The sequence below is a fragment of the Lissotriton helveticus genome, chromosome 6, assembly GCF_964261635.1.
Source record: "Lissotriton helveticus chromosome 6, aLisHel1.1, whole genome shotgun sequence".
Lineage (NCBI taxonomy): Eukaryota > Metazoa > Chordata > Amphibia > Caudata > Salamandridae > Lissotriton > Lissotriton helveticus.
Window position 1 is genome coordinate 1,305,906,616 of NC_136067.1, and position 72,089 is coordinate 1,305,978,704.

The following is a 72,089-nucleotide window of genomic DNA, read 5'->3' on the forward strand; positions in this document are numbered from 1 at the left end:
ATCTAATTCTTGAAACATCTTAATCTTTTGTTTAACACTTTTCTTTGTATACTTACGTAAGAAATTGCAAAACAAATCAATTGAATCCTGTCGTACACTACAAATACTACTACAATTCCAAATGTACACTGGAGCCTTAGGATGTCTCCCTAAAACTTCATCAGCTAACACCTCTTCTGCATTTCTAGGCACAATTTTCTCTTTTTCAATCGGACAACCGTCCTTCACCTCATATGCTCGACCACTGGTGTCAACTGCATGCAACAAATCATTAGTCTGAAAGTAAGTCTCTTCATGAAAAAACGGCTCACAACTTGAACTATGTTTCCATTCTCCAGAAAAAACATTACAAAAATTAGTTCCATTAATTAGTCTTTTTCACTTACTTTTCGCTTTCAAAACATTGATTGCCTTGTCTAGTGTACGAATTCTATTGATTACTAAAATATACAACTTCTTTTTTATTTCAAAAGCCTGATCAACAATACTCTCAATATTTTTCTTTTTCTAATAAAAAGCTGGTTTCCTTTTACAATTCTTTACATTTTTTAATAAATGAAAAACTACTCTGTTATAAAACATTCTCTTGCGAATTTGAACAAACTGTTTTTTTCGTCTATTACTATAGACAATTTGATCGCCACATACTTTTCCAACATTTTGTTGGGGGGTCTGGTTTTCTTTGTAGTTACAGATACATTTTTTTTCTTTTGCACATTATCCACACTTTTTTACTTTGGGTTAATTTCCTTATAAAATCCTTTGTTGTCTTACCAGGAGCATTCTTCTGTTTCTCCGTACATTGTTGTTTAGATAAATCTTGTAATTGTGTTTTCTTGGAAAAGTAAGCCTGTTTATATTTTTTTCTTTTCGCATTCTTAGTAGGCATGTTGGTTTTTCTTTCTGTAGATAATTACAATCTGTTGTGAAGAAAAAAGAATATGGTATAGACCACTACTAACATACTACATAGCAATTAGAACCACTAAATGATATAAACACTGGTTTACTTCATAAGTAAGTTTAAGGCACAGCAACTTTGTCTGAACAGAGTGGGAAATCATGCAGTTAGTGCTGTTTCTGAGTTTATGGCAGTGCACTGGTGTTTCAACATTATAGGGGCATTTGCTGAGAATGGTGGTTCAGGGTTCAGAACAGTGCAGTGGTGTTCAGGCAGTGTAGGGGGTTGTGGTGGGATTGATATTTCTGAGTTTAGAGCAATACAGTTGTGTGTAGGCAGTGTATGGTATCATGCAAGGGCTAGGAGTAAAAAGCACTGGATGTCCTAAAGCCTAACTCACTCCATGAGTACATGTATTCCCATGTCTTAAAACAGATACAGCAAGTGATTCTGTCACAATATTTAAAAAAAAACACTGACTCGCATTCTGAATGAAAACAGATAGAAATATGCCTTGCAATTCACTGAAATGATTACTACATGTTTCAGAGAGAGTTAGTATGGCATTTCCAAAGCACAGCCAGGATTGTAAGTACACAGCATGGAGACTATTTGCGAATTATGAGGCCTGACAGACGTACTGCATAGCAGTTTCTAGCACTACATATCCTAATGCCTCACTCACTTCATCAGAATATGTATTCCCATATTTTTAAACGCATCAACTAAGGAAATTATTACAATTGTACAAAAAGACATATTTAATGCAAAATCATGAATTTATTCTTCAAACATTTCATATGTAATAAAACATCCAGCATGATTTCATCTGGAATTTCATTTGCATTGTCCTCAACTTCAAAATTTGCAACTTGAAACTCAATGTCATCAACTGCTTCCATCAAATCTTTGTCCAAACTTTGATCAAAAAAATCACTGCTTAAATCTCCTTCTCCATTATCTTGTTTATTAATGTTATCCTCAAAAGGTACATGTAAGTCCTCTATGACATCGATGGAAATTTCAAAATTGACTTGAAAGTTGTCCTGATTTTGATCCATTATATATAGTACAATTATACTGGACTTGCAAAAAAATATAAACACTTAATTATATCATTTTCACTAATAGATAATTCAAAACTAGCTTTATCAACTTCATGAGTACATGTATTCCCATATTTTTAAACACAACAACTAAGCAAATTATTCTGCCACATTCTTCTGAAATGAAAACTGACTCACACTGTGATCTTAGACACAGAACACTATCCCTTGCAATTCAGTAAAATGATTACTACAATAAAAGGGGGTCTTGCTGGGAGTATTCCTTCAGGGTGTACAGCACTGCAGTAGTGTTGAAAGCGTTTAGAATATTTTTCTAGGGATGGAGTTTCAGGGTTTAGAACAAGGAAGTGGTGTTCAAGCAGTGTAGAGAGTCAAGGTGGGACTGAGAATGTTCTAATGAAAATTCACTGAAATGATTACTACATGATACAGAGACAGTTGCTTTTGCATTTCAACAGCACACCCAGCATCTAAATTGCACAGCATAAACACAATTTGCGAATTAAGAGGCCTGAGACACATACTGCATAGGACTTTCTACAACTACATCTTCTAATTCATGACTCACTTAATGATTTAGGTGATTTAGCACACAGAGGGAGAGAAAGTACAAACAGAGACAAAATTATACAGGCAGAGGGTGCGAGACTACAGGCAGAGAGAGGAAAGATTTAACATGATAGCGCTGTCTAATACATACCACCAGCCATATCATAATAGGCCTCTGCAGATATACATGAGAGGGTGCGGGCAGAGGGTGCAGGCAGAGGGAGAGGGATGGTACAGACAGAAAATAAGATAATGCAGACAGAGACTAAACTGATACAGGCAGAGGATAGATGGTGCAGGGCTGCAGGCAGAGGGACAGATGGTGCACTCAGAGAAAACATACTGCAGAGAGAGAGTGAGATGGTTCAAGCAGAGACACAGATAGTGCAAGCAGACACAGATATGGTACACACAGACGATAAAATGGTACAACAGAGAAGAAATGCTGGAAACAGTGTGACAAATGCTACATGCAGAGGCACATTTGAGTACACAGAGGGGGAGATAGTGAAGACAGAGATACAATGGTACAAGCAGAGGATGCGAGACTACAGGCAGAGAAGGAAAAGATTTAACATGGTAGCGCTGTCTAATATGCACAAGCAGTCATATCATAATAGGCCTCTGCAGATATACATGAAAGGGTGCAGGCAGAGGGAGCAGGCAGAGGGAAAGGGATGGTGCAGACAGAAAATAATATAATGCAGGCAGTGACTAAACTGGTACAGGCAGAGGATAGATGGTGCAGGGCTGCAGGCAGAGGGACAGATGGTGCAGTCAGAGAAAAGATGATGCAGAGAAAGGGTGAGATGGTTCAAGTAGAGACACAGATAGTGCAAGCAGACACAGAGATGGTACACATACAGGATAAGATGGTACAACAGAGAAGAAATGCTGGTAACGGTGAGACAAATGCTACATGCAGAGGCAAATTGGAGTACACAGAGGGGGAGATAGTGAAGTCAGAGATAAAATGGTACAAGCAGAGGGTGCGAGAATACAGGCAGAGAAGGAAAAGATTTAACATGGTAGCGCTGTCTAATAAACACCAGCAGCCATATCATAATAGGCCTCTGCAGATGTACATGAGAGGGTGCAGGCAGAGGGTACAGGCAGAGGGAGAGGGATGGTACAGACAGAAAATAAAATAATGCAGGCGGAGACTAAACTGGTACAGGCAGAGGATAGATGGTGCAGGGCTGCAGGCAGAGGGACAGATGGTGCAGTCAGAGAAAACATGGTGCAGAGAGAGGGTGAGATGGTTCAAGCAGAGGCACATATAAAGCAAGCAGACACAGACATGGTACACATAGAGAATAAAATGGTACAACAGGGAAGAAATGCTGGAAACAGTGAGACAAATGCCACATGCAGAGGCAAATTGGAGCACACAGAGGGGGAGATAGTGAATGCAGAGATAAAATGGTACAAGCAGAGGGTGCAAGACTACAGGCAGAGAAGGAAAAGATTTAACATGGTAGCGCTGTCTAATACACACAAGCAGTCATATCATAATAGGCCTCTGCAGATGTACATGAAGGGGAGCAGGCAGAGGGAGAGGGATGGTACAGACAGAAAATAAAATAATGCAGGCAGAGACTAAACTGGTACAGGCAGAGGATAGATAGTGCGGGGCTGCAGGCAGAGGGACAGATGGTGCAGTCAGAGAAAACATGGTGCAGAGAGAGGGTGAGATGGTTCAAGCAGAGACAGAGAAAGTGCAAGCAGACACAGACATGATACACACAGAGGATAAAATGATACAACAGAGAAGAAATGCTGGAAACAGTGAGACAAATGCTACATGCAGAGGCAAATTGGAGTACACAGAGGGGAGATAGTATAGACAGAGATAAAATGGTACAAGCAGAGGGTGCGAGACTACAGTCAGAGAAGGAAAAGATTTAACATGGTAGCGCTGTCTAATACACACCAGCAGCTATATCATAATAGGCCTCTGTAGATGTACATGAGAGGGTGCAGGCAGAGGGTACAGGCACAGAGAAAGGGATGGTACAGACAGAAAATAAAATAATGCAGGCAGAGACTAAACAGGTACGGACAGAGGATAGATGGTGCAGGGCTGCAGGCAGAGGGACAGATGGTGCAGTCAGAGAAAACATGGTGCAGAGAGAGGGTGAGATGGTTCCAGTAGAGACACATATAGTGCAAGCAGACACAGACATGGTACACATAGAGGATAAAATGGTACAACAGGAAAGAAATGCTGGAAACAGTGAGACAAATGTTACATGCAGAGGCAAATTGGAGCACACAGAGGGGGAGATAGTGAAGACAGAGGTAAAATGGTACAAGCAGAGGGTGCGAGAATACAGGCAGAGAAGGAAAAGATTTAACATGGTAGCGCAGTCTAATAAACACCAGCAGCCATATCATAATAGGCCTCTGCAGATGTACATGAGAGGGTGCAGGCAGAGGGAGAGGGATGGTACAGACAGAAAATAAAATAATGCAGGCAGAGACTTAACTGGTACAGGCAGAGGATAGATGGTGCAGGGCTGCAGGCAGAGGGACAGATGGTGCAGTCAGAGAAAACATGGTGCAGAGAGAGGGAGAGATGGTTCAAGGAGAGGCACATATAGAGCAAGCAGACACAGACATGGTACACACAGAGGATACCATGATACAACAGAGAAGAAATGCTGGAAACAGTGAGACAAATGCTACATGCAGAGGCAAATTGGAGTACACAGAGGGGGAGATAGTAAAGACAGAGATAAAATGGTACAAGCAGAGGGTGCGAGACTACAGTCAGAGAAGGAAAAGATTTAACATGGTAGTGCTGTCTAATACACACCAGCAGCTATATCATAATAGGCCTCTGCAGATGTACATGAGAGGGTGCAGGCAGAGGGTGCAGGCAGAGGGAGAGGGATGGTACAGACAGAAAATAAAATAATGCAGGCAGAGACTAAACTGGTACAGGCAGAGGATAGATGGTGCAGGGCTGTAGGCAGAGGGACAGATGGTGCAGTCAGAGAAAAGATGGTGCAGAGAGAGAGTGAGATGGTTCAAGCAGAGACACAGATAGTGCAAGCACACACAGACATGGTACATGCAGAGGATAAAATGGTACAACAGAGAAAAAATGCTGGAAACAGTGAGAGAAATGTTACATGCAGAGGCAAATTGGAGCACACAGACGGGGAGATAGTGAAGACAGAGATAAAATCATACAAGTAGAGGGTGCGAGACTACAGGCAGAGAAGGAAAAGATTCAACATGGTAGCAGTGTCTAATACACACCAGCAGCCATATCATAATAGGCCTCTGTCAGTCAAACAAAACTTTATTTGGTTTGTTACGACCATAAAAGTACAATTTACCTCTTATCCTGATTAAAAAAAAAAAGTCACACGGCGGTATCACAAAACATATTACACCTCAAAATATATATAGATTAACTTTCTTTTTAAAATCAAAGTATTATAACATTTAAGTTATTAAAATCATTTAATTCGTACCTATACATCAACTCCTTCAACATGCAACACGTACTACTGTTATCCCTTGATTGTTCCACCTTTATGTGATGCTAAGGAGGAGCATTTTTAGTGCTTACTCTGTGCACTTGAGGAACACCTTGACTTTATTCATATATTTCCCCAGAGGACAGGCTATATCTAAATTCCCCATTTCCACCAAAAGGTTAACGGCTTGCATCCTGTTCATAATCTTATACTTTTTAAAAATCGGACATAAAAACTCCTTTCCTGTATCTAAAAACCTCATACAATCTAGTAAAATGTGTAAAATATTACAGGTGGTACCTAATGTGCAAATGCATTTACCATTACATCCTATCATAAGGTTTCGAACCCCGTTATTTGGATAGCATGGGTTTATCCCAATTCGTATTTTTAAAACTTCCCGCCTTAAACTTTAACTTGGTAGCCAGTCCACATAGGGGAAATGTTGGTCGATCACCCAGGCCAATGTCATGTGGGCTACCAAAGTCTTTTGTAAAATGTACTCCAGATCATAGATACGAGACATATCGGCCCCTTGAAGCCTTAATTCTTTCTCACCTATTGTTATGTGGTCTTGCGGCGGACATACCTTCAGATCGAGCACCCCATACGCATTCCTTATTGATACTCTAGTCTCTTTTGCCCAGGGTAGCTCGCTAGTGGCAATTTCCTCTTTGGCCCATTGGGAGATTTTAAGAAACTCCCCTGCTCCCAATCACTGCCAAAAACATGCACGGGCCATACAAGCTGTTATAGCCCAGGAGGTGATTCTCAGCTCAAGTCTTGCTGCCTGCACCATAGATGATTTAGGCAGCAGGAATAAGCTTTTTAGTATATTTCCCTCCTCTCTATCCCAGGAGGACATACCACTTAGGTAAAGAACCTCGGCTCCATACACAAATTGTGGGTGGACCATTGCTTGGTAGGCTTTTAAGACCGGCCTATCCGGCATTTCTCCATAGGTTTTATTAAATCTTTTTAGGCCTTTCACAGACGCCAATGCCCTCATTTGTAATGCTTGCAAGCGTGTATACCATTTCAGGGTACCAGAAAACCACATTCCCAAATATCTATAATCAGTCACCCTCTCAAGCAAAACTGTGCCAAGGTACCATGAGAACTTCGTTTTCCTCCTTCCAAAACATAACATTTTTGTATTCTCCATGTTTACTACAAATTTTTTACTTGTACAATATTCTTTAAACCTATTTAATTTTCTCTGGAGGCCTATCTTCGTCTGATCCATGATCACCAAATCATCGGCATAAAGGAGGCACGATATCTGGTTTCCTCCCAATTTCGGGTTCATGATTTAACATGGTAGCGCTGTCTAATAAGCACAAGCAGTCATATCATAATAGGCCTCTTCAGATACACATGAGAGGTTGCAGGCAGAGGGAGCAGGCAGAGGGAGAGGGATGGTGCAGACAGAAAATAAGATAATGCAGGCAGAGACTAAACTGGTACAGGCAGAGGATAGATGGTGCAGGTCTGCAGGCAGAGGGACAGATGGTGCAGTCAGAGAAAAGATGATGCAGAGAAAGGGTGAAATGGTTCAAGAAGAGAGACTTTCCTAGGCGCTGGAGGACGCACTTATCTATTCTTCACTCCTGCCATGAGGGGAACGGCTTGCGCACCTTGTATCCTGCATGCCGTAAGGGGAACGGCTTTCTTCTGGGCATAATTCCACCGCAAGGTCAGGGACCACAATTCCCAGGTGCCCCGGCGGCCACGGCGCATGAGTGACACCATTGGAGCGCCCGGAGGCGCTTGAAATCTGAGGAGCGACGAGCGCTCCCTGGGAGACTTTCCTAGGCGCTGGAGGACGCACTTATCTATTCTTCACTCCTGCCGTGAGGGGAACGGCTTGCGCACCTTGTATCCTGCACGCCGTGAGGGGAACGGCTTCCTTCTGGGCATAATTCTGCCGCAAGGGCAGGGACCACAATCCCTAGGTGCCCCGCGGCCACGGCGCACGAGTGACACCATTGGAGTGCCCGGAGGCGCTTGAAAGCTGAGGAATGCCTCCAGCATCGAGTGACGCACGCGGGCGGCGCCGGGAGAAGCCCGGAAAAGGGGCAAGGCCGTCTGCAGCCGTCCGAGGCCGGTGGAGGCCGGGCTGGGCCCACTCTGTTTCTATCGTCCAGTATATTAAGTATTGAGACATTTTATTCCTTAATATATATTCATTCGTATGGTTTTATCTTTTAATTGATGTTATTGTTTAGAGCCTGGACAATTGTACTGTTATTCATTGCCTTTTCTTTTTCACCCTCTACAATCCTTGCTGTACCCCATTATGGTGGTCCGTCCAAGGAATGTGAAGAAGCTCTCATTTAGCAATATTGGGGGATTTGTGTCTGGTACACTTGACCAATTCATCACTAGAGCAGCTGTTGTATTAGAAAGGGAAATTGAACTGTCTGAGAATAGGTTGTCACTAGAGCTTCTCCCAATGAAGAGATCTTCACTGGGCACAATTATGGCAGCCGTAACCCCAGAGCAGTAGCCTGTAAATGGTGTTATGTGCCAGGAATCTGGCTCTGAATATGTTGGGATAGAAGGGTCCCTGGATTGTAGCTCACTAAATACAACTACTGATAGTACTTCGCTATTAGAAATCAAACTAAGAGACCCCAATTCCACTAACATTCCCAATTCATCCCTGATTAATATGACTCCACTTCCCTCACTTGTAAATGCAATCAAACTCCAAACAGCTACTGGGAAAAGAAAGCGTGTGGGAGGAACTCAAAAGGGTAGATGTGCCAAAATAACAAAAATTTCAAAAACGACTCAACTACCCCACACTTTGGTAAATTCCTGCCCCACCACCACTGCTACCAGCAATAAACTAAATGTGACAAAATCCTGTTTGCCAGCAGAAAAACATCTATCTAAGGGTTTTATGGATACACTGGAGCAGTTGTTAAAATCATTGATACTCCCTCTATTTGAAAGGGTTAAGATAATAAATGAGAATGTGGGGAAATTAGAACAAGCTGTGTTGGCTAATTCAGCAACCTTGGAAAAGGTCGCTGGGTTGGCCAACGGGTCTGAGCCCTGGCCCCCCGCGAGAGTGGCCACTGATCGCACACGTCTCCCCCCAGTTATCCAGCAGGACCTAGCAAATATCCAGAATGGACAACAAACTTCTAATGCCCGCGAGTATGGTAGAATGAAACCAAACGCCAGAGACCCAAAGGGTGTGGGATCCAAAAATACTATCAATGTTGCTAGGGAAAAGCCGGACACCCCAGAACTGAGACCAGAATTAAAACTAAAGGGCCGGATGGCGCAAGGAGTACGTGCTTGACACAGAAGTTTCCACGTATTAATCTATCCCCAGAGTCGGCACCATACACGTTAATCCTATCAGGTGCCCCGGGGATTCAAAACCACAACCTAGAAACACAAAGTGAGCTGAAGAACAAAGTAATCTGCTGGTTGAATAGAAATAGGCCTTCCCCAGCTTTTATGAACTCTGAGATCCTGCATGTCAGAAGGGTGGCCTGGTTGGGGCATAGAATCAAGGACCTGCAGGGTGACTGCATACTCGTGAACTTCAGGGACCCTAGAATGGTTAGGTTTATATGCAATGAACCTGGGATTGGGGGATCTAGTGGAATACAAACCCATGAATTGAGTTTCTTCTAACCCAGTTCCTTTTCTGGCCCAAACTAAATAGTTGGGCAACGATACCAAGACGCCCATTCAATGCTTGTAGACAGGAATTCTTTCTTCCAACGATGAATAGATTTGACTCACTATTTGACTTGGAGGGGGTGGACAGACTGGGTTTCTCCTGTAAAAGCAATAGGGTCGGATGGAATAAGGGAAATGGTGACAACTACTGGGTAGATAGCAAAATGAGTGACAGCAGAGAGGGCGTACCACTAGCTGTGGGATCTGAGGTTCTTAATGTAGCCCATATTGAAACCCCAGTCAGTATTATCGTCAAACCAGGGTGGGAATATAAGGAGGTCCCCGATGAGATAAATCTGATATGTACTAAGGTAGGGACAAATCTGGGAATGGTGCCACTGGGGGAAAACTTGTTGACAGAGGGGACTCAAATGGGCATGGCTCCTGCACCCCTGGTTCATGCTTGCTCCAGCCCGACTAATGTTTGTATTCTGGATCCGCCCCAGGATATGGTCCCACCCCAGCCCGCCATTGGAAATGATTCGCATTTGGTCAGGTTGATTTTGTGGAACATTGCTGGCCTTAGGAGTAAGATGCCATCAGTCGAATGGTCAGACCTAGTGGAAAAACATGATATACTGGTCTTCCAGGAGACTTGGGCAGTGGACCCCTTATATCACCTGGGGTACATAAACTTCCATAAAGCAGCACTTAGAGGCATGAAAGGCAGACCCTCAGGGGGTCTAACTATCTGGGTTAGACAAGCAAACAATTTCAAAGTTTCGGAACTGGTAGTTGACAACCCCGATCTTCTTGTCATATCCCTGGCCCTGCCTGACTCTAAAGAAATCATCATTGTAAATGTGTATACAAGGGGTAAACCGGGAGGGCGCGGTTCCAGGACTTTTATCGAACTGGATACCTTCTTGGACTCAGTTAAGCCCGGTTGTAATGTAATAATTGCAGGGGATCTTAATTGCTCATTCGAGCCGCTCCACTGTGATGGAGAAACCCTTTTATCAGAGGAGGATGCCCAGTGGAACATTCCCCCCCTCGATCTTAAGCCTATTAAGAAATGGACGGAATCTGCATTGCAGTGGACGAGTCTCTGCCTAGAGCGCGGATTCAGGGCTGCAAATGGACGGTCTATTTCAGATAAAACGGGAAGGGAAACGTTTAATAACGGCCTCTACACAAGTAGAATAGATTACATCCTCATTAAGATTGAGTATTGGGGTTTACTCGAGGATATGGTTATTTTGGATCGCCCGGAGAGCGATCACAACCCCCTTGTGTTGAGTCTCCACCTAAGCGGAGCCATTGAGCAAAAACCCCAGACTGGGGTAGTTACTGCGGATGCCACGCTTACAAATGATACTCGCAGGGTTCGGTGGGCGAGGATTATTATTGATTCCGGGGCTCGGGAAGAGATTAGGCGCTTGGTAACACGGGCCCTTGGTGTACTGCGCTCACTACCATCTCAGGAAGCCATTAACGTGAGGATAACCTCTTTACATGTAGACCTTTTTAATGACCTTAGAGCACACTTCTCCAAGCCCAGCAACCCCCACAAACATTCTGCACATCCCACGTGTAAGTCATGGTATAACAAATTGTGTCGGGCCTCCTATGGTACTTTGGCGCTTGCTATTAGATCCAAAATCATGCCCGATAAAAGGAGGGCCAGATTGGACTACTGTAGAGTCCTCAAACAGGCTAAACAAGATTGGGACACTAAACACTGGACGGAACTACTAGCTGCTAGTAAAGAGAAAAACGTAACTACGTTTTGGCACATAGCCAATGGGGAAATAACTCTGTCTCTCAGGTTTCGACCAATAACGTTCCCACTGAGGTTTCGGTGGATCATTTTGAGTCCCAGTTTTCTGGACAAGACCTGGATAACGATTATTTCCCCATTGATCTAGGTCCCACACCGAACCTAAATGCTATAACATTTGACAGTAGGGAAGTAGAGGCAGCTTTGAAATGGATCCCCAGTGGAAAGGCTCCCGGAATGGATTGCATTCCAACTGATCTTTTTAAAAATGACACTTCGAACTGGATCCCGTATATTGTATTTCTGGGAAATGCAATTGCTAGGGGTGCTAGTATCCCGGACTCCTGGCGAGGAGCTGAGATCTTGCCCATTTATAAGAAGGGGGACCGCTCCATTCCGGGGAACTACCGCCCAATTAGCCTGATTGACTCTATACAAAAAATCGTAGCCAGGATAGTCCTGGCAAGAATCCAGAGCTGGATAGACCTTAAAGATATATTATCACCCCTACAGGCTGGGTTTAGATCCTGCATCAGCACAATCGAGCAAGTCTTTAGGTTTCTTCTGATATACTGGAAAGTTGTCAGTTTGGGTGGTGGTACTATCTATGCCGCCTTTGTTGACCTTAGGTCAGCATTCGACCTAGTTCCCAGGGGTAAACTGTGGGGGGTCTTAAGAAGTATGGGGATGCCACAGGAGCTCTTGAACATTGTATTCAAACTACATGAGGCAAACTTCGCGCAAGTCCGCTGGAGGAAGCAAGGGCAGGTCACAAATCGATTTCCTGTGTCCCGAGGTTTCAGACAAGGTTGCGTTCTAGCGCCAACCCTGTTTCTGTTATTCATAAACAGGGTTGTGCAGTATTATGCAGCCTTTGCGACTGATGCCCCCTCCCTGGGTGGCACAAAGTTTCCGCTACTTATGTTTGCGGATGACACGCTCATACTATCACAGACACAGGTGGGCCTGTAAGTGGCGTTAAACAAATTTGAGGAATTTTGCCATGATCATGATTTACAGATTAATGTATCCAAAACCAAATTCATGATCCTTACAAAAAATAGACCCGTGATTGGTTATGTCATGATGAATAACACTAAGCTAGAGCAGACAAATGTCATGACCTATCTGGGAATTGTTCTAGAGAGCAAAATGAGCTGGAAACCCCAGATCGATACATTATCACTCAATCTAGCCCAGCTTTCGGGGTGTTTGGTCAAAGATCAGAGATCGTCGTTGATTAAAAGGATTGGACCCGCATTGCAAATTTATAACTCCAGGATAGGTTCAGCGATCTTGTACGGAGCAGACCTATGGGGATTTGCGGACCTTTCCGCTTTGGTCAAAGCACAAAATAAATTTTTAAGGAATCTGACTGGCCTTCCCTGCTCCAGCCCCATGTTGCCGTTACTAATGGATTTGGGTAGTCAATCTATTGATGATATTGCTAGCTTTAAGCCAGTTGCTTTCTGGAGGAGAATCTGGTCCACCCCCGAATTGGCACCATTTGCAAAATCAATTCTAGATGTCAGATCTATAATGGGCTCGGGCAATATACCTTGGTTTAAACATGTCAGACTCCTCCTAGAGACTATGGGTTTGAGTAATCTGTGGACTGACCCTGCTAATAACCGTCTGCCACCAAAAAAGGTATTTAAAAGTATATACTGGTCAGTCGTCCGTCAGAAAAACATCAGACAAATACCACCCTCATCTCTGTCTGGTCGGTTTCTGGAGTTTAAAATCGGCCCTTCTCTGGAAGACTATTGGGACACCATCACCAAACCGAGTGATAGAAAACTCTACCATCAGCTGAGAGTGGGCTCTCACCCTACTTGATGATTTACCAAAAAAATGGAAGTGCCAGGAGTCTGAATTTTGCCACTGGTGCCCCGCCCATAAGAAGTCCATCGCACATATACTTTTTGAATGACCGGCGTATGTGGCTCTCCGGAAAAAATGGCTTAAACCGATTTGTAGTAACATGGGTACTAGGGTTGGGCTGGAAGCCTTAAGGATAATTAGGACAGAGACAAGTGTTCCAATTGTAATCGCTGCAGCGAAATCTTTAGGATGGGCATGGATTATTAGGGCTAAACAGTAAGCAATTGAAGGTTTTATGTGCCACGATTTGATTGCTTTTAATATCATGTTTTCTTTTGTAAAGCTAAGTATAAACATGACACTTTTACTTCCATGTTTTCTCTTTTTAAACTGATGCGCATTTCTTTTTAAATGATGTATTTTATTATTGTACAGTCTTTTATGATGAAATTACTCGAAATAAAGACATATGAATGATTAGAATGATTAGATTAGGTTCAAGCAGAGACACAGATAGTGCAAGCAGACACAGACATGGTACACACAGAGGATAAAATGATACAACAGAGAAGAAATGCTGGAAACAGTGAGACAAATGCTACATGCAGAAGCAAATTGGAGTACACAGAGGGGGAGATAGTAAAGACAGAGATAAAATGTTACAAGCAGAGGGTGCGAGACTACAGTCAGAGAAGAAAAAGATTTCACATGGTAGCGCTGTCTAATACACACCAGCAGCTATATCATAATAGGCCTCTGCAGATGTACATGAGAGGGTGCAGGCAGAGGATGCAGGCAGAGGGAGAGGGATGGTGCAGACACAAAATAAAATAATGTGGGCAGAGACTAAACTGGTACAGGCAGAGGATAGATGGTGCAGGGCTGCAGGCAGAGGGACAGATGGTGCAGTCAGAGAAAAGATGGTGCAGAGAGAGAATGAGATGGTTCAAGCAGAGACACAGATAGTGCAAGCACACACAGACATGGTAAACACAGAGGATAAAATGGTACAACAGAGAAGAAATGCTGGAAACAGTGAGAGAAATGTTACATGCAGAGGCAAATTGGAGCACACAGAGGGGGAGATAGTGAAGACAGAGATAAAATCAAACAAGCAGAGGGTGCGAGACTACAGGCAGAGAAGGAAAAGATTTAACATGGTAGCACTGTCTAATACACACTAGCAGCCATATCATAATAGGCCTCTGCAGATGCACATAAGAGGGTGCAGGCAGAAGGTCCAGGCAGAGGGAGATGGTTAGTGCAGACAGAAAATGAAATAATACAGGCAGAGACTAAACTGAGACAGGCAGAGGATAGATGGTGCAGGGCTGCAGGCAGAGGGACAGATGGTGAAGTCAGAGAAAACATGGTGCAGAGAGAGGGTGAGATGGTTCAAGCAGAGACACAGATAGTGCAAGCAGACACATAAATGGTACACACAGAGGATAAAATGGTACAACAGAGAAGAAATTTTGCAATATTTTTTCCCAACATTACAACCAAAAACAATACATGGTGCAGGGCTGCAGGCAGAGGAGAATTGGTGCAGACAGAGGGCAGATAAAACAGAGACAGGGTAATATGGTTCACACAGAGAGACAAATGGTGCACACAGACACAGAGATAATGCACACAAAGGTATAACATGGTACAGCAAGAAAGAAATGTTGCAAACAGAGCAAGAAATGTTACATGCAGAGGGGAGATGAAACACACAGAGAGGGAAATAATATATACAGAGAGAAAATGGTACAGAAATGTAAATGTAGTAGTACTTGTATAGCGCCCGAATCGACCCTGAAGGGGTATCTCAGTCGCTTGTACGCATACCGCTGTGGAACACTTCCTGGCTTTTCCATGTGAAGTGCCCACTCCTGGGCACCCCCAAGGTGAAGCCAGGCATCCTAGCATTGATGGGGCCGTTGTCGAGATTAAGCAAGCTATTGCCCAGAGTTGCAGAGCGGGACCCATGATTAGAATAGGCACCGAGGCGAGATGGCATCGGTACAAGTAAGTACCGATGCAGAGTCTAAAGTTTAAAAGGAAGACTCTGTTCCCCTCATCTGTGAAATGTACACCATCTCTCCTATAGATGTCTTGCATGTTGTAACGCAAGTTGTTGTGGTAAATGGAACCCATATCATAGTCTCGGATTAAAGCAGAAACAGATTTATTTACATGTTTCCTTGCTTTCTCAATCTGTGGACAAAATTGGTTGGACCAGTTCAATTTTTGCCTTTGGCATATATTAGAAAATACCAAGGCAGTTTTTGGAAAAAGTGACATCAATTGCCCAAAGATGTCCTTTAAAAGCATTTCCAGACCTACCCCAGTCAAAGTGCCTAAGTCATTTCTACCACAGTGCACAATTATCAATTATAAGGTCAGGGTGTGGTAAACGCTTAAAGGATTTTACCAATGGTATCAATTGGTGACTCCTCAATCCTCTCTGTCCAATCCATACAATGCCCACATTTGGTAAATCAAGATTGTAAATACCTCTGTTAGCTGCGTATTTTTTGACTCCAGTGGACATAGCTATGACCCACAAACCAGACTTTTGTCATTTTGAAGGTAGATGTGCTTATAGTTAGATGAGTTGTGGAAATGAAATGGCAGTTTGATTATGAAAAAAAGTGGTTGTGAATCAGTGCAGTTGAATAACCATAATTGATTGGAGCTTTGTTAAAAATCTCCACTGTAAATTAGGGTGCATGCTTTTTTTTTGTAAGAAGTCATTTCAATGGTTGAGAAAAAGTCATTTAAAGAAACATTGCATTTCATTAGCTAGTAGATTGAGAGGTCATACAGCCTTGAAGGATTGTTTTGCAACATAGTATGATGAACTTGTGAACTGTGTGCTGGTTTAAGAGGGAGTTACCATGGTTACAGGGTAAATGGGCACTGGGGGGATGGGTGAATGTTATGTGAGTTTCAAAGTCTTGAAATGTACAACCAATTAAAATGTGCAGTTTGGTTTTGAATTTGTGTGGGAACAATTTTTATTGGCTAAGTACAAGAATATGTGTCTGAAATTAGTAAGAATCTGTGCCATTATTGAAAGGCTCCAGTGAAGGAAGCATTGTTCAGAGATTCTGGTTAAGAAAATCTGTTGAGTGTGACTGACACTGTTCTACATCTTTCAAAGCATTTTTAAAGGTGAGTAATGATTCTTTTAAAAAAGATAGAGAGCCTAAAGATTTTTGACAAGTATCACAGTGAGTGTCTGTTTGAATTAAGGAATTATACTTTTACCTTTTTCCATAATGTTAGCTGTGTGTTGATAAGGTAGACTTCTTTATAAATTATTTTTTATGCTTGGATTCAATGCTGGTTTAGAAATTTTGTAATGGTTTCATTGGACTTGTAAATATGCTCTTTTTTTTTTAAACGCCATTTGCAACCTTTAGTATGGGTGGAAGCAGTGAATCTATGGAGAGGGATAGGAATAGCAGATAGAAAACCATATGAAATGGTGTGGGAGATGCATAAAGTATTTCAGTAACGGTATCAATTGAGATGGAATATAAGATAAAGAGGGGCATACATTTACAAGACTCTAGCGCAATGTTTGACATGAGTGCAAGCAGAAAATGCTTGCAGAATAATAAAATTAGCACCCAGAGAAGAATATGAAATGCCGTGAGAGATGTTTAAAGGTTTCTTTTAATGGCATAAATTCAGATAGAATATACAAAAAAAGAGAGGAATATTTTCAAGCTGCTTGCGCAATCTTTGACATAGCTGTGTGTTTATAAGGTAGACTTCTTTATAAATTGTTTTTTATGTTTGGATTCAATGTTGGTTTGGAAATTGTGTAATGGTTTCATTGGACTTGTAAATATGCTCCTTTTTTTGAAGCGCCTTGTGCAACCTTTAGTATGGGTGGAAGCAGTGAATGTATGGAGAGGGATAGGAATAGCAGATACAAAACCATATGAAATGGTGTGGGAGATGCATAAAGTATTTCAGTAATGGTATCAATTGAGATGGAATATAAGATAAAGAGGGGCATATTTACAAGACTCTTGCGCAATGTTTGACATAGGTACAAGCAGAAAATGCATGCAGAATAATAAAATTGGCACCCAGACAAGAATATGAAATGCCGTGAGAGATGTTTAAAGGTTTCTTTTAATGGCATAAATTGAGATAGAATATACAAAAAAAGAGAGGCATATTTACAAGCTGCGTGCGCAATCTTTGACATAGATGTGTGTTTATAAGGTAGACTTTTTTATAAATTGTTTTTTATGTTTGGATTCAATGTTGGTTTAGAAATTGTGTTATGGTTTCATTGGACTAGTAAATATGCTCCTTTTTTTGAACCGCCTTGTGCAACCTTTAGTATGGGTGGAAGCAGTGAATGTATGGAGAGGGATAGGAATAGCAGATACAAAACCATATGAAATAGTGTGGGAGATGCATAAAGTATTTCAGTAATGGTATCAATTGAGATGGAATATAAGATAAAGAGGGGCATATTTACAAGACTCTTGCGCAATGTTTGACATGGGTGCAAGCAGAAAATGAATGCAGAATAATAAAATTGGCACCCAGACAAGAATATGAAATTCCGTGAGAGATGTTTAAAGGTTTCTTTTAATGGCATAAATTGAGATAGAATATACAAAAAAAGAGAGGCATATTTACAAGCTGCGTGCGCAATCTTTGACATAGCTGTGTGTATATAAGGTAGAATTCTTTATAAATAGTTTTTTATGTTTGAATTCAATGTTGGTTTAGAAATTGTGTAATGGTTTCATTGGACTAGTAAATATGCTCCTTTTTTTGAAGCGCCTTGTGCAACCTTTAGTATGAGTGGAAGCAGTGAATGTATGGAGAGGCATAGGAATAGCAGATAGAAAACCATATGAAATGGTGTGGGAGATGCATAAAGTATTTCAGTAATGGTATCAATTGAGATGGAATATAAGATAAAGAGGGTCATATTTACAAGACTCTTGCGCAATTTATAAAGAAGTCTAGCTTATAAACACACAGCTATGTCAAAGATTGCGCACGCAGCTTGTAATGCTGGTCCAGAGATATGTTTAAAGGTTTCTTTTAATGGCAAATTTATAAATTAAAAAATTTAAAAAAATAAAAAATGCAATAGGTCTCGCCCTCGGTGTCACACATACTGTTGGCAGAGACAGACATAGTACATTATATCTAAAATCCTATTAATCTGCCTGCGATCACATTGTAAGTGAAGCTTGATTCACCCATCATTGTAATCTTAGGCAGAGTCACACATACTGTTGGCAGAGACACACATGGTACATTATATCTAACATTCTGATCATGTGCCTAAGATCACACTGTGACTGAAGCTTGATTCACCCATCACTGTGGTCTTAGGCAGAGTCACACATACTGTCGGCAGGGACAGACATGGTACATTATATATAAAATCTTATTAATCTGCCTAAGATCACACTGTGAGTGCAGCTTGATATAATGAGCAACTAGAGTGCTAACATTCAGAATTTATGGCAAATGTGTGACACATTTGAATGCCTTCTTGATGCAACTAATGTAAACAAGCATTGAAAATGCAATAGATCCCGCCCTCGGTGTCACACATATTGTTGGCAGAGACAGACATGGTACATTATATCTAAAATCCTATTAATCTGCCTAAGATCACACTGTAAGTGAAGCTTGATTCACCCATCATTGTAATCTTAGGCAGAGTTACACATACTGTTGGCAGAGACACACATGGTACATTATATCTAATATTTTGATCATGTGCCTAAGATCACACTGTGAGTGAAGCTTGATTCACCCATCACTGTGATCTTAGGCAGAGTCACACATACTGTTGGCAGAGACAGACATGGTACTTTATATCTAATATTGCGCACACGGCTTGTAAATATGCCAATGAAACCATTATATTATCTCTGGACCAGCATTAATGTCAAACATTGTGCACGCGGCTTGTAAATATGCCAATGAAAGCATTACACTATCTCTGGACCAAGATTATTGTTAAACATTGTGCACGCGGCTTGTAAATATGCCAATGAAACCATTACACTATCTCTGGACCAGCATTAATGTCAAAGATTGCACACACAGCTTGTACATATGCCTTTCTTTTTTTGTATATTCTATTTCAATTTATGCCATTAAAAACCCCCTTTAAACATCTCTCACGGCATTTCATATTCTTGTCTGGGGGCCAATTTTATTATTCTGCATGCATTTTCTGCTTGCACCCATGTGAAATATTGCATCAAGAAGGCATTCAGATGTGTCACACATATTTCTAAAATCCTATTAATCTGCCTAAGATCACACTGTGAGTGAAGCTTGATATAATAACCAACTAGAATGCTAACATTCAGAATTTATGGCAAATGTGTGACATATCTGAATGCCTTCTTGATGGAACCAAAGTAAACAAGCATTGAAAACGCAATAGATCTCGCCCTCGGTGTCATACATACTGTTGGCAGAGACACACATGGTGCATTATATTTAAAATCCTATTAATGTGCCTAAGATCACACTGTGACTGAAGCTTGATATAATGAGCAACTAGAGTGCTAACATTTAGATTTTATGGCAAATGTGTGACACATCTGAATGCCTTCTTGATGGAGCCAAAGTAAACAAGCATTGAAAATGCAATAGATTTGGTGTGATGTTAGGCACATGTCCACCATATTACATGTAATCTGCCATCTCTTTCTCTGCAAGCAGTATGTGTGTCTCTGCTCATATTATTTCAAAGTATGTACAGGCCAAAAACAGATCACCTATTTATAAACAAGACATCAAAATTAATTAGTTAATCGTTTTTGACAGAAAGGAAAGCACATGTAATGTAAAGGAGCCTTTTGTTGTATACTAGTGTTTATATTGTTTACTTATTGTAATTGATGTGTAATATGTTTGTAGTGGTCTATTATAATATTTTTTTTCTTTACTACAGATTATAATCATCTATACAAACAAACTAAAAGATGCCTTCTAAAGAAAGAAGAGAAAAAATTCATAAAAGAAAATTAAGGACTAAGGGAAAAGTAAATCAACAACCTACCAAAATAAAATCTTCAGAGAAAAAGAAAAATGCTCCTGGTAAGCAAACTAAAAATTTTCTAAGGAAGTTATTGAAATGCCAAGAATTTTTTTTTTTTTTTAGAAAGAACAATGAAATACCTGTAATTTCCAAGAAAACAGGATGTCCTTCTAAAAATGTAAGATCTGTACAAGGAGATGATATTTTGCATACCAAACGAAGAAGGAAGCAATTTTCTGAAATACGTAGACAAATGATTTACAACAGAATAGTAACAAATGTATTAAAAAATTTAAAAAGGTATAAAAAAAGACTGCTTTTTACAAGAAAAAAAAACATAGTTAAGATCGTGGATGAAGCATTTAAAGTGAAAAATAAATTGTTTTGTTTAGTAATGAATAGAATTCGTACACTTGATAAGATAATCAATGTGTTCAAATCAAAATGTAAGTGGAGGAGAGTAATTAATCGAACTAATTTCTGTGATGTTTTTTCTGGAGAATGGAAGCATAGTTCAAGTTCTGAACCATTTTTTAATGAAGAAAGTTACTTTTAAGATAATGATTTGGTGCATGCAGTTGACACCAGTGGTCGAGCATATGAGGTGAAGGACGGTTGTCCGGTTGAAAAAGAAGAGATTGTGCCTAAAAATACAGAAGAGGTGTTAGCTGATAAGGTTTTTGGGAGATGTCCTAAGGCTCCAGTATATACATGAAATTGTAGTAGTACTTGTAGTGTCCGACAGGAATCAATTGATTTTTTCACAATTTCTTACGGACATATACTAAGAAAAGTGTGAAACAAAAAATGAAAATTTTACAACAGTTAGATCCTTGTAGAGTGAGAGAACAAACAGGTTTGCGGGGGCATTCACTGGCTTGTCTTTCAAGAAAAGAATGTCAGAGTGTTTTTCACCATTTTAGGATGTTAGCAGTGCATCATAATAAAGTGAGGAAATTAGTGAGAAGGTTGTACTATGCAAAAAGTCCAGCACTTAAACTAAAACACCATCCTTATATCTCAGACCAAGAAGGGTCTCCAGGCACTCCTTAACTGTTTTAGCTGCTACTGCATGACAAAGGGCTTGGAAATTAATCCAGATAAAACTAAATGTATGTCATTAAATCCGAGTAAACCAGACAGAGGGTTCCTGACTTTGAATAATCAGAAATTAGGTATTGTGGAAAACTTTTCTTATCTGGGTGTTGCACTTGATTCGAAATTAAGTTGGAAGGCCCAAATTGAGAAAAGCAAGATATCATATGCCCACAATGTTAAACCGCTTATATGCAAACTAAATGCCAGTACAAGTAAAAGTGTAACCCCTGTTTTAGAACTTTTTAAATTTAAAACTCAATCTGCTGTGTTATACGGAGCAGAGATATGGGGACCTTGGGCAAAAGACAGTTTTAAGAACTTGGACAATAAATTTATGCGTACCATTGTAAAGGTCCCAAATAGTACCCCTCTAATACCCCTTCAACTCGACCTGAATTTTAGAAGAACAGATTATTTTGCCATTCTAAGACCACTAATATTTTGGGTTAGGTTATGGACCACCCCAGAATTGGTAGAATATAGAAATGGTCTACAAGAACTGCTGAATCTTGATTCTTTTAATTCTATCAAGGGGTTTGTCCATATCAAAAAATGGTTTACGCTCCTGGGTTTATATTCAATGTGGGAGACGCCTGAAAATTTGTTGACATCTTCTAAACTATTGGTTAAGCGAGCCTTTTGGACCCATATGAGTGACAAAGTAGTTAATGGAACTAGAGTTGGGTCTGCAGTTCAGGATTTTCTATCATTCAAGGACGAGTTCCGTTTTGAATCATTCTTGGACGAGATAGAGCCACCCATCGCAAAGTCCCTCTACTTAAAGTTTAGGTATGGGATACTCATGCTGAACCACAATACAGATCGATGGTCACAGAAAAAACTGGGAGAATTGAATGTTGAATGTTAAAAGCGGGTGCTGTCCTATGTGTTCCAATGCCTGTACGGAAAATGAGGTTCACATGTTTTTTATATGTAGTGCTTATGTGAATGCCAGAAAGAAATGGTTAAAACCAATGTGTAACCTTCTAGGAACTAGATCCTGTTCTACAGCTTATAGGGTCATGAAAAGTAATTCAACCCAGTACATTGTATTTAGCATAAGTAGGTTCCTTTACTCTGTCTACATCACTCGTAAGAAACATGGTCAGGTACTCTGAGCAGGACCTGTGTATATGTTTTTAATAATCGGACAAAATGAAATACATCTTAAATGGAAATTGTAAAAATTATTTTTAATATTATCTTCTTGCTACGCGTGCTACTATGAATGTATATTTTTTAACTGTATATTTGTCTTTTATGGCCAAATTGGCCGAAATAAAGAAATAAATAAATAAAACAGTTAAACAGTGCTCTTTTGCGAACATTATAGTGTTCATCCATTGCATTCCAAAGAAGTAATGGGGAATGCTATTGACTTGTTTCAGATGAAAAAAGCCGAAGGAAGTCCCATTAGTGTATGGGAAGAAAGTTTAGAAGCTCATTGTTTTCCACAGTTATTTCCAACAGGTGAAGGTGGACGATATGACGACGACCTGTTCAAATTCCTGCATCTGAATACCGGACTTCAAGATTATATGCAGAAGATCCAAGGTTTTGTCAATGCATTCCATATTTGTTCCATCTACTGTTTGAAAGTGACTTGTCTGGACTTTCCTATGCAGTAAACCATATACTGAAAAGTGGAGCACATCTACAAAATGTTTCAGCAAGGGATTTTATGGATAAAGTCAAACTGCAAGACAGTGTTTTGGAATCTCAGCTAAATAATCTCATGGCATGTCAGCGTGGTACTTACGAGTATTAGTACCGTTGTCATGGGGAATTGAAATGTATGCTAAGAAACTTAGGAACTCCTACATGGTTCCTCACTCTTTGCTGTGCTGAGTATGCTTTGGAAGACTTACTTGAATTTCTACGAGAGGCAAATAAAAACATTCAAAATATTGAATACAAGACACCTGGAGAACTGTGCTCTTTGGATCCAGTTAATGTATGCAGGTATTTCAATCATAGGTTTGAAGCTATGATGTCTTTTATTACAAACAAAAAAAATCCTCCGCTTGGAGAGGTGTTGGATTTCTTTTGGAGAAAGGAGTATCAAGCAAGAGGTGCTCCTCATATACATATGCTGCTATGGATTAAAGATGCACCTAAATTTGGAACAGATTCAGATGAGAAAGTGATGAGTTTCATTAAGCAGTATTCTACATGTGCTGTTCCGAAAAGTACAGAAGAAAACAATTTAAGACACCAAGTTTTACGCTTTCAAAGTCATCGTTGTGGGAAATACTGTCGTCGAAAATACAAATCCAAGGACAAATTCTATACGAAATGTCGTTTTGCATTTCCACGTCCAGTAACATTGAAAGGAAGAGTGAACAATTTTATGTCTTCTCTGCGACATACTGTGACAAGGAAATCACCCAAAAATACATACAACCTAAGAAGAAATGAGGAATCCAAATTTATAAATGACTACAACCCAGTCATTTTGTCCATGTGGAATGCTAACATGGATATTCAATATGTGGCTGACAACTCTATTGCTGTGGCTCGATATGTGATGTCTTACATCACAAAATCAGAAAAAATGAAACTGAAGGAAATGTGGGAGGAAATTTCACATGAAAAGAGTCCAAGCAAGAAATTATACAGTTACAGTCTAAAGGTGTTGTCGCATCGAGAAATTGGAGCGTATGAATGTTCTGATCGGTTATCATCAGCAAGTCTATATGTCAAATCTAGAACCATCATTTGGGTGAGTCTAGGTCTTGCTGCAACACGAAACCGAGTTTTGAAATCTGTACAAGAAATAGAGTATTTGGCGGAGAAAGAACTAGACAGTACAGATATTTTGAAGACAAACATGTTGGATACATACTATCCAAATAGAAGTACTCACCTTGAGAACGCTTGTCTCTATGAAGTTCTGCAAACCTACATTTTTTAAAAGAACGTCACAGAAGACATCAATAAAGGTGTATATGCTGTAATTGGATGTGAAGGCTGTCTAGTAAAACAAAAAAAAGGCCATTTGATTAATCATCGAAAATTGAGTTGTGATTCTCCAGACAAACGGGAATTTTATTACTTAGCTCTTTTGCAACTCTTTAAGCCTTGGCGTAGAGAAGAGGAACTACTTGGAGATTTTCTTACTTATGAAGATTCATTTAATGCAACCAAGGATACGATAGAATGTCCTGTTTTTTCAAATTATCTGCAAATGTTGAACAAGGAAATACAGCAAGAAGCTACAATTGCAGCAGAGATTGCTATAGACAGTTCTCAAGATAGGCAGAGTTCTGCTTCATTGAGTCAGGATGCAGTAGGAGGACCAATTATACAAAATGAAGCTGCCACTGCCATGGATGAAGTTGAAAGAGCCATGGAACAAGTTTAGGAGGATGGAGTTGACTTAGAAGATTTGGAAAAAGAACTAAACGTTGAGCAGAGACAAATTTATGATCAAGTCACTCAACAAATTGAGCATGGTTTATCTCATGAGAAAAAAGAGTGCTCATGTACATCATGTGTACCTATCCGACTGTATGTAAGTGGAGAAGCAGGAACTGGGAAAAGTTTCCTGATTAAAGCGATTGCAACATATTTACAGAAAACAACGGAGTCATCGCTCTCTTGTGTTGTCACTGCTCCAACTGGGTTGGCAGCACACAACATTAAAGGGATTACTTTACATCGCTTATTGATGCTGCCAGTGGAGCATGATAACAAATTAAAATACCACAAGATATCTGGAGAAGCTTGTTGTGAAGTTTCAAGAGTCCTAAAGAAAATGAAACTTCTTATCATTGATGAAGTAAGCATGGTATCAAATGTAATGCTTGCTTTTGTGCATTTAAGAATGCAAGAAACTCTTAAACAGACTATGATGTGTTATTTGGAGGCAAACACATCATTGTTTTTGGAGATCTACTGCAACTAACTCCAGTGAAAGGACAGCCAGTGTTTAAAATGCTTACGCATGAAGATACCAGGAAGTGCTTAAGAAGCATTGGAAATGTTAACATATGGCTAAATTTCAAATATGCAGAACTACTTCAAAATATGCGACAGGCAAAGGATGAAGATTATAAAAATAATCTACAAGATGTAAGAATTGGGAAACTAACTGAGCATGGCAAAGAAGATTTACATGGACTCATTTTTTTCAAATTTGTTTCCAAAGGAAAATATTCTCCCAGAGAATATTTTTAAGAAATTTCCTGGAATGTTCAATCTTCAACACCAAAATGTTAAAGTTGGAAAATCAAGAAATTGTGAAACTGGAAGCTATTGATAAAATAGAACATGAAGGGGCAACTATTATTTTGTCAGAAAAGTTGAAATCAAAATTAGATTGTTTAGAGAAGACAATATCTAAAACTGCTGGTATGGAAAAGACTCTGAATGTATCTTTAAATTGTCGTATAATTTTACGACGTAATTTACATGTGGAAAGAGGTTTAGTAAATGGAGCAATGGGTCATGTTCTGGATTTTGTGAATTACCGAAAAAAAGAGATGGAATTGAAATTATAAAAATTTGATGGTATTGAAGAAGAACAACAAATCAGTCGTTGTTCTGCTTGTTTTTTGCTAGTGAAAGATTTATATGTGCACAGAAAACAGTTTCCTGTTTCTTTGGCATATGCAGGAACTATTCATAAATCTCAAGGTTTAAGTGTTGATACTGCTTTGGTGAATATTGGAAATTCTGTGTTTCAAGGAGGGTATGGCATATGTTGCTTTATCTCGAGTCAGAACTTTATCTGGATTGTACTTGATTGATTTTGATGAGACAAAGATTAATGCAGATCTAAATTGTGTAAAAGAATATAATAGGTTAAGAAGAGAGTATGCTCCAAATTTACCTCAATATCCTCTGTTTGAAAAGCGTGTGGTAGGCCGAAAAAGAAGAAATGAGAAAAATTGTTGTGAAGTTGTAGCAAAAAGAAAAAAAGTAGATGAAACAGTAATTGTAAGCAGAAAGGAAATGGATTCAGTTAAGGATGTTGTTGGATTTGAATTTGAAAATAGTTCTGGTATCAACTGCTATGCTAATGTAGTGGTTAATGTTGTTTTTTTTCTCCAAACAGTAAAAGAACAGATTGCAGAAAATCGTGATCAAACACTTTGTTGTTTATTAAATTCTGTATTAAAGAAATGTAGCAGTGATAGAACAAAAATACAAAGTGTTTCTGAAATTCGAAAGGTTTTAGACATATGTTCTGGTCTAAATCAATTTTCACAGAATATTCAGCAAGATTGTCAGGAATTTCTAATGTATATGGTTGTTGTTTTGCAAGATGAAGGAGTAGATGTAGAAAATCTTTTTGGCCTTTTTTATAAATGGCAACATGACTGTGACAATTGCTCCTTTTCAAGTAGTATTACAGTAGACACTGAACGATTTATATATTTGACTTTACCAGACTGCAAATCTGTGTCTTTTAATAATCTAGTTAGAGCAGCAAATCAAAACATGGTATGTAGTCAATGTAAATCTGTAATGCTATCAACTTTATTTTTAATAAGATATGGACAGTATGTTATTTTAATGTTCCAACGATGTAGACCTGATGGAACTAAATTGACAACATTAATTAAAAATGTTGTGGCTTCTCAATTATCAATTTCAGGAAGAACCTTTACAACTGCAGCAATTATTTACCATGATGGTCCTTCAACAACATCAGGACATTACACATGTTATTAAAAATGTCAAAAAGGTTGGAAGCTCTGTAATGATACTCAATTGACTTTCAAACAATGTTTGCCTTCTGACTTACTAAATTCTTACCTAGTGTTCTTACAACCGAAATTTTAGGGAAGGTAATTGGCCTATGAAGAGTGCAGCAGTTAATATAACTTAGTTTGCTCTTCAAAATTACTTTCTGAATGAGAGTGATGAAGATAATAAAAAACATGTTCTCATAGAGATAGTATATGTTTATCATATAGTGTGTGCTGTGAGTATTATAGAAATTATTTATTGAAAGTATGCTAGAGGTGGAAGTAAAACACTTGTTTCATAATGTAAAAGATGTTGGAGCTTTTCTTTCAGAAAGTCGGGTAAATGAGACATTAAGAATACTCTGGACTAATTTCCATAGAAAAGGACTTTCCATATAATATTTTGCCTCGTGGAAAAGTGGATGGATCAAAATTGAGTTTAGATATGGCTTTTAAAATTTTACATTATTTAAGAAAATATGTAATGTTTTTTTTAAACACAATCATTTTGATTGTGTTTTTTTTGCCCGCTGTTATATGATGAGTACTATTGAAGTCACTGTTTTAAGAGAAATTCAATATATTCTGAGAACAGCAAAAATAAACCATTTAACATGATGTTGAAATTATTATTAAATATATATTACTTTCCCATTCTCTTATGCTCACTCACCTATTTCCACCCTCTATCACTCCTCTTAACTCACCCTCACTGGCCTTTTTTCACTCTCCCTCACCTCCCTTCCCCAATTCCACTTTCCTCACTTATTCTTATTAACCACTCCTTCACTGCCCTTTCCTTCTCTCCCATTCACTACTTTCCAGCTGTCAGTCACTCTACTTCACTCCCCTTCCCGTTGTTTTCTTTCTTTGTTTCCTCAATAATTCCCCTTCTCTCACTCACCTTATTACACTTCACTCACTCCTTCTCTCACTTCCTCTGTCCTCTCACATCCTCACTCCCTTTCCCTCACTACCTGTCTCTTAGCTTCAGACTTTTGATCCTGTTACGCTCTCACTCCTCTTCCATCACCCACACTCCCTTACTTATCTTACTTTGTCTCTTGTATTCTAAAATATATATTATAAATAATCTATTTTTTTTGTCTTTCACAGATATAAATTTTAATGGAAATATGATATTAAATTTACATTACCTATAAGGTAAGTTTCATGTACAATATTTATTTTCACTATACTGTTTTCCATAACCTCACTATTCTTCTTTGATACTCCCACACCTCTGTTCCCTTATTGCGCGTGCCTCACTTATTCTGAATCTCCACGTTTACTCTCTTTTTTCACATTTCTCTCTTACACTCACCTTCTTTCAGGCCTTCTACTTTATTTTCTTTCATCTCTCTTCTCTTACTTCATTGTTTTAATTTTTTTCCCTTCTTTTACTCTCCTTACTCCACTTCACTTACTCCATCTCTTTCTTTCTCTGTGTTCTTACTTCTACACTCCCCTTCCCTCAATCTCTTTCTGTTAGCCTCATTCTCTCCATCCCCTTAGTCTCTCACTTCTCTTCTGTCACGCTCACTGCCTATAACTTGGCTATACTCCCACACTCTCCTTCTGTCAGACCTTCTCCTTTAGTTTGCTTCCTCTCTCTTTCCTTCCTTTGCTCCTTCACTCTTTTCTCTTCCCTTACTGTCTTATTCCACTGTACTAACTCCTTCTCTTACTCCTTCTGTCCTCTTATTTGTACACTCCCCTTCCCTCATTCTCTCTCTGTTAGCCTCATTCTCTCTGTCCTCTTAGTCTCTCACTCCTTTTCAATCACGCTCACTCCCTATAACTCAGCCATACTCCTACACTCACCTTCTTTCAGACCTTCTCCTTTACTTTCCTTCCTCTCTTTTCCCATCCTTAACTCCTTCCCTCTTTCCCTTCCCTTACTCCTCTTTCTGCAGTTCAGTAACTGCTTCTGTCAATCAGTCTGTTCTCTAACTTACTCACTCCCCTTTTCTCACTCTCTCTGTGTTACCCCGATTCTCTTCGTCCTCTTAGTCTCTCACTCCTCTTCTTTCATGCTCACTCCCTATTACTGAGCCATACTCCCACACTCATCTTCTTTCAGACCTTCTCCTTTATTTTCCTTCCTCTCTCTTCCCATACTTCGCTCTTTCACTGTTTTCCCGTCCCTTACTCTCCTTAATCCACTTCACTAATTCCTTGTCTTACTCCCTCTATCCCCTTACTTCTACACTCCCCTTACCTCATTCTCTCTCTGTTAGCCTCATTCTCTCCGTCTCTTTATTCTCTCACTCCTCTTCTGTCACGCTCACTCCCTATAACTTAGTTATACTCACACACTCACCTTCTTTCAATCCCCCTACTTCACTTCCCTTCCCCTCTCGTCCCCTTTTTTGCTCCCTCACTCATTTTCCTTTCCTCTCTCACTAAAATTAGGACTGGGGACGGCAGCGGTGGTTCTCTAATGCTCGAACAATGATCATAATACTTTGTTCCCTGTAACAAAGTAGGGCATCCCAATGTTTGTATTTGATGGAGGCCTCATTAAAAACAGGCTGAATATTTGGGATCAGCTGCTCTGGTCGCCCCCTCACCGATGCAGTTGTTCCTCCAGTTGAAGTAGAGGCACCATCTCTTGGAGCCTCTCGTGCCAGAGCCCTGACACTCTCCCGGGCATAGTTCTGGGGGTGCCTCCTCTGGACGTGCCGAATAATAGTTGAATTACCAAAACTGTACTTCCTTCTGGGGTCTCCTCTAGAAAGTACAGTATGGCAGATCTTGCCCTCCACCTTTGGAGCATTACATTTCACTGTCTTCTGAAAGTACACAAAATGGCGGTGATAGTGTACATTAGAGAGAGACAGTGAGAGAAAGAAGGCATGAGATGAAGTAGAGATGTGAAATGCACATTGGAGAAAATACAGTGGGAGAAGGGAAGTAACTGTGAGTAAACTTACTATGTAACACAGAAATGTTGCACTCTATACTATAAGTCTCACTTTATACCACAATCATTTCACTACTATCTCATAAATTACAAATAGAATAATAAAAAATGTCTCATACAATTTATAATTTCTAAATATAAATGTATTCTTCAAAATTTTCATAATTTAGAAGAACTTCTAACATTAACTGATCAGGAATCTCCTCATCAGAAGTCTCATACATGAGTCCTGGAACTCAATATAGTCCAAACATTCGATTAATTCAGCATCCAAAGTCTCATCATTAAAATCCCCCATTCCATCTCCTCTCAAAAAAAGGTCTTCTTCATGGATAGTGTTATCAACAGGATCATTCAAGACCTCAATAAAACTCGCCTCAACAAATGTCGCAGAAATTTCAAAATTAATATCAACGGTGCCCTCATTGAGATCCATATTCTTTCCAAATTTCTTGCTGTAAATTGCAGGAAAAAAAATCACTTTAATTTATTGTTTTTAGTAATAGGTAATATAAAACTAGCTTTATCAAGTACTAAATTCCCCTTACAAATTAACAACTCACCTTTTAGAAAGCAGTAGAAGAGTTAGTACTGTGTAAATTTCACACCAGAAATAGAACACCAAAAATTCCTCACAAATGTACCTCAAAGAGTACTATCACAAAATGGCTGTGTTTCTCTCTCATTTTTCATGTATATTCATGTAGAAAACCAATGAAACTTCATCACACACAAATTCAAAACCAAAAAAACATTTTAATTGGTTCTAAATTTCAAAAGCTAATTGGCTCTTGGGTGTCTGTAAACCTTCTAAATGGTCTGCATAGTCCGCCATCTTGTGACTCTGAAGAACAGAGACACAAGAGGTGAAAAATAAAGGGGGAAATAATTAAAAGGGGGCAGAGTAGACACCCCCTGACCCCCTAGGTTTTCTGAGGGGGGCCTAGAAGGACCCTGAAGGGCAAAAAAACATTTTTTTTTTTTTTAAATTCACGGGGTAAGCGCTGGGTGCATTCCCAGGTGCCCGCTCCGGTACGCGCACCCTGAGCGCACCACGGGGAAAAACAGTGTAAAAAATAGAGTAAAAAAATAAAGTAGAGTGTTTAGAGGAAAGTGATGCATTGCTGGAGTGTGTCACAAAAATGATGCAACTCCAGCAATGCATCCTTTCACATGGGGCCAGTCCCATGTGAAAGGGCCTGCGTCAGTCTTACGCCTGCTGTGAGGCAGGCGCAAGATTTAGACGCAACAGCGTCGTAAAAGTGATGCAGTTAAATGTCATAGATTTCACTGTGTCACTTCTACGACCCTTCCTTACGTCAATACGCCCCCTTTCCATACATTACAGCTGGTGCAGGTATAATGTGGCGCAGGGGTTTACTGTTTTTAAATTTTTTTATTTTATACCAGGCAAAAAGCAGGAATCATTTAACAGTAATGTAACATAGAATACAAGTACATAATACAGGTAATACAAACAATACAAACAAACAGCGGATATTGAGATTCAAAGAGTAATTCAAAGATCATGATGAAACAAGGAAGTTGAAATGAGATATCAAAAATTAGATACAGCACCAGACAATTACACCCTAAGATCATTTACACACATTTTTTAAGTCAGGCGCAGGGGTTTACAAAGTGACGCATCTACCTAGATGCGTCACTTTGTAAATATGACTCAACAAGGTGCATTTTTTACAGCACTGGTGCGTCACAAAACGTGACGCACCGGTGGCGTAAAAGTGACACAAGGCCTCATAAATGAGGCCTTCAGTCTTCTACTCATGCATCATATTTAATGTATGACGCATTATGTCGCAAGGAGTTACAGATACGTCAGTATTTCTGACGTATCTGTAAGCGCAAAAGTGATGCATTGCTGGAGTGTGTCACAAAAGTGACACATCTCCAGCAATCCATCCTTTCACATGGGGCCAGCCCCATGTGAATGGGCCTGCGTCAGTCTTACGCCTGCTGTGAGGCAGCCGCAAGATTTTGGCTCAACGGTGTCCTAAAAGTGATGCAGTGAAATCTCACAGATTTCACTGCGTCACTTCTACGACCCTTTCTCGCGTCAATACGCCCCCTTTGCATACATTACACCTGGCGCAGGTATAATGTGGCGCAGGGGTTTACAAAGTGACGCATCTACCTAGATGCGTCACTTTGTAAATATGACTCAACAAGGTGCATTTTTTACAGCACTGGTGCGTCACAAAAAGTGACGCACCGGTGGCATAAATGAGGCCTTCAGTCTTCTACTCATGCGTCGTATTTAATGTATGACGCATTGTGTCGCTAGGAGTTACAGATACGTCAGTATTTCTGACGTATCTGTAAGCGCAAAAGTGATGCATTGCTGGAGTGTGTCACAAAAGTGACGCAACTCCAGCAATGCTTCCTTTCACATGGGGCCAGTCCCATGTGAAATGGCCTGCTTCAGTCTTACGCCTGCTGTGAGGCAGGTGCAAGATTTTGGCGCAACGGTGTCCTAAAAGTGACGCAGTGAAATCTCATAGATTTCACTGCGTCACTTCTACGACCCTTTCTTGCGAAAATATGCCTCCTTTGCATACATTACACCTGGCGCAGGTATAATGTGGTGCAGGGGTTTACAAAGTGAGGCATCTACCTAGATGCATCACTTTGTAAATATGACTCAACATGGTGCAGTTTTTTACAGCACTGGTGCGTCACAAAAAATGACTCACCGGTGGCGTAAAAGTGACGCTTGGCCTCGTAAATGAGGCCTTCAGTCTTCTACTCTCTTTTTCTCTGTTTCTTCACTGCCTTACTCACCTTGTCTCACACTCACTTGTCTTTATCCAGTCTGTATCTCCACTCTTTCCTAAACATCACTGCTCTTTTCATACCCTTCCACCCCCCGTTCTTTTACTACATTTTCTTCACTTATCCACATTCCCCATGTTCACTCTCCTTCTCCTCATTCTCCTTCCCCACACTCACCTTCTTTCAGTCCCCCTACTTCACTTCCCTTCCCCTCTCGTCCCTTTCTTTGCTTTCTCACTCATTTTCCTCACCTCTCTCACTGAACTCCACTTCAGTTACTCTTTTTAATTTTTTTAAGAATACAGCTCTTTGATGAGAATTGGAGGTAGTTCTTCTTTTTTCCTTTTTTTTGAACAAAAACAAAAACAGGGCATGGAAAACTGCTCAACAGGAGCAAAAAAAAATAATCAAAATTAGGGCTGGGGACGGCAGCGGTGGTTCTCTAATGCTCAAACCATGAGCATAACACTTTGTTCCCCATAACAAAGTAGCTGATCACATTGTCTGCATTTAATTATGGCTTCATTAAAAGCAGGCTGAATATTAGGGATCAGCTCTTCTGGTCGCTCCCTCACCGATGTAGTTGCTCCTCCAGTTGAAGTAGAGGCACCATCTCTTGGAGCCTCTCGTGCCAGAGCCCTGACACTCTCCCGGGCATAGTTCTGGGGATGCCTTCTCTGCACGTGGCGAATCATGGTAGAATTATCAAAACTGTACTTCCTTGTGGGGTCTCCTCTGGAAAGTACAGTATGGCAGATCTTACACTCCACCTTTGGAGCATTTACTTTCTTACGTCCCTCAGGTATATAAAAAAATGTCCAGATAAAATGCTCCTTAACTCTAGGCTGAGGAACCTCTTCATCTATAAATCCATATGTGTCATCACTGCTGCCGGCTGTTCTGGCAGCCATGATAATCCAACAAAGATTAAGCAGCAAAAAGACAGGTCTTGCAGTCACAAAAGTGAAAGAAGAAGTGAAGGAAATGGGTGGGGATTTCATTCTTTGTAAAAAAACTGTTAGCAACCAATGAAAAGTGTTATTTTAAGGTCACATGACTTGACACGCTTACGCTGCGCGCACCGGAGCGCTTCCGGGGGCGCTTATGCGGCGCGAACGTAGGTGCTTCCGGGGGCGCTTACGCGGCGCGCCTGAGTGACGTTTTGGTAGCTTTACGGAAATGCAAAATCATTTTCATTTCGTAAATCAAAAATACTGCTTTTATAAGTATGGTACTGAATGTCTTGCATTATTATTTACTTTTCATACATATTTTTTTTTACGAACGCAGAAATAGTGCTCTCGCTGCGCTCTCGGGAGAGCTTACCGGTGCGCGCACCCTGAGCGCCCCAAATCAAAATTATACGGGTAAGCTTACCGGTGGGCGCACCCTGAGCGCACCAGGAAAAAATGATAAAAAGAATATACATTGAACAAATATTTAAAAAATATATATATATAATTAATACTTATAAAAAACAGCTAATAAAAAAAATCGTAGGTTACAAAGTCGATATACAAAGGAATTTGCTTTTTAAAAAACAATGAAATTGACTGAAAATAACATAGGTTTCACAATCGTTATAGTTAGGAATTAGCTTTTAAAAAACCTTTGAAATTCACTAAAAAAAACATAGGTTTCACAATCGTTATAGTTAGGAATTAGCATTTAAAAAACCTTTCAAATTCACTGAAAAAACCATAGGCTTCACACTCGTTATAGTTAGGAATTAGCATTTAAAAAACCTTTCAAATTCACTGAAAAAACCATAGGTTTCACACCAGTTATAGTTAGCTGAACATTTTACTCATACAAAACTATTGAAATTCCCACGTTATAGTTAGTTGGACTCACTATAACTCGCGCGCCCGCAATCCACTGCTGATGATGTCACATATTACATCATTCATGACATGGTCAGTGACATCACTGAGGACATCACTGATGACATCTCAAATGACATCACTGATGACATCACTGATGACATCTCAAATGACATCACTGATGACATCACTGATGACATCATCCAGTGAATGTGTGTTTCTGAAAAGTAAAAATATGTTTTATATATTGAAGAATGAGTGTATGTATGAGTGTCTGGATGAAGGATTTAGTAGGTGTGTGACTGACTGTATGAGTGAGTGATTAAATGTGTCTTATTGAATGCCTGGGTTAGTGACTAAACGGTTAGAATGTGTGCATCATTATGTCTGTTGTTGTGTAAGCTGCTCCATGTATTGATTAGTAGCTATATGACTGGCTATATGGGTTAATGATTGGTAACCCAAGTATTTGTATGTGAGGGTGAGTGTGAGTGGAGGTGGCTGGGAGGTGTGGGACTCTGTGCATAGATGTGTGAGCAGTTGATTTACTTGGTGTATGGGTTCAAGAGTGCATGTGGAAACAGCTGTATAGGCGGTTTACTGTGTGCATGGGTGTGTTAGTAAGTGAATGGATATCTCAGTGCTACATGTCCAAGTAAGCGATACAAAAGGGGATGATGGACGGAGCGTTTGAGCAAATCAAACACTCACCCCCAGTCAACTGATCTGGGTTTAATCCATCACCATTCTTTAGCCCACTCAGCCACACCAGTTCAGACATGGCCATATGCAAATCAGTCTGACCCTGTGCCTCATGGGAACAGTCCAGCCCAAACTGCCAGGCCATGTCTTCCCTGGACCGGAATCAAGCATCATTTCCTTTGGTTTTACATGTCCAAGTAAGTACATATGTAAAACACAGTGCATGTGAGAGTTGGCATATATAAATGTCTATATATGACAGCCTGTGATTGCATAAGTGACTGTATCTATCAATGTGTACTTGTATCAGTGATTGTAAAAGAGAGTAAGTCTGTGTTAGTCTATGTTTAAATAAGTAAGGTTTTGTGTGTATAACTGTGTAGTTGTGGAAATGGGAGTGTGATTGATTCTTTACATGACTGACTAGGTGTGTGAGTAATTCCATGGATGAGTGGCAGTGTGTGAGTCTCTGTATAGGTGTATGAGTGCATATGTTAGTGTTGTTTTGATGAGTGACTGTATGTATGAGTGATTGTATGGGTGAATGAGTGGATGTGTGTGTAGACCTAGAAATCAGTGAGTGCGTATTTGGTAAGTGGTATTACTGTGTCAATGGTTTCAGGAATGGTAGTTTGTATTTAACACTGGGTGTATCAAAAGTTAGATTAGAGTGTGAGGAGGTGTATTGTATTGAAGTTTGGAGAAAGAGGAAATTCCGCTTGCAAGTGGAGGTGTGCACATTTATGCATAGACCTGTGTGGTCTTTAGCCAATTTTCATCTTTATAATAACGAATTCATACTGTTTTATCTTGATTTCCAATGAAAATTTATTTAGTTCAATATTTTCAATCTTCAAAACCATAACTCCATATTCAGTGGCGATTTTAAACTTATACATTCAACATCTACCCGATGCATTTCGGGTCCAGAACGACCCTTCCTCGGGGGTCTGTGTGGAGAAAACAAGGAATTTAGTGAGCTACTCAGCTTCTGTTCAAGCATCTATCTTGACAAAAACTATATTCACATCACAGCATTAGTACATACTGCTCAAAAAGATTCAGTCTACACTAACCAACTAAATAACAAAAGGTTGCGTTCTTATATACATTTACCATAGGGCATTTGCAAAACATCTTAGTTATACACCCACTGTTGAAATGGTTTATACGGCATTAACTCGTGCTCGAGTTTTACCTGATGCTCCAAACAAACATAACCACGGTAAACAAAGCAAATTACATCCGGATTCCTAATGCGCATAACATTCATGTATGTAAATCTTTCTAGCGCCAGATTGACCCCATCTATATTTCACCAAGGTAACAAGCCACACAATCAAGCGTTTATCATGCGAACTTACAGCAAAATGTAAAGTCTTTCGCGCCTCGATCTTCCCGCCAATCAGAGTATCGCTGACATTCTGAGGCTGGCTTTTGTGAATTATAAGCGATTTCACTGGCTGAAGACGCGATCACATGACCGCTTTTGTTTACCTCTCAAATGATATTCAATTTCTTTGAATTTTAATCCTTATGGGAATGTGTAAATACTGTCAATCGGCCGTACACCATAACTAAATAATTTACTATCATTTCCGGGCAACTATTAGTGAATACAAAAATCATATTTGTACATTTTATCTGAAACGATAAAAAACAATAATAAAAAGACAAAGCATAAACGGTCCTAAAAATTAATTAAACTACAATAATGGGTGAAGAGCTTTACATGAAAACTCTACGCTAAGAAGTTCTTCGGCCATTTTGGAATGGGATCATGCTGTGTAACAATGTTAGGCAAGAAACTAATAAATGCTTTCCTGAAGTCATGCTCATAAAAAACAGGATAATTCTATCCTGTCATTTAATCCCTGTGGTTGTAGGCTCCCCATTCTGTGAATCCAAAAGTATTCAGACCTTAGTCTCTGTTTATGTGCATCAATGTCTGGTTGTGGTTTTATCACTTCTGGTATGGTAAAAACGAACTTGAGCTATATTGTGACCTGCTTCAGCCCAGTGTGCTGCTACTGTGGATTTTTGATTCTTCTGTCGAATATTACTTTTATGTGCAGTAATTCGTATCTTAATCTTACGTTCAGTTTGTCCAATGTATAACTTACCACATGGGCATTTAATGCCATAGATCACTCCTTTCGTGTCACAAGTACTAGAATGTAACAATGAAATCTTTTTGCCAGTCATCGGATGTGTGAAAATTCTACCTGTTATAACATTATTGCAAGGCATGCAATTTTCACATCTTTGCATGCCTTTATAATTTGTTTCATCTTTCTTGGTCGTTTGTCTTTTCAATAACTCTTTTAAATTCTTAGATCGATTGTAAGCAAATGTAATTTTATTTGCGAAGAGTGGTTGAAGATTTGGTTCCTGCGTGATAAGTGACCAATGTTTTCTCATAATGTTACTGATTCTTGTGGCCTGTGTATAATATTTCAATACGCACACTGTGAGTTTAGACTCTGTTTTTTCTTTTTTCTGAAGTAAAGAGTCTCTGTTCATTGCCATAACTTTTCCTTTGGATTCTTCAAGCAAGGTTCTTGGGTAACCACGTTTGAGATATTTCTGGATCTGGTTATTGAAAGTGGTTGATAAATTATTGGGATCAGACTTGTGGGACACCCCCGCGCCGCACGGCCACCAGCTGCTGCGTGTGTCTCCCTCTGCCTGCCCTCTGCCTCGCCGCCGGCCTCGCTGACGCCTGGCCGCTCCCCTCTGGTTTTGCCAGTGTTTTTGCCCAAAATTTGTGCTTGTTTTTCTCTGTGCCGTCCGATCGCTTTTTAGCGGTTTTCCTCTGTTTTGCCCGTCTATTGTGCCTGTATTCCCTTGTGCTGTACCATCGTTTTTCCTTCCTGTTTTTGCCTAATTTTCCCTCCATTTGTGCCTGTTAATTGTAATTTTATCCTCTTTGCTGTGTCCAGTGTCCTTCCTGTCTGCCCGCCTACCTCGCCGCCCTCCGCTCTCCCTCCCCGCTTCCCGCCTCCCGCCACCGCCTGTGGCCACGCCCCTTTTCTCTTCTGTTCCCTCCCCGCTCCCGCCTCCCAGCTGCTCCGCCCACCCGCGCACTTCGCCTTAAATGGCGACCGTGCGAACGCGCAGCGTTGACGCGCAGCGGGCGCGCCGATTGTGCGCCGAAGGCGCGCCAAAGGTAAGCCCGTCTGTGCCCGTCTGCGACCGGATCGCGCCCAGCGCCAGGACCCCTGGCCCACGAAGACCCCGACCTACCCGCCTGACGTACTCCGCCGCAACCCTCATCGCACTCAACACCGGCCAACTTCCAGACTGCCACCAAGCCACTCCACGGCGCACCCACGGACCTTTCAGCTGCCACGCCTGCAAGTTCACCTGCACCCGGACCTGCCCCGCACCAGCACCCGCCAAGTCGAACACCAGCAGCACCCACCTCAAGTGCATCCTGCTCAACACCCGCTCCGTCCACAGACACGCCATCGAACTCTGGAACCTCCTAGACGCCACAGCCCCTGACGTTGCCTTCCTCACGGAGACCTGGATGAACGCCTCGTCAGCTCCTGACATCGCCATCGCCATCCCAGAGGGCTACAAGATCGTCCGGAGGGACCGAAACGCCAACCAGATGGGAGGAGGCATCGCCATCATCCACAGGAGCACCATCCGTCTTACGACCAGCATCGACAACACTCTGACCAGCGCCGAACACCTGCATTTCCAGATCCACACCAACCCGAACACCACCCTCAGAGGCACCCTGATCTACCGACCCCCTGGACCACGCACGCAATTCAGCGAGGACATCGCCGACTTCGTCAGCCCGCATGCCCTCCCCTCCGCTGACTACATCCTCCTGGGAGACCTCAACTTCCACCTGGAGAACAACAACGACCGCAACACCAGCACCCTGCTCGACAACCTCGCCAACCTGGGACTCAAGCAACTGGTGTCCACCCCCACCCACCTCGCCGGACACACACTCGACGCAGTCTTCTCTTCCAGCACAGACATCGACTTCAGCCACGCCACAGAGCTTCAATGGACGGACCACAGCTGCGTCCACTTCACCTTCAAGAGAACAACGACCCACCAACACCAGCAACAGGCCGCCCGCAGAAGCTGGAACAAGATCACGGCAGACCAGCTCGCCACCTCCCTGAGCCAGCACCCTCCTGCCAGCTCAGCGAACCCCAGCCAGGCCGCCGACAACCTCACGAAGTGGATCAGCAACTGCGCGGACGAACTCGCCCCACTGAGGACCCCGCCTAGCAGACCCGGCAGCAAGAAGGCCCCATGGTTCACCGACGAACTCAAGAGCTCCAAGAAGAACTGCCGAGCCCTCGAGAAAGTCTGGAGAAGGGAACCGACACCAGACAACAGGACCTCCTTCAAACTTGCCACCCGGAAACACCACCAGCTGATCCGCGCCGCCAAGAAAACAGCATTCAAGGACCGGTTGGACAACAACGCACACAACTGCAAGGAACTCTTCAACATCGTGAAAGAGCTTTCCAACCCCAGCGCAGGAAACAACGACATCACCCCATCGCAAGACCTCTGCAACTCCCTCGCTTCATACTTCCACAACAAGATCGCGGACATACACAACAGCTTCAACAACCAACCAACGCACACCAGGACCGAACAACCACCCCCCACCACCACCCTCCACGCCTGGACCCCGATCAGCACCGAAGACACCATCCGCACGATGAACTCCATCCACTCCGGATCACCGACCGACCCCTGCCCTCACCACGTCTTCAACAAGGCCGACGCTGTCATCGCACCCCACCTGCGAGACATCATCAACACATCCTTCGACACCACCATCTTCCCGGAGAGCTGGAAGCACGCCGAACTCAGCGCTCTACTCAAGAAACCAACAGCGGACCCCACCGACCTCAAGAATTACCGCCCCATCTCGCTCCTCCCGTTTCCAGCCAAAGTCATCGAGAAGACCGTCAACAAGCAGATGGCCGCCTTCCTCGAGACGAACGGATCCCTCGACCCCTCACAGTCCGGCTTCCGAGCCAATCACAGCACCGAGACCGCCCTCATCGCCGCCACCGATGACATCCGAACCCTGATGGACAATGGAGAAACAGCGGCCCTCATCCTCCTAGACCTCTCCGCGGCTTTCGACACGGTCTGCCACCGCACCCTAGTGCAGCGTCTCAACAACGCCGGAATCCAGGGGAAGGCACTGGAATGGATCATCTCCTTCCTCGACGGAAGAACACAGAGAGTCCGCCTACCACCGTACAAGTCAGAGGCCTCCGAAGTCATCTGCGGCGTCCCCCAAGGATCATCTCTGAGCCCCACCCTCTTCAACGTCTACATGAGCCCCCTCGCGGCCATCGTACGCAAACACAACCTCAGCATAATCTCCTACGCTGACGATACCCAGCTGATCCTCTCCCTGACGAACGACCCCGCCGCCGCCAGAGCCAACCTGCACGAAGGGATGAAAGAGGTAGCCGAGTGGATGACGACCAGCCGCCTGAAACTGAACTCAGACAAGACGGAGGTCCTCATCCTGGGCTCCTCACCCTCCGCCTGGGACGACTCCTGGTGGCCCCCCGCCCTGGGCACCGCACCCAAACCGACAGACCATGCACGCAACCTGGGCTTCATCCTGGACTCCTCCCTCTCCATGACCAGGCAAGTCAACAACGTCTCCTCGGCGTGCTTCAACATCCTACGCATGCTACGGAAGATCTTCTGGTGGATCCCCACCGAGACCAGGAAGACCGTCACCCAGGCCCTCGTCACCAGCCGACTGGACTACGGCAACGCCCTCTACGCCGGGACCACCGCCAAGCTCCAGAAGAGACTCCAGCGGATCCAGAACGCCTCAGCCAGACTCATCCTCGACATCCCACGAACCAGCCACATCTCCGGACATCTGAGAGACCTTCACTGGCTCCCCGTCAACAAAAGAATCACCTTCCGCCTCCTCACCCACGCACACAAAGCCCTACACGACCAAGGCCCGAGCTACCTCAACAGCCGAGTCAACTTCTACGCTCCCAAACGCCACCTCCGATCAGCCAACCACGCCCTCGCCGCCGTCCCCCGCATCCGAAGAGCGACTACAGGAAGGTCCTTCTCCTACCTGGCCGCCAAGACCTGGAACTCCCTCCCTCCCGACCTGCGCCTGACCCAAGACCACCTCTCCTTCAGGAAGAAGCTGAAGACCTGGCTGTTCGAGCAGTAGCGGCACCCCCCCCCCCCCCAGCGCCTTGAGACCCTACGGGTAGGTAGCGCGCTCTATAAGTGTCAATGATTGATTGATTGAGACGTGATTCTCTTTTGTCGGATAAATTGGGACAACGGTAAATGTTTTAAGAGTGAATGGTGGTGAAAACTCTTGTAATGAAGCCAACTGTTTCTGTCGGTTTCTTTGGTATAAACACTTGTGTGTATCGACCCTTGTTTGATGCTTATTTTAACATCCAAGAAAGCCAACTCTTGTTGCTCAATTTGATATGTAAATTTGATTCTATCATGTCGTAAGTTAAGATCTTGAATGTTTTCCAACAATTTTTCTTTTGCTCCTCTCCAAATCAAAAAGATATCGTCAATGTATCTTTTGAATATAATAAGGCCATTAGTCCAGTTTTTGTTGTTGATTATGTGGTCACTTTTAAACTTCCCCATAAAGGTGTTTGCGTAGGAAGGTGCCCCCGCAAAACCCATGGATGTACCACTGCATTGTTCATAAAATTAATCCTCCCATTGGAGATAACTATGGAGTAATGCAAACTGTAGCAATTCCAACATGAATACTTTATCTGATCCTGTAATCTCGTTCTCCAATAAGCACCATTCCATAGCTTCAATCCCCTCGTTGTGGGGGATAGAAGTGTACAGTGCTGTCACGTCAATTGAACACAACCATAATTCTTCATTTATTGGAATGTCTAGTGTTGCCAGCATATTTAAAAAGGAGGTGGTATCCTTTATATGAGTACTCCAGTTTTGTACCAGCGGCTGTAGGAACCAATCTAGGTACTGACCTAGTGGTTCAGATAGTGACCCACATGCAGACACAATAGGTCTAGTTGGTGGTTTGCTTGCATTCTTGTGGATTTTGGGGAGCATGTAGAACTGGGGTCTCCTGGGATATTTGATGCTCAAAAATTGGTATGTTTTAGGAGTGATCCACTTCATTTCCGAAGCTTTGTCAAGAATTGTTTTTAATGTAGCTGCAAACATGTTCGTAGGATCCTCGTCCAATTTATGGTAAGTATTGGTATCTTGCAGATGTGTACGTACACTTTCTCTGTAAAAATCAGTGTTCATCACTACTATTGCGCCCCCTTTATCCGCTTTTTGTATTGTTATTTCTGTCATCTCCATCAAGGTCTTTAAGGTCTGCCATTCTTTCCTGGAAAAGTTACTTTTACTGCCACTCAAATAGTTGATCTTTTTAATTTCAGTGGTAATTACTCTTTCATAGGCATCGATTGTTTTATGTGACGTTGGCGCACAAAATGTGCTTTTTGTTTTGAATTCCTTAAGGTCACTTTTAGTTTTTTCCGTTGGTGGAAGATTATTGAAGAAGTTCCTTAAACGTAATACCCGAAGAAATTTGAAAACCGATATTTCTGTTTCTTGAGCATTGGATTTGTATACTGGAACAAAGGTTAGACCTTTGTTCAATACGTTCATTTGTGCTTTAGTTAACTGTTTGTCCGATATGTTTATGACGAGGTCGGCTTGTTTTTCTTTGATCTCAGTTCTCGCTCCGCTTCTGTTCCCTTTACTTTTTCTTTTTCCCCTCCTTGTTTTTGGGATTCTCCTGTAACTATGCTCGTTGAAGGTGCATTGTTTGCCGCTGGGCTTGTCTCTAAAAAAGCCGTTTTATCTTGTTGATCTTTTCGACTCCTTTGTGTGTTTTTACCCATTGGTTTTCTGTTCTGTGCTGTGTCGGAATCAGATGCGACACTCTCTTGTGACGAGCTTATAGTCATTGGTGGTTGTTGCCATTTTCTTTGATTATATACTTCTGCCCAACTATAGACTTCTTCTAACTTATAATCTATAGTGTACCGCCTGTATTTTTTTATCTTTCTTTCTGCGATTTCTTTATCATATTTTTCCAATTTCTTGTTGGTCTCCTCTAATATTTCAGTTAAATCTTCATGTTTGTTTAGTTCATGTTTGATGCCTGCCAGTTCCTCTTCCACTAATTTTTATTCTCTAGAAAGCTCTTCCACTATCAGCAAAATCAGATCCAAGCTGCATTTATTCAAAATGTTATGCCATCTGTTCAGGAAAGCTTTGTTGTTCCTGCATAACATGGGCTTCAAAGCAATTCCTAAACCCCTCGGGATACGTTTGTTCCTGTGGTAATGTATTAAAGTTGTTGCGTGCAATCGTTGGTTTATTTCACGTTTGCTTACATATTCCAATTGTTTTAGTAACCGGTTAGCTGTGCTTAACTGTGGGCTGAAAGCTCTTGTTTCCTTGATTAACCCATAGATTTGTTCAGCTTCCTCCGGAGTGTACGCTAAGGTCTTTGCCTTATTTGTTGTGGTTTGTGCTATATCTTCAAGATTCATCTTTGTATCTGTGGTGCTTAGACGGGGGTAGACAATACTTGACTAAATCAGATAAATGTCCATCTAGCACTTCTGTTCTCTCTTTTCTTGTTGTGCGAAATCAAGATAAAACAGTATGAATTCGTTATTATAAAGATTAAAATTGGCTAAAGACCACACAGGTCTATGCATAAATGTGCACACCTCCACTTGCAAGCGGCATTTCCTCTTTCTCCAAACTTCAGTTTGTTATAGTGTTCTTTGACAAAACACTTTGGAGGGAGTCGCACAACAAGAAAAGAGAGAACAGAAGTATATGAATAGGAAACGAGTGCTAGATGGACATTTATCTGATTTAGAGGTGTATTGTATTATCACATGGATGATGTCATCAGTGATGTCATCAGTGATGTCATTTGAGATGTCATCAGTGATGTCATCAGTGATGTCCTTTGAGATGTCATCAGTGATGTCATCAGTGATGTCACTGACCATGTCATGAATGATGTAATATGTGACATCATCAGCAGTGGATTGCGGGCGCGCGAGTTATAGTGAGTCCAATTAACTATAACATGGGAATGTCAATGGTTTTGTATGAGTAAAATGTTCAGCTCACTATAACTGGTGTGAAACCTATGGTTTTTTCAGTGAATTTGAAAGGTTTTTTAAATGCTAATTCCTAACTATAACGAGTGTGAAACCTATGGTTTTTTCAGTGAATATATAAATATATATATATATATATATATATATATATATATATATATATATATATATATATATATATATCCTCAAAGCAGCTCGGGGAGGTCTCCCACCTACTTTCTCCACGACACAGAGAGATTCCACAGCATGGCAAGTCTCTTTCAGGTAATTTTTATTTTTTCTCTGACACCATGTGCAAACAAAAAGGACGGTCGACGCTTTTTGGCAAAAGCCTTCAACTGGACCATATATATATATATATATATATATATATATATATATATATATATATATATTACCTACTGGCGGTCGCCAGTAGGTATATATAGTTAGGATTTTTTCCCTATGGGATTTTTGAAAATTCTATGTCTAATAACTTTGGCGTTTGTGGACGGAATTGGCTGAAATTTTCTGGAAAATGGAACATTTTGTTTCTGAGCAGCCCCTGAAAATTTGGGGGGGGTTCCTCCAGGGGGGGCCGAGAAAAAAGGGGGGTCCCAAAACGTGTTTTTAACATTGAGTTTTCCATAGGGCGGTTGGCCTCACTTTTAGCCCGAACGGCTGAATGGATTTGCATGAAACTTGGCAAAATTGTAGGGACTGGTAGCCCGATGTGCCTTTTCTAGGTCTCAATATATGTGCTCCAGTGGATTTTGAGAAATTAACGTTTAAAAAAAGATATATATCTGTAAGCGCGCTCCGGGCAGCGCTCCGGTACGCGGACCTTAAGCGTACCGGAACTTCGCGTAGCTAAGCTGATTGGCTCTCCGGTGTCTGTCAACATTCTAAACAGTCCGGAGCGGCCGCCATCTTGTCTCTCGGTAGGATTGAGAGACAAGAGGAGGCCAAAACAAAGGCGAAAATGACCATAAGGGGGCATACTAGATCCTCCCTGACCCCCTAGGTTTAATGTGGAGGTTTTAAAAGGGCCCCCCGGGGCAAAAAAAAAAAAAAAAAAATTGTTTTTTTTTTCGTGGGGAGCGCCCGGTCCGCGAACCGGGAAGCGTTCTGGGCAGCGTACTGCAATGAAAAATGAATGATAGACTTTTCAAATGCTGTATGTTAATTGATTGTTGTTTTTGTTGATTATTTTTTATTTTTTTTATTTTTTAAGCATTTTTTTTATTGTGATTGTGTTTCATAATTTATTAAACTTTCTAACATTTCATTGTCAGAAATTTCATAATTATCATGGAATATACATTGTAGTCTCTGAGGGTGTAAAATGTCCTCATTTGCAAGGAGGTTATCTACTGCTTGTACACATTGCAGTAGTTCATTGTCCCAAGTTTCATCGAAAAATTCAATGTCAATTTGATCAATTGTATCAATCAATTCTTGGCTGCTCTCTTGCAGGTCCATTTCAAAAGAAACTTGGTTTTCGCCTTCCATTTTGCCTGAAATTTGGATTAAAAAAATATATATTAGTAGAGATAGGGCAATGTTGGGAATATTTTTAGATAGGCATTTTTTATCAGTGAATTTATCTTTGGGCAGTGTATAGTATCAGAGTGGAAGTAGGAATATAAAAAAGTGTATGTGATTTAACGTAAGTAAATTCATAATTATACAAGAGAAGCCTAACTCCATCCATAACTATAACAGAGAAGTCTCTCTAAATCTATAACTACTACAGAGGGATAGTATATATCTATCAGAAAAAGTTTACCATATTAACTTATAGTGCGCAATATACTTCAGTTTTAAAAATAAAAACTTACCTTTAGAAAGAAGTTGAAGGAATTAGTGAAAATACTATTGAAATGTACAGCAAGAAGTAGTAGTCAAAATGGCTGTGTTTTCTTCTCTTCCTTTATATATATTCAGGTATATAACCAATGAAATGTCAGGTAAAAAAAGTAGAAAATGAAAGTAACATTTTCATTGGTTGTCAATTCCAACACTTCAGATGTGTTTTGTGAAGTAATTTACCTCAGGGTATTTAGAGAGGTCTACAGGCTAAATGACTAAATGGAATTCCAATCAAATTTGTGAAAATGGTAGGGATTGGTATGTAGTATGAGCTAATCTATATTTGGTGAAATTGTCTCCAGTGGCTTTTCTGTGAACTACTTTCCCACCTTTTTTGATGGTGCGCTTCCCAGGGAGCGACCCGGTACGCGTACCGTTGAGCGCCCCGGTTCGCGAACCTTAAGCGTTCCGGGAGTCCACCATTTTGTGTTTCGGTCGAATTAAGATACAAGATGGAGGGCAAATAATGTTCATAATGGGTAGAAGGGGGCACGGTAGAGTTATCTTGACCCCCTAGGTTTTCTGAGGGTGGCTGAGGAGGCTTATATGTGCGAAAAAAAAACATTTTAAAAAAAAATTTCGCGAGGTTAGCTCCCGGTTCACGTACCGGGTAGCGCCCCAGGGAGCGTACTTTGTTGGAAATTAGTGAAAAATGTTAGAGTAAAATAATAATTGTGAGTGATCAGATGTAGGGTAGCTCTGAGAAGAGCTTTTGGGTTTATGGTACATTTAGGTACTTATAAGTAGGTACCAATGCACATTCTTAAATTCAGAGTGAAAACTCTGTTGCCCTCATCTGAGAAGTGAACTCCATCTCCTCTGTAGATATCTTGCATGTAGTAACGCAAGTTATTGTTGTACAGGGAGCCCATTCCATGGTCTCTCACGTAAGCTGAAACAGATTTGTTTACATGCTTCCTCGACTTCTCAATTTGTGGACAAAATTGGTTTGACCACCTCCATTTCTGTCTTTGGCATATATTTGAATATACCAAGGCAGTCTGAGGAAAAAGTGCCATTAATTGCTCAAAGGTGTCCTTTAAAAGCATTTCCAGACCTACACCAGTCAAAGTGCCCAAGTCATTACCTCCACAGTGCACAATTAACAGGTCAGGTTTGGGCAAATGCATAAAGGTTTTCACCAATGGTATCAATTGGTGACATTTTAATCCTCTGTGGCCAAACCACTTAATTTCCACATCTTGTAAATTGAGGTTAGGTAATTTCCTGTTTTCAACGTACCTTTGAGCCCAGTGAATATAACTATGTCCAACAATCCAGACAGAAAACATGGTGAGAGAAGGTTCTCCTGCAGTCAGATGAAGTGTGGCAATGAAATGGCAGTTGAAAAAATGAGAGTTTAAAATGAAAAAAACTGTGGAGTTTCTGTGTTCATGAAGCAGTAACAGTGATTGGTGGATTTTGATTGCTGAAAACAGAAAGTTAGGGTGCACGGATGTGTTCTTTGAAAGATGTATTTTGAATGGTCAATAAAAAATCATTAAATGAAAGAATGCACTGGATATGCAGGTGCACTGAGAGTTCAGAGTTCAATTGCAACAAAGTTGTGTGAACTTGCAAACACCAGAAGTCTTCCAAGAGGTGGTTGCCATGCAGAAAAGGCATGAAATGGCAGAGGGGGGAAGGGTTTTCATTTGAAAAAAAGTGAGGGAAGAGTTTTGATTGGGTGACATGAGAGATATGTGTGAAGAATTACAGCATTTCTGTGCTTTTGATAGCTGCAGACTCTGGAGTGCATACCTTTTGCTCTGCTGAAGACAAATTGGTGTGTTTCTGAGACTGTTTTCAAACTCAAAGTATTTGCTAAGGTGAGAAAATATTTCTTTAATTTAGATAGAGAATAGTGTGCTTTTAGGAGAAAATTATGAATTATGTGGCGCAAATTGCTTGTAAATATGCTCCCACATGTGCATGGAAAATTTAGATTTTGAATGTTTGTGTTACATAGCCATGTTAAAAGTGATACAAACATGCTGCAAAGGCAATCAAAAAACGCTTTTATGTGTTTTAAGGACATTTTAAGTAATTTTCCCATGTGCAGTGTTTTGAAATTATGATTTGAAAATCGTTTTTGGGGAAAAGGAATTGTTTTTAAATTTATGACAAGGACATAATGGTGTATGCTTCTTTATACGGCAATTGACTGTCCCTGATGTTATTTTTCCCATTTTAATGTAAGACCTTTCTCTGTGGCGCAAGTTGCTTGTAAATATGCTCCGACCTGTGCATGGGAAATTTAGATTTTAAATGTTTGTGTTACATAGCCATGTTAAAAGTGACCCAACCATGCTGGAAAGGCAATAAAAAAACACTTTCCTGTGTCTTAAGGACATTTTAAGTAATTTCCCTGTGGGTAGTGTTTTCAAATTATGAATTGAAAATCGTTTTTGAGGTAAAGGAATGTTGTTAAAATTTATGTGCGCCATATGTCCACAAATTTCGTTTTCAGGGGTGCAGCAGGGTGTTCTTGAGACACCCCTGCACCTTTGGAAAAATTCCTAATTTGCGATGAGCTAATTGCTAATCGCAAATTGCACCTTCATTCTTATGGGCCTCCTGCTCCATGGAAATGAATGGGTAATTTGCAATTAGCAATTTGCTCATCGCAAATTAGGAATGTTAAAGAATCGCTATTTATTCCTTAAAATTCGCTATTTAGGAAATGCAAAATAGTTTGATGATACATATGGCGGTTCATCTGTAACAAGATAAGAAGCTTAGGGATACATTTATGATGACTGGCGCAATGAAGTGGACATCACTTACTTCATTGGTAGAGCTTTACATGTATTATCTCCTCTGTATTCTTCATCAAGCGTAACTTTAATCTGCAACCCTGAGTAGGCCTCACCTTAAACAAACCTCTGGATAGGCCACACCTTATCGTCATCCTGAATTAATCATTTAAAATGCTAGGGACAGATTTATGATAGGTGTATGCCTCTTTTGCGCCACTTACAAAACACTGTCCACGGGGAAATGACTTAAAATGTCCTTAAGACACATGAATGTGTTTTTTTAAAGCGTTTGCAATTTTTTGGGGTGACTTTTAACATGGCTATGTGACTCAAACAGTCAAAATCTAAATTCACCATGCACAGGTGGGAGCATATTTACAAGGAATGTGCTCCATGGGGAAAGGTCTTATAATGTAATATGGGAAAAATGACATCAGAGACACTGAAATGCCTTATAGAGAAGCATACACCATTATGTCCTTGTCATAAATTTGCAAACCATTACTTTTCCCCAAAAACGATTTTCAAATCATAATTTGAAAACACTGCACATGTGGAAATTACTTAAAATGTCCTTAATTCAAAATTTGCTATTCCTTATTTTGCGATTGCACTGAAGGATTTGCAAATTTTGCGATTCCTTAAATGCAATGTATCAAACAAAAAATATGTAAAAAATGATATTAAGGATTTGGAAACTACCACCAACTTCTAGTTTGTGGTAATTTGCGAATTCTTTTCAAAAAGCATTTTTTTCCAAAAAACAAAAGGTGCCATATGACGCCTATACATGTCCTTAGGACATGTATGTTTGCCATATGCCCCCAAATTTCTTTTTCAGGGGTGTAGCAGGGTGTTCTTGAGATACCCCTGCACGCTTGAAAAAATTCCTATTTTGTGATGAGCTAATTGCTAATCGCAAATTGCAACCTTCATTCCTATGAGCCTCCTAGCCCATGGAAGTGAATGGGTAATTTGCAATTAGCAATTTGCTCATTGCAAATTAGGAATGGTAAAGAATTGCTATTTATTCCTTAAAATTTGCTATTTAGGAAATGCAAAATAGTTTGATGGTACATATGGTGGGTTATCTGTAACAAGATAAGAAGCTTAGGGATACATTTATGATGACTGGCGCAATAAAGTGGACATTACTTACTTCATTGGTAGGCCTTTACATGTATTATCTCCTCTGTATTCTTCATCAAGCGTAACTTTAATCTGCAATCCTGAGTAGGCCTCACCTTAAACAAACCTCTGGATAGGCCACACTTTATCGTCATCCTGGATTAATCATTTAAAATGCTAGGGACAGATTTATGATAGGTGTATGCCTCTTTTGTGCCACTGTGCGTCACTTTTATGATGCAGCGGCGGTGCAAAAGATTTGCTATGAGGCGACAACATTACAAATTGATGCATTTAGGCAGATATGTCATGGTGTAAAAAAAACGTACCACATGAAACCGATGCAGCAGTGATGCAAAAGATGCACCATGTCGCAAGACAGGCCTCACTTGGGGCCATATGTATCAAGCTAATTAGCATTCGCAAAGATCAAAATTCTACGAATTTCGGCCTTTGCGAATGTTAATTAGACAAATGGTATGTATCAAACAAGTTTGATGCAAAATAAGGAGTAGCAAAATTTGCTATTCCTTATTTTGCAATTGCACTGAAGGATTTGCAAATTTTGTGACTACTTAAATGAAATGTATCAAACAAAAAATATGTAAAAAATGACATTAAGGATTTGGAAACTATTGTGGTAAATTGGTGGTAATTTGTGAATTCTTTTCAAAAAGCTTTTTTTCAAAAAAACAAAAGGTGCCATATGACGCCAACACATGCCCTTAGGGCATGTATGTGTGCCATATGCCCCCAAATTTCTTTTTCAGGGGTGCAGCAGGGTGTTCTTGAGACACCCCTGCACCCTTGGAAAAATTCCTAATTTGTGATGAGCAAATTGCTAATCGCAAATTAAACCTTCATTCCTATGAGCCTCCTAGCCCATGGAAATGAATGGGTAACTTGCAATTAGCAATTTGCTCATTGCAAATTAGGAATGGTAAAGAATTGCTATTTATTCCTTAAAATTCGCTATTTAGGAAATGCAAAATAGTTTCATGCTACATATGGCGGTTCATCTGTAACAAGATAAGAAGCTTAGGGATAGATTTATGATGACTGGTGCATCACCAGGGATGTGTCAGTCATCCTGCGCCGCTGTTCCGCCACCCATGGTGTGCTGCATTTAGAATACGGGGCATCATGGGGCAAAAATGGCACAGATGCGTGACGTATCTGTGCTGTAAAGGTAGTGATTGCTGGAGTTGTATCGCAAGTGCGATGCAGCTCAAGCAAGGCTCAGGGGTGCCCCATCTCCACAATGTTGTGTCAAGACCTATGCCTGCTTAAAGCAGGCGCAGGGTTTTGACGAAGCTTTCTCCTATCTGATTGTAAATACGGCACACCATGGGTGGCAGAGTAGTGGTGCACGTTAACTGGTGCATGCCTGGGGATGTGCCATTTAACATAAATCTGCCCCTTTACATTTAAGTATGTGCAGGACACACAGAGTCGGTGAGGCTTATCCAAGGTTAAGAAGAGATGAGTCCTGTTCACTGAAAATTTAGACATAGTCTTCACCTGCTCAGCATTGCTGGACATGGCTAAATAATAGCTGCAAAATATTACTCTTGTTAAACAATTTTACTATTATAATCTCTGAGATTTGTCTCTTACTCTGCAACATCTCATTGTTGTTATCTTTCTTTAAAGATAAAGACAACCTCAACATGAGCGACAATCTGCAATCAGTTGATTTTGACCTCATCATTGAACTTGTAATTGAAACATCAGTGGATGTTGATCCCTTGGATGATTAAAATCCTGAGGATGAAGAAGAGCGTGATGAGGATGCAGATTTGTCCGAATTATATGACATAGGATGGGAAGCTGACCTGCTTGAGCCTATGGAAATATAAACATTTATTTTTAAAATTTATAATTAATAAAAAGTAAAAAGGTAAACCGTTTAATTTAAAAATAAAGACACCTTCAAAAGCAGGTTATGTGTAGTGTCTTCAATAAAATATTAAAATATGCTCATAAAATTAGATCAGATTCACATATAAAATAGCACAGGTAACATAAATATAAATGTCATTTCTTTTCTGCTATTTCTGTATTGTAAATTTGCAAGGACTAAAAAATCTTCTATTTAAAATGTCAAGTAGTGTGTTAAGTTTTTGATCACTGTTATTGTTTTACTGTTTGGTAATAATGGTTAATAAAATTTTTTATTATATTTTACCACAGATTCAACTGCAGATCATTTCAAGATTTCACCATGCCAACAATAGAAAGACAGAGAAAGGCTGCAAAACGTCAAAGACAGCAGGTGAAAGAAAATAAGCAGCAGTCCTCTAACAAAAAGATTTGTCAAGTCACGAAGAAAGCACCGGGTAAGAGCACAAAATATTTCATAAGAAATATGTGTAGTAAAAAAAATATTACTACAGAAAATGTTTCAGTCCATAAAACGAGAAGGAATTCAAATGGAAAGGAAAGGCCAATCAAAAATGTTACTGCTAGAGCAAGAGATAACTCTGTGGATGATAGTAGAAGGAAACAACAGTTTAGGGAGATTCGTAAACGAATGTTCCGCAACAGGATAATTGGCAATTTGTTAAAAAATATTAAGAAAGGTCAACAGAAACTGGTTTTTTATAAGAGAAAAAAAAAAGTTGAGAAAGTTATTGATCAGGCATTTGAAATTAAACGTAAGTTATTTATTTTGATAATCAATAGAATTAGGAAGCTAAACAAGGTAATTTATGATTTCAAAAGAAATAGTAGATGGAAGAGAATAGTTAATCGTAGTAATTTTTGTGAAGTTTTTTCTGGAGAATGGATGCATAGTTCAAGCTGTGAGGCATTTTTTAATGAGGAGAGTTATTTCCAGGATAATGATTTGGTGCATGCAGTTGACACCAGTGGTCGTGCTTATGAAGTGAAAGATGGTTGTCCAGTTGAAAAAGAAAAACTTGTGACAACAGAGGCAGAAGAGGTGTTAGGTAATGAGGTTTTAGGAAGACGTGCTAAGGGTCCTGTGTACACCTGGAAGTGTAGTAGTATTTGCAGTATGCGACAGGATTCCATCAATTTGCTTTGTGATTTTGTACGGTCATTTAATAAGAAAAGTTTGAAGCAGAAAATAAGGTTGTTGCAAGAATTAGATCCTTGCAGAGTAAGAGAAGTGACAGGTTTGCATGGTCATTCACTGGCTTGTCTTTCCAGGAGAGTATGCCAGAGTGTTTTTCATCATTTCAGGATGCTAGCAGTGCATCATAATAAAGTGAGGAAATTAGTTAGAATGTTGTATTATGCTAAGAGTCCAGCAATTATGCTTAAACAATTATGCGCTGCTCTTTTGCATGGTTCTGAAATAGATGTGAAGAATATATGTGAAGAAATTGAGTTTTGTTACTTTGGAAGTAAAGAGGAGAATGTTGAAATTGAGCAAGAAGAAGAGGGTCATGTGGAAGATAGTGTACAGGTTTCCAGTACAGATAATTTCCAGAGGGAAATTGCGACGTTTGAGGTGAAATCAAGTGAGAGGCCTAATTTCACTTGTGTGTGTTGTCGACGCACTTATTATAAGAATCAGACTAAGTTAGTGGATTTATATGCAAAAAGTGAAAGGGAAGATAATAGTGAATGGAAGGATTTCGCAACATACTTGATGGTAGAAAATTGTTTTGATTTGGGATTGGATCAACGTGTGTGTACTTATTGTTGTTGCAAATTAAATCAAAACCAGATGCCTGCTAGAGCAGTTCATAATAATCTGGAATTGGTTGAGATTCCTTCTGAATTGAAGGATTTAAATACTTATGAATCTATTTTGATTCAAAGTATCCATCCCTTTCAGGCTATTGTAAGAATGGAGCCAAAGACAGGGAAATTGCCTCCATCAGATTTACAGAGAGGATTAAAGGGAAGAGTTGTTTATTTGCCTCTAGATTTGAAGAAAAACATTAACACAATTGGAGTAGAAAAAGTGGAAGAGGAACCTCTGGTTATCTTAGTTAATGGGGTTCCGACAAAGAATAAGAAAATATGGCAAGATTTAGTAGATGTTAGGAAAGTTAAAAAGGCAACATTGTATTTGAAAAAAAATAATAAATACTATAAGAATGTATATGTTGCAGAAGAGGAAGTAAGTGAGGAAGAGGATAGCGATTTGTGTGCTGGTCAAATTGAGAAAGTAGAACCCTCTACTAGTGAAGAAATATATGAACATTATAGTGTTCATCCTTTGCATTCCAAGGAAGTCATGGGGAATGCTATTGAGTTGTTTCAAATGAAACAAGCCAAAGGGAGTCCCATTAGTGTTTGGGAGGAAAGTTTGGAAGCTCGGTGTTTCCGACAGCTTTTTCCAACAGGTCAGGGAGGAAGATATGATGAGCGACCTCATCAAATTCCTGCTTCTGAATACCGGACTTTGCGATTGTATGCAGGAGATGCTAGGTTTCGACAATGCATTCCCTATTTGTTTCATCTCCTGTTTGAAAGCGATCTGTCTGGACTGTCATATGCAGTGAACCACATCTTGAAAAGTGGTATACACATGCAAAACATCTCGGCAAGTGACTTTATGGATAAAGTCAATGTCCAAGACAGTATTTTGGATTCTCACCTGATTAATCTCATGGCGTGTCAGCGTGGTACTAATGAGTACTGGTACCGTCGTCATGGTGATTTAAAATGTATGCTGAGGAACTTAGGTACTCCCACATGGTTCCTCACTCTGAGCTGTGCCGAGTATGGCTGGGAAGACTTACTTGATTTTCTACGAGAGGCAAATGCTAACGTAGATAACATCGAATTCAAGACACCCGGAGAACTGTGCTCTTTGGATCCAGTCAATGTATGTAGGTACTTCAATCATAGATTTGAAGCTATGATGTCTTTCATCATGAATAAGAAGAATCCACCTCTTGGAGAGGTGTTGGATTTCTTCTGGAGAAAGGAGTACCAAGCAAGAGGTGCTCCTCATATACATATGTTGCTGTGGATCAAGGATGCACCTAAATTTGGAACGGATCCAGAAGACTCAGTGATGAGTTTCATCCAACAGTATTCTACGTGTGCTGTTCCAAACGCAAAGGAGAAGAAAAGCCTAAGAGAAAAAGTTCTGCGTTTCCAAAGAAAACGATGTGGAAAGTACTGCCGTCGTAAATTCCGAAACAAGGACAAGTTCTACACCAAATGTCGTTTCGGTTTTCCACGACCGGTGATTTCTAAAGGAAGAGTAAACAGTTTGATGTCTTCGCTGCGACATAATGTCATGAAGAAATCACCTAAAAACACATACAATTTGAAGAGGAACGAAGAGTCCAAGTACATCAACGACTACAACCCGGTGATTTTGTCCATGTGGAATGCTAACATGGATATACAGTTTGTGGCTGATAACTGTATGGCTGTGGCTCGGTATGTGACGTCTTACATCACCAAAAAAGAGAAGACAGAATTGAAGGATATGTGGGAGGACATTTCCCATGAAAAGAACCTCAGCAAGAAGTTGTACAGTTTCAGTCTGAAGATGTTGTCGCATCGAGAAATCAGAGCTTACGAATGCTCTGACCGGTTGTCTTCAGCAAGTCTCTATGCCAAGTCCAGGAGTATCGTTTGGGCGAGTCTTGGTCTTGCTGCAACGCGTAATCGAGTTCTGAAACCTGTGCGGGAAATTGAGTATTTGGCGGAAAAGGAGCCAAACAGTACCGACATTTTGAAGACCAACATGTTGGATACATATTATCCAAATAGAAGCAGTCACCTCGACAATGTTTGTCTGTATGAGGTTCTTCAAAATTACATATTCAAGAGGAACATCAAAGAGATACTGAGAAAGGAGTGTATGCTGTAATAGGAAGTGAGGGATGTCTGGTCAAGCAAAGAAAATGCCACTTGGTAAACCATCGAAAATTGAGTGGCGAATCTCCTGAAAAAAAGGAGTTTTTCTATTTAGCACTTTTGCAACTTTTCAAGCCTTGGCGTGCAGAAGAGGAACTGCTTGGAGATTTCCTCTGTTACGAAGACTCTTTCAATGCCGCCAAGGAGACCATAGAATGTCCTGCTTTTCCCAAATATGTAGAAATGTTGAATGCGGAAATTGAGCAGGAAGCAACGATTGCAGCCGAGATTGCCAGAGACAGTTCTCAGGACAGTCAGAGTTCTGCTTCATTGAGTCAGGATCCACTAGGAGGACCTGTTATCGAAAATGAAGCTGCCACTGCCATGAATGAAGTGGAAAGAGCCATGGCACATGCTCAGGAGGATGCGGTTAACTTAGAAGAGTTGGAAAGACAACTCAACGTTGAGCAGAGGAAAATATATGACGAAGTTACCATGCAAATTGATCATGGATTAAGTCATGACAAGAAAGAGTGCTCATGTACGTCGTTGAAGCCTGTCCGACTGTACGTGAGTGGAGAAGTGGGAACTGGAAAAAGTTTCCTCATTAAAGCAATTTCATGCTATTTGCAGGAAAGGACAGAGTCATCGCTGTCTTGTGTTGTCACCGCTCCAACTGGACTGGCAGCACATAACATTAAAGGGATTACTTTACATCGTTTACTGATGCTGCCAGTGGAGCATGACAACAAATTACAATATCACAAGCTATCTGGAGATGCTTGTTTTGAAGTTTCAAGAATCTTGAGGAAAATGAAACTTCTTATCATTGACGAAGTAAGCATGGTTTCCAATGTCATGCTTGCCTTTGTGCATTTGAGGATGCAAGAAGTTCTCAAAACAGAGTATGATGTGTTATTTGGTGGCAAACACATCATTGTTTTCGGAGATCTTCTGCAGCTGACACCAGTGAAAGGGCAACCTGTGTTCAAAATGCTCACGCATGAAGATACCAGGAAGTGCCTAGGCAGCATTGGCAACGTCAATATATGGTTAAACTTCAATTATGCTGAACTGCATGAAAATATGCGTCAGGCGAAGGATGAAGTTTACAAGACTATTCTACAAGATGTTAGAATTGGAAAAGTGACCGAGCATGGGAAAGAAGCTTTACATGCACGATTACTGTCAAATTTATATCCAGAACAAGATGTTGTGCCTGAGAATATTTTTCAGAAAATTACTGATAAGAAATCTGGAATATGTTTGATGCTAACTCTTGCAGAATGTGCCAAATTCAACAACAAAATGTTGCATTTAGAAAAGCAAGAGATTGTGAAACTGGAAGCTATTGACAGAGTAGAGCATATGGGATCAACAATTATTTTGTCTGAGAATCTGAAAACAAAATTTGATTCATTAGAGAAGAGTATATCTAAAACTGCAGGTTTTGAAAAGACTCTGAATGTGTGCTTGAACTGCCGTATAATTTTAAGAAGGAATTTACATGTTGAAAGAGGTCTGGTAAATGGATCAATGGGTAATGTTGTTGATTTTGTAAAATACAGAAATAGAGATGGAATTGAATTTTTAAAAATTAAATTTGATGGCATTGAGGAAGTACAGCTAATTGGTCGTTGCTCTGCTAGATTTTTGCTTGTAAAAGACTTATATGTTCGCCGTAAGCAGTTTCCTGTTTGCTTGGCATATGCGGTGACAATCCATAAATCGCAAGGTTTAAGTGTAGACAGTGCATTGGTGAATATTGGCAGTTCTGTGTTCAAGGAGGGTATGGCATATGTGGCATTGTCACGAGTTAGAACTTTATCGGGATTGTACTTGATTGAGTGTGATGTCACAAACATTTGTGCTGATCTAGATTGTGTTAAGGAATACAATAGGTTAAGAAGAGAGTATGCGCCACATTTGCCTCAGTATCCTTTGTTTGAGAAACGTGTGGTAGGCCGGAAACGAAGAAATGTGACCAATACTGGGGAGGTTGTAGCAAAAAGACGATATGCGGTGACAATCCATAAATCGCAAGGTTTAAGTGTAGACAGTGCATTGGTGAATATTGGCAGTTCTGTGTTCAAGGAGGGTATGGCATATGTGGCATTGTCACGAGTTAGAACTTTATCGGGATTGTACTTGATTGAGTGTGATGTCACAAACATTTGTGCTGATCTAGATTGTGTTAAGGAATACAATAGGTTAAGAAGAGAGTATGCGCCACATTTGCCTCAGTATCCTTTGTTTGAGAAACGTGTGGTAGGCCGGAAACGAAGAAATGTGACCAATACTGGGGAGGTTGTAGCAAAAAGACGAAAAGTCGATGAACCTAAAATTACAAGCAGAAACAAAAAGGATTCTGTTGAAGATGTTGTTGGTTTTCAATTTGAAAACAGTTCTGGTGTCAACTGCTATGCTAATGTAGTGGTTAATGTTTTGTTTTCTCTAGAAAATGTAAAAGAAGAGATTGTGGTCAATTCTGATCAAAGATTTTGCAGTTTGTTAAATTCTGTGTTAGAGAAATGTAGCACTGATAGAAGAAACATAGAAAGTGTGTCTGAAATTCGAAATCTGTTAGACAGATGTTCAGGCCAAACACAATTCTCTCAAAATATTCAGCAAGATTGTCAGGAGTTTTTAATGTATATGCTTGATGTATTACATGCTGAAGGTGTAGATGTAGATCAGCTGTTTGGGCTTTCTTATCAATGGCAGCATGACTGCGAGAACTGTATGGTATCAAGTACTACTAGTGTAGACTCAGAAAGATTTATATATTTAACTTTGCCAGACAGTAAATCAGTCTCCTTTAATAAGCTAGTAAAAGCAGCTGATCACAACATGGAGTGTAGCCAATGTAAATCTGAAATGATGTCCACATTATTTATACGAACATATGGCCAGTATGTCATTTTAATGTTCCAACGATGTAGGCCTGATGGAACAAAATTGACAACTTTAATTAAAAATTTTGTAGCTTCGCAGTTGTCAATATCAGGAAGGACTTTTGTAACTGCAGCAATTATATATCATGACGGCCCTTCAATAACATCAGGACATTACACAGCTTATTTAAAGTCTAGAAATGGCTGGTCATTCTGCAATGATTCTGTTTTAATTTTCAAAAAAAAATTGCCGTATGACCTTAAAAACTCTTACCTGGTGTTTTTAAAACCAAAATTTTAGGGAAATAATCTCGGGATGTGCTCTGTGGAATTTCAAGAAGTTCTAATGGCTCCTACACAATTTGGCCTTGAGGATAAGTGTAGTTCAGAGACATAACTTCTAACCATAGGACTGGACATCATGGAGAAATACGTGCACTTTGAATGAGTTCAGAAAAACTGTTTCTTTTTATAAGCTAATTGAAGCAGCCAATCAAAACATGGAGTAGAGGGAATGTAAGTCTGTAATGCTGTCTACTGTTTTACATTGCTTTGTGATTAAAAGTGATGTAGAGAATTAAATAATTGTAGTAGTCATAGAGGTAGTGTAAGTCTGCTTCATAGTAAGCAGTATCAGTGTCATAGGAAATGTAGAACATGACTGAGCAAGAAGGGGAAGATATTACTATTCCAGGATTGTGAAAATGATCTTCAACATTTTAATTCTGAAAGTTGCGGAAATGCCAAATGACGGGATTGGCTTACAAGAAATCCAAGAGTTATAAATGGCTCTGACCAGATTTGGCCTTGTGGAAACTTGTGGTAGAGAGCAAGAAGTCATTTATTGCATGTAACGTGTTTTTAAAAACGATGGAGATTTTCTTTCAGAAAGTGGCGGGCTGAAAGTAATAACAGCACAAAAGAGTGTAAGCTGTTCATAGGACATCCTTGGACGTCATGGAAAGTAAGTTAACTTTAAGGAGTTCTGAATTTTCATTTCTTATGTTGTATGGGTTTTTTAAACACAATCATTTTGATTGTGTTTTTTTTTCCCCGCTGTTATATGATGAATACCTTCAAGTCACTGTTTTTAGTGAATTTTGATACATTCTGAGAACAGCAAAAATAAACCATTTAACATGTATAATTAATTCTGTACTATTTGCATTTATGATGTATATGTAGAACTGTGTAGGAGGCATGGAGAAGGTGAGGCTTCTGTAAGTGTCAAAGTTGTTGCATGCAGTGCTGCACTTCTGCGTATTCTTTCATATGCTGGACTACATCTGCACAATGAGATACCTAAGCAAAGGAAACACAAGTGATGTGATTGTGAAATGAGCAAAATAAATTGCACGTATTTCATTTACATCACCTGTGTTTCCTATCATTACGAATCACATTGTGCAGATCAAGTTTAGGTCTGTCCAGGGAAACATAGGAGGTTTGAACTTTGTTGAAGAGTGCAGTGGACATGACTCACTTCATTGGTAGACCTTCACATGTATTATCTCCTCTGTACTCTTCAACAAGTGTAAATCTCATCTGCAACCCTGAGAAGGCCTCACCTGAAACAAACCTCTGGATAGTAGACATCTTATTGGCATCCTGAAGCAATTATTTAAAATTTTAGTGTCTTGCGACACTTTTCTGAAACAACAGCAATGCAAAAGATGCACCATGTTTTAAGATAGGCCTCACTTCATCTGCATCAAGATACTGTTAGTTTAAAATGTATATCTTTAGGACTGTGTAGGGGGCCTGGAGAAGCAGAAGCTTTTGTAAGTGTCAAAGTTGTTGAAAAACTGTTTGTCCTTCAATCTTTTCCCTTGTCTTTTCTAATTTTTAAATACATTTTTTAATATTTTTCAAATGTTTGTTCTCTCTTTCACAGATTGAAAGTATAAAAACAAAAAGTGAGTAATTTAACGACAATTATAAGGTAAATATTTTGTACTGTTTTCGTTACATTTCTATCACATTTAACTACTATTAGTTCCACTGCTTCATTTCTTTAACCCTCAGTTTCCTGCCTTTGCTACTTCCCTCATTCCTTTCTCTATTACCTACTTACTCAACTCCTTCCACTCTTTTTCTCAGTCCCTCTCTTCTCATAGTTCCTCACTCTTGTTCACTCACTGCGTCTCTATTACTCTTAGTGTCTTTGACTGATCACTCTATCACTACTTGTTCATAATGCTTTCTCTGTGTAGTTGAAGCACACTAAGGGGAATATTATGAACACAGCCAATAAAATTATTGCTCTTTTTATTGGCAGAAAACTGGTGCAAAAGTGGTTTTAGTGGCAGTTTTCTGCCACAAAAGCAGCTTTAGCGACACATTTCTGCCAATAAAAGCTGCAAAACTTTTATTGCCTATGTTGATGATATGGCTCTATGTTAATTACATTTCTTTGCTGTTTCAATTAATCTTTTTCTGTTATTTTTTGTTTTCTGTTTTCTATTTTTTCTCTCTGTTATTCCTCATGTTTTAATCTTATTTTGAACATTCACTCACATTCTCCAAGAAACTCTTCTTTGTTAATGTTATACTCTCTTTTTTTTTCTTTCACTTCGTTATCTATTTTGTTTTTCACAATTATACCCTCTTCTGTCTTTTCTTCGGTAAATAGATCTATTAAACAGTATCTCTTCTTTACTCCCTATAGCTGTCTTTCTTTTAACATCACTCTCTGTTTCCTTTCCTTATACTTACACTTTTTTTTTTTTTTTTGGTTAGCTCCCGGTCCGCGTACCGGGAAGCTAACCCGGAAGCGAACCAAAAGAAATAGAGCTTGCCAGAGTGCTAAACATTCTAGCAATTTTTTGGGAAAGGGAAGGTAGTTCTGAAAAGAACTTTTTTTTAAATATTTTTGTTGTTTTATATTTTTTTTTTATTTTTTGAACATTTTTTGTTTTTTTTGTATTTTTTGAACGATTTTATATTTTTTTTGGTTTTTTTGGGGGGGGGAAACAACAAAAAACAGGCGTTGAAAAGGGCTCAACAGGAGCAAAAAAAAATTACTGGGGGCGGTTAGGGCAATCATGGTGTTCATACGCCAGGTTGAGTGCATTGATGCTCATGTTGCCACAAGCTAATAATGCACGACAGTGCATACATAAGTGAATCATGTGCCCAAAATTTTCTTGAATATTTGGCACAGTTTCCCGTGCCTCTTCTGGTGTTAGAGAAACCGGTATTGTTGGTCTGGCCACAGGAGTTGGTCTTGGATTGTCGTGCATATCCCTTAATTCCGCCCGGCTGTAATTTAGGGGATGTTTCCTCGTCATGTGCCTGTGCATTGTGTGATTTCCAAAGCTATATTTTTTGTCCGTCCCTCTGGACAATTGTTCCTTGCATATCAGGCAGGTGACATACCTCGCGTTGACTTTTTTTTGGCCACGAGGTATTGAAAAAAACTGCCAGATGAAACTGGCTTTCTTTCTGGAAACCCGGGGCAACTCTTCTAAAAATTGTGGTTCTTCTCCCTCCTCATCCATTTCTTCCTCTTACTCCTCAGTGTTGGTCAGGACCTGGGGAGGTGGTCCTCTCTTCCCATGAGGAGGTGGTGGTGGTGGTGGGGGTCCACCAGCTGAAGCTACCAATGAAGCCATTTTCCAACAAGCAAAATAGGTCTTCCTCTCACAATGATGAAAGTCAGAGTGAGGAAAGAAGGAGGGGTTTTCATCATTTGGGAAAAAACAATACTTCTCAACCAATGAAAAGTGTTATTTTTAAGTCACCTGACCTAGCCTTCCATCATTATGAAACCAAAAGTGAAATGAACCAATGAAAAGTTTTATTAACAAGTCACATGACCTCTCACGCTCATGTTACGCGCTGCGGAACGCTCCCCGGTTAGCTTCCGGGTCGCTAAGCTTCGCGCCCCGGTACGCGCCCCGGGACACTTCCGGGTGCGCTAACGCGATACGTCACAAGACGCATTTCGCGGCAACGCGATACGTCACGCTTTCGCGCCGCGGATCGCTTCCGGGGAGCTGCGTTTCGCGCCTTGGTCCGCGCCCCGGGGCACTTCCGGGTGCGCTAACGCAGTACGTCATAAGACGCATTACGCGGCAACGCGATACCGTCACTATGTTGATTTCTTACCGGTTCGCGGACCGGGTCGCGGAATCAAATTGAGCTAACGGGAAGCTTCCCGGTTCGCGGACCGGGAGCGAAACAAAAAAAATATTTTAAAAAAATTATTAATAAACATATAAAATATATTTTTGGATTTAAAGAAGAATACATTTTACAGCTATAGATATTAGCTTTTAAAAAACCAATGAAATTCACTGAAAAAACCATAGGTTATAGACCATATATAGTTAGGAATTAGCATTTACAAAACCTTGAAAATTCACTGAAAAAACCATAGGTTATAGACCATATATAGTTAGGAATTAGCATTTAAAAAACCTTATTTTACTCACACAAAACCATTGAAATTCCATATATAGTTAGCTGTACTAACTATATATCGCGCACCCGCAATCCACTGCTGATCATGTCACATATTACATCATTCATGACATGGTCAGTGACATCACTGATGACATCACTGATGACATCTCAAATGACATCACTGATGACATCACTGATGACATCTCAAATGACATCACTGATGACATCACTGATGACATCTCAAATGACATCACTGATGACATCACTGATAACATCTCAAATGACATCACTGATAACATCTCAAATGACATCACTGATGACATCTCATTTGACATCAATGGTCACATCACTGATGATATCATTCATGTGACAATACAATGCATCTCCTCACACTTTAATATAACCTCTGTTACACCCAGTGTTAAATACAGAATATATTTTTTTAAACAATTGACACACCAATACTAGTTACTACATACGCACTCACTGATTCCTACGTCTACACACACATTCACTCATTCACCCATACAATCATTCATACATACAATCACTCATCTTTACAACACTATCATATGCACTCATACACCCTATACAGATACTCACACTCTGCCACTCATCCTTGGAGTTACTCACACACCTAGTCAGTCCTGTAAAGAATCAATCACACTTCCATTTTCTAATCTATACAGTTAAACATAGAGTACCTTACATTTTCAAACATATTCTAACACATACTTACTCTCTTATTAATCATTGATACAAGAACACATTGATCTGCACAGAGTCACACATCTCCCAGCCAGCCACACACACACTCAGTCTCCCATACAAATACTTGGACAATCAATCAATAACCCATATAGTTACTCATATAGCTACTGATCAACACATGCAGCAGTTTACAGAATACCAGACATAATGATGCACAAATTAAGACAGTTTAGTCACTAACCTATGCATTCAGTGAGACACATTTAATCACTCACTCATACAGTCAGTCACGCACCTACTAAAACCTTCATTCAGACACTTATACATCCACTCATTCAGTTGTGATGTGATGTCATCAGTGATGTCATTTGAGATGTCATCAGTGATGTCATCAGTGATGTCATTTGAGATGTCATCAGTGATGTCATCAGTGATGTCACTGACCATGTCATGAATGATGTAATATGTGACATGATCAGCAGTGGATTGCGGGTGCGCGATATATAGTTAGTACAACTAACTATATATGGAATTTCAATGGTTTTGTGTGAGTAAAATAAGGTTTTTTAAATGCTAATTCCTAACTATATATGGTCTATAACCTATGGTTTTTTCAGTGAATATATATATATATATATATATATATATATATATATATATATATATGACGCTCAAACTCTTCGCGTATAGCTCAAAGAGGCAGCACTCACAAACCAAGAGGTGTCCAAGTTGTTTATTCGGGAACAAAGAAGCACAGACGCGTTTCGGCGTTAGCCTTCGTCAGTGTGTCACTTGTTAATTTCAAAACATCCCATAGAAATACAGAAGTTTGTAAATGTTGACATAAACATAGGACTATGACCCTTTGTGCCTCTATGGGCGCCATATTGGAAGGGTGTATATCCAAATATTGGATCTGTTACAATTCATCCATTGGTGCTAAGGTGAAAATAAAGCCGTGGATCGCCTAATGTCCTATGTTTAGAAGTAAATGTCATATTTACAGAAAAACAGTGCAGAAAATAATAACAATAACTATGGTCTCAAACATATAAAGAGAACGTTCAAATGCAGGGACGTAAGGAAAAGAGTTACATATGTAAGTACGATGTATCCAGAGTGGTCAGATCATCCTTCTGCTGCTATTCATTACATATTACTCTGGTTATTCAAGACCCATGATGGGGAGCAGCAAAAGAAAGAAAGAAAGAGAAAGGGAAAAACCTACTTTTCTATCAATTCAGGTTCCGATTTGAACCAATCAGATTCCGTACATACATATTTTCATATATTGAATATATACATATCTACATAGTTACGTCCTTACTTTGAACTGACATTCCAGCGGAATGGGTAGAGCGCAATCTAGTGGTCTTCTACAAGAAATGCAGTTAATGCAGTTAATTTCATTCCGGCAAAGAGAGTTGATATTTTGGGATTTTCTTGATGTTATTAAGGTACAGTATTTACACTATCCACAAAATATACAAAATATACAGTTTACAAAATGTACAAATGGTCTTCCGGCTGGTAGTAAATAGAGGGTGCTTATCATGGGTCCTACTACAGGCCATAGTTCTATTTCCCCAAATATATATATATATTAACCCTGGGCGTAGTGTGCGTAGTGGGGCTATGAGAAGCTACTCAAAGTGTGCGAGAAACTACGCCCACCTGCGCACTTCGCGTAGCCCCACTACGCGCCACATGCCCCCCTCCCCTACATACCTAATTTTAGCATAGGGGCACTTAAAAAGAAATAAAAGGCACTTACCTTATCCACAGCGTCCCGGGGCTCCCTCTGCTCGTTCACGCCGCTGTCTTGATAACCAATGCGCATGCGCGGACGGCCGCGCATGCGCATTTCTCGCGTAGGTCACAAAGCAGTAAATTCAAGTTCAAATAATTTTATTAAGCATTTTTAGAAATGAAACAGGGTATAGTACATGAACGTTTGTAAATTGGTGACTTTACACAAGAAAAAATGAATTGAATAATATGATCCATTGCTAGCAATAAATTAGAAGAGCACTTACAAACATACAGCAACTTATAATATGAAATCCATACAAAAACAATCAATCAATGTAAAAAATAAAAATGAGAATGAGAATGAATGAATGAAATGAAATAATGTATACCGACAATGGGTGCCCTGAGTGTCCATTAATCGGATAAGGAACCAGTAGTTTGTACAGAAATGAGAAGAGGGAGAATATTGTTAAGCAAGCGTGAGTTCAATCCCCGAGCGTGTTTGTGGAAAAGCACACGTGTATTCCAGCGGAGGTGAAAAAGAAAGGGCGTGATTAGAAGTTGTAAAGGACATCAAGGCGGTTTATTTATGGTGAAGTAATGATCTAGTTTGTCCTATTTGTGTCTGACAGACGATTTCCAAGGAGATTCTTGGAGGGCGATATTGTCCTCTCCCCTAACATGGATGATCTAGTTAATCCAACATTTAAACTAAGCTTTTTGGGTGTCCTTCCATTTATTCAGGACTATTTTTATTACAGAGGTGCGAAGGAGATCCAACAGCGCCTTATCTGCTTGGTTATTTATAACTGTATTAGGAAAACCTGCAATTAGGGATGAGAATTCTCTTTTTAGGTGACAATCCAAAAGGTTAGATAAGAACTTGAAAACTTTGTCCCAGAACTTTGACAGAGTTTTGCGGTGAAGAATAAGATGGGGTAAGTCTCCGATTTCTTCCTTGCAGTTCCAACAGGTTGAGTCTGGAAGGAGGTTTGGTGAGTGTAAGCGTGCCGGTGTCCAGTAAGCTTTATGGATGAGCCATAGTTTTGTTTGTGACAGGACAGGGGAGATTTTACTCTGGGTAGTTGATTTGTAGATTTGGGTCCACTGTGATTCAGACTGGGGACTAATAGAGTGTTGTTCCCAGAATGTGGTAATATTTTTGTTTACGGACGAGGTTTTTGACCATAGTAGTTTATACATGTGACAGACTTGGTGTCCCAGCTTGTTGATATTAGAGATGAAGCTTGGTAGTGATAATAATAATAATAATAATACCGAGTCTTATAAAGCGCGAGCGGTTACCTCCAGCGGAAGTGTCCCGCCGCTAGGTGTGCAGCAGGAACCAGAGTGACAAGGGGTACAATTTTTGCGTAAAAAGCCAGGTCTTCAGCAGTCTCCTAAAGCTGGTTTCAGGGGGATGGAGAGGATTAATGTATTTTAGATTTTGATAAGGCTGTTTTGATTTTAAGAAAGTTATAGAATGCTGAATTATCTAAGCCATATTTACTTTGGATTACCCTGAAAGATAGGGGATATGAAGAATGCTCTAGTTGATTGGGAAAGAAAATGCACTTGTTGATCCAGGGTTCAAATTGTAGAGGTTTGCCTTTGTATTTGACATTACCATTATTCCATAGCGATTCTATATTTGAAAGTCTGATGCTGGAACTGAGTTTCTTGTCCAATTGTAAGAGTGAGTTTTTTGTACTTCTAAAAATAGATTTAGATCTACTTAGTTTTATAAAGTTGGAGGTAAAGTGAGTGCGTTTAGATTGCCTAGTATACCCCTTTCCACTTCTATCCAGACTGGAACGTAGTTATTTGGAGTAGAGAACCAGTATGAACCCAGTTCCGCTAGGAATGCAAATTGGTATGATTTAAAATCAGCTAGGTTAATGGTTTTACTTTAGATTTGTCTCTATTCAGTTTATAGCCTGAGTGTATAGAGTATGTGCTTATTTTGTTAATCGGGGCTAAAATAGAGGGTTCCGGGTTTTCTGTAACTATCAGGATGTCGTCTGTATAAGCAGCTAGTTTAACCTGAATGTTATTAAAGTTCACACCTGTGATATCTGTGTTCTCTTTTATATCTTGTAGGAGGGTTTTTATCGCTAGCAAAAAGAAAGAAGGGGATAGCGGACAACCTTGTCTAGTACCTTGTTGTAGGGTGAAGGATTCGGAGAGGGAGTTGTTGATCGCGATGTGGGCAGAGGGCTTTGCGAAAAGTGTCATGACCATTCTAATAAAGGACTCACCAAAATCGAAGGAATGCATGTATTGCTTTAAAAAGGCCACAAAACCCTATCAAATGCCTTCTCTGTGTCAACAGTTATGGCTATAGATGCAGTGGGATTAAAAAGCGTGTTTTCAAGGGCATGGCATAGTAGATGGGTGTTGTCATTGGACATGCAGTGTTTGATAAAAAACAACTTGGGAGTTGTTTGTGAGCTGAGGTAGCATGGCATTGAGTCTGTTGGCCAATATTTTCGCATTCATTTTACAATCAACGTTAATGAGGGAAATCGGTCTATAGTTTTTTTAAAGTTAGGGGTCTTTGCCTTCTTTTGGAAGAACTACGATGTTAGCCTTTGTCATTGAGTCAGATGTAATGCCTACCTCAGCTATATTGTTATACACCCTTAACATGGTTGGTAAGAGAAGCTGTTTGAATGATTTATAAAATGTGGCTGTGAACCTGCCTGGGCCTGGTGCTTTGTTATCTTTTAGGGACTTAATGGTCATAAAAACCTCCAATTCATTTATCAGTTTCCTAAGAGCAGTTCTGTCATTATCTGATAGTTTAGGGAGATTTAGTCTTCCTGTGTATTTTGTGCATTCTTCCAGGTTAAAAACGTGGGTGTTACAATATAGGTCCTCATAGATTTTTTTGAAGCAATCTAGTATTTCTTTAGGGTTAGTGTGGGATAGGTTATTTGTATCTTTGATTGAGTTGATGTTAAATTGATTTTGTTTATGTTTTAGGTAGGATGGAAGCAATTTACCAGCTTTTTGGCTTTACACCGTTTGAGACTTTTACATTTATTTATCCATGCTCCTGCTCATTTGCTCAAGATTTTGTTTTATTCATATTTCTTCTGTCTTAGGAGGTTAAGGGTATTATTGTTAAGGGAGTTATTGTGAGATATATTCAATTGTTTAATATCCAGTTCTAACTTAATTAGTTCCATGTTATAGAAATGATTGATTTTCGTTTTGATTTCTTTTTTTTATATATTTTATTTTCACAGTTCAGCAAAGGAGTATCACAACAAAAACAAACTTTACAACCATAATACAAATACATAAATAATGTAAAAAATATATAGGAGTAAGCAAAAAGGCCTTACATCATGCATTCATATGTGCACCCATATACACAATCCTAATTTTCGTTTCCTAGTCCCCTTTATAGAATACAGACTTAATTCTAAATTAGCTGAATTATACATTTTCGTACGCCAAAACTCAAACATTGGGGGGTCAGGACAAAGCCACTCAAAGGCTAAACATAATCGAGCCATAGTCATTGCCACAAATAAAAAATAACGATGTTTATTAAACAAATTCCCTGTGTTAACAGTCTACCCAATCCCTAGGAGCATTAAGGCTGGTGTAATAATGAGTGGTAACCCAAACAAGTTAGATAAATATTTTTCAATATCCTGCAAAAATGTATTTAGTTTAACACAACTAAAAAATATATCAAGGCTATCTGCATCATCTCCACCGCAACAGAAGCATTTGCCATCATAGCGATCTTCCCACTTGTGCATACGTGCAGGAGTATAATATAAATTAAATATGGTTTTAAAAAATGGTACTTTTTGGTTCGCAGATAAAAAGACTTCATTAGATCTAACAATTGCATCTTCTATTAATATATCCTCTCCCAATCTCGCAACCCATTGTGCATTGTGTTTCACCAAGTCATCCATTCTGAATGAAGATAGTATTTTATACAACACCCCTATCTTCCCTTGAGATCTATTAACCTAAATAAGGGGGTTGGGCCTCAGTTTCAAATTTCTATGACTAAGGAGATTCCTCATTTGGAGGAATTTAAAAGATTGTAAATGAGACAACTGATATTGTCTTACCAAGTCTTCATACTGCTTAATAAGTCCCCCGTTGACATATAGATCTCCTATCTGACAAATACCCTTGTCTCTCCAACCGACGGCCACCCTATCATGAAACATTATTGGGAGCAGCTTTTCCGCATTCATTGCAGCGTAGTATGTTAAACCTTCTAGCTCAGTTAATTTACATATTTTCCTCCAGAATTTAAAAGCTGCTTCCAAGACCTGAAATCTGGTCCACTTATAATAGCTCCCATCAATTTCTCTAAATAAACAACATTTTGCCTCACACCCTAAGATTAACTGAAAATTCACAGAGCTGCTGTTGTGCTTTCAGCATTCTCTCCACTCAATCATACAAACATTTTTTTTGCAAAAAACAAACATAATAATATAAAACTAAATCAGGTATCTCTAAACCACCCCTTGCAATTGGAAGAGTCATAAATCTGATAGCTTGCCAAGGTTTCCTAGGGGCCCAGAGAAATTAAGAGCAAAGAGACTGTAAGTTTTACAAGTGGGTTGTCATTATTTCAAGTGGAATTGATCTAAATAAATATAGTACCCTCGGATGAATGTTCATCTTTAAAACGTTCCCTCTGCCTATGAAGTAAGATGTAGCCGCCCCCATCTCTCCAAAGAGTTTCTAATATTACAAAGTAATGCCCCCCAATTAGCGTCTACTAATTCTATCATTGATGTCCTAATTTTAATGCCCAAGTATGTAGCTTCAACAACCACTCTAGAATCATGTAATGCAACATTATCTGTACATACAAGTTGCGTTTTAGTGACAATCAATTTATAGCTCTACACCTGACCAAATTCAAGTGCTAGCCGCTCAATTTCTGAAAGTGCTGTAGCCGGGTCCACAGAAATCACCGCAATGTCATCTGCGTATGCAAATACTGAATGAAGGACATCATGTACAAAAAAAGGCCTAATCAACTGACTCTTACTAAGCATATCAACAAAAGGCAAAAGGTAAAGGGGAACAGGGACATCCCTGCCTCGTCCCTCTAGTAATTCTTACTACCTCTGAAGTCATTCCCATTAACGCTATTCTGCCAACCGGGGAAGCATATAAAACCTGCAAAGCGGTCATAAAACCTTTCCGGAATCCCACGATTTCCTCAATCTCCATAGGTAAACCCACTCCACCCGGTCAAAGCTTTTTCTGCGTCTAATAGAATTAATCCTAGTTGTCGCTTCTCGACTTGAGCAATATCAAAAAGGGTAATCACTTTGCTATTATGTGCCACTGTGCCTCTACCAGGAATAAATCTATGCTGATTATGTGATACTAACAATGTTATAACCTTGGAAAGACGATTAGCCAATATTTTAGAGTATATTTTTCCGTCACAACTCAATAACGAAATAGGGCGTTATGAGATGGGTATCTCTGGATCTTTACCCTTCTTACAGAAAACAACTATTGTAGCTTCACCCCAAGATTTTGGAGCCTGCCCCATTTCAGCTGCTCTAAATGTAGCCAACATCATTTCCTTTAATTGATCAAAAAAAAGTTTATATATCTCTCAAGGTATACTGTCGGGCCTGCAGCTTTCCCCATTGCTAAAGTCTTAACTGCAATTTCTAACTCTTCCATGGTAATTGGAATGTCAAGCTGGGCTGCTACCTCTGGTTCCAATTCAGGAAAGGCCTCAATCTGCAAAAACTTTACTCCTTCTGCCAACCCTCTCTGCTGTGTATAAAGATCAGTATAAAACTGATGGAAAATGGTCAAAATCCCTTGCAGATCAGATCTTAATGTACCTGTATTATCTTTTAATGCTGAAATGTGCCAGGTAGCTTCATTCATACGTAGTTTAAGGTCGAGATATCTCCCAACTGCTTCCCCATACTCGTGACATTGCTTTCTATGAGTCAAAAATGTTCTTGCATTCTCCTTGCCCTAAACTCCCCTATTTTAGCCCGTTTCCTAGCCACATTGTCCTGTAAATCCTGAATATTACCCTGATGTGCTATACCCTGTGTCATTTGCTCCTCTGCCCTTTTCAAATCGGAGTATATACCCTGCATCTCCACTTTGAGTTTTTTTTGATGGGACAATCCAAAACTCAATACTTCAACTCTAAAACAGGAATTGAACGTATCCCATATAATGTCAATTCTAGCCGAATACCTAATATTGTCGAAAAATTCCATCAGCCACCTGGAGATGTGTTCTCGAAAATGGTCGTTAACACATAGTTTCGGGTC